The sequence below is a fragment of the Artemia sp. Qi Xiang Cuo genome, chromosome 11 (genome assembly GCF_049724085.1).
Source record: "Artemia sp. Qi Xiang Cuo chromosome 11, ASM4972408v1, whole genome shotgun sequence".
NCBI lineage: Eukaryota > Metazoa > Arthropoda > Branchiopoda > Anostraca > Artemiidae > Artemia > Artemia sp. Qi Xiang Cuo.
Genome location: NC_142804.1, coordinates 69,133,170 through 69,205,258, shown reverse-complemented (window position 1 = coordinate 69,205,258; position 72,089 = coordinate 69,133,170). Strand labels below are relative to the sequence as shown.

At 33.8% G+C, this 72,089-nt stretch overlaps 1 protein-coding gene across 7 annotated transcripts; it reads right to left on the bottom strand.

Annotated features, from left to right (window-relative positions):
- Nucleotides 1–22,306: 22,306 nt before the first annotated feature.
- LOC148947283 (uncharacterized) lies at nucleotides 22,307–62,221 on the bottom strand. Of its 7 annotated transcripts, none has more exons than XM_089096987.1 (2): nucleotides 62,146–62,221; nucleotides 22,307–25,809 (listed from the first exon to the last, which is right to left on the bottom strand). In XM_089096987.1, the coding sequence occupies exon 2, from the start codon at nucleotides 25,731–25,733 to the stop codon at nucleotides 22,881–22,883; it is 2,853 nt and encodes a 950-aa protein (XP_088953113.1). In that variant the 5' UTR covers nucleotides 25,734–25,809; nucleotides 62,146–62,221; the 3' UTR covers nucleotides 22,307–22,880. The 7 variants fall into 7 exon arrangements, with proteins under 7 accessions (XP_088953113.1, XP_088953114.1, XP_088953118.1 ...); XM_089096988.1 differs by having other exon boundaries at nucleotides 62,181–62,218; XM_089096992.1 differs by lacking the exon at nucleotides 62,146–62,221 and adding an exon at nucleotides 54,843–55,061.
- Between the last annotated feature and the right edge of the window lie 9,868 nt (nucleotides 62,222–72,089).

Genomic DNA, 72,089 nt, shown 5'->3' with positions numbered 1-72,089 from the left:
AGAATCAAGAAATTATTCAAATATTTCAAAATCTATGCTTTTTGCTGTTTTCACTTAACTAAAATCTGTCTTTATAAATTCATAAAGATAATTCTAAGCACCACCAGGATTTTACAACATTTCACAGAATCAACAAACTATTAAAATTTTTCAGAATCTAATCTTTTGCAGTTTGTATGTAAGTAAAATCTGCAATTATCAATAAATATAAGTATTTTTTAAAGCACCAAAATGATTTTACAACCTTTTACAGAATCAAAAACTATTCGAATGTTTCAGAATCTATGCTTTTTAAGTTTGAATGTAACTATAATCATCCATTACCAATTAATAAAGGTATTCTTTAGAATCAAAAGGATTTTACAACATTTCAGCTTTTTCAGTTTGAATACAACATTTAGCTTTTTCAGTTTGAATGTAACTAAAATCTTCCATTATATATTAATAAAGGTATTTTTTTTTAGCACCAAAAGGATTTTACAACATTTCATAGAATCAAGAAACTATTCAAATGTTTCAGAATCTATGATTTTGCAGTTTGCTTGTAATTAAGATCTTCCATTATCAATTAATACGGGTATTTACTTAAGCATCAAAAGTATTTTATAACATTTCAAAGAATCAAGAAACTATTAAAACTTTTCAGAATCTATGTTTTTGCAGTTTTACTGTAACTAAAATCTTCAATTATCAATAAGTACAAGTATTTTTTAAGCACCAAAAGGATTTTAAAACCTTTTACAGAATCAAGAAACCATTCAAATGTTTCAGAATCTAAGCTTTTTCAGTTTGAATTTAACTAAAATCTTCCATTATATAGTAATAAAGGTATTTTTTTTAGCATCAAAAAGATTTTACAACATTTCAAAGAATCAAGAAACTATTAAAACTTTTCAGAATCTATGTTTTTGCAGTTTTACTGTAACTAAAATCTTCAATTATCAATAAGTACAAGTATTTTTTAAGCACCAAAAGGATTTTAAAACCTTTTACAGAATCAAGAAACCATTCAAATGTTTCAGAATCTAAGCTTTTTCAGTTTGAATGTAACTAAAATCTTCCATTATATATTAATAAAGGTATTTTTTTTAGCATCAAAAGGATTTTACAACATTTCATAGAATCAAGAAACTATTAAAACTTTTCAGAATCTATGTTTTTGCAGTTTTACTGTAACTAAAATCTTCAATTATCAATTAGTACAATTATTTTTTAAGCACTAAAAAGATTTTAAAACCTTTTACAGAATCAAGAAACCATTCAAATGTTTCAGAATCTAAGCTTTTTCAGTTTGAATGTAAATAAAATCTTCCATTATATATTAATAAAGGTATTTTATTTAGCATCAAAAGGATTTTACAACATTTCATAGAATCAAGAAACTATTCAAATGTTTCCGAATGTATGATTTTGCAGTTTGCTTGTAAATAAGATCTTCCATTATCAATTAATACTGGTATTTACTTAAGCATCAAAAGGATTTTATAACATTTAATAGAATCAAGAAACTATTAAAACTTTCCAGAATCTATGTTTTTGCAGCTATACTGTAACTAAAATCTTCAATTATCAATAAGTACAAGTATTTTTTAAGCGCCAAAAGGATTTTAAAACCTTTTACAGAATCAAGAAACCATTCAAATGTTTCAGAATCTATGATTTTGCAGTTTGCTTGTAAATAAGATCTTCAATTATCAATTAATACGGGTATTTACTTAAGCATCAAAAGGATTTTCCAACATTTTAAAGAATCAAGAATTTATTAAAACTTTTCAGAATATATGTTTTTGCAGTTTTACTGTAACTAAAAAATTCAATTATCAATAAGTACAAGTATTTTTTAAGCACCAAAAGGATTTTAAAACCTTTTACAGAATCAAGAAACCATTCAAATGTTTCAGAATCTAAGCTTTTTCAGTTTGAATGTAACTAAAATCTTGCATTATATATTAATACAGGTATTTTATTTAGCATCAAAAGGATTTTACTACATTTTAGAGAATCAAGAAACTATTAAATGTTTCCGAATCTATGCTTTTGCAGTTTGCTTGTAAATAAGATCTTCCATTATCAATTAATACGGGTATTTACTTAAGCATCAAAAGGATTTTACAACATTTCAAAGAATCAAGAAACTATTAAAACTTTTCAGAATCTATGTTTTTGCAGTTTTACTGTAACTAAAATCTTCAATCATTAATAAGTACAAGTATTTTTTACCAAAAGGATTTTAAAACCTTTCACAGATTCAAGAAACTATTCAAATGTTTCAGAATCTAAGCTTTTTCAGTTTGAATGTAACTAGAATCTTCCATTATATATTAATAAAGGTATTTTTTAGCATCAAAAGGATTTTACAAGATTTCATAGAATCAAGAAACTATTCAAATGTTTCAGAATCTATGATTTTGCAGTTTGCTTGTAAATAAGATCTTTCATTATCAATTAATACGGGTATTTACTTAAACATGAAAAGGATTTTACAACATTTCAAAGAATCAAGAAACTATTAAAACTTTTCAGAATCTGTTTTTGCAGTTTTACTGTAACTAAAATCTTCAATTATCAATAAGTACAAGTATTTTTTAAGCACCAAAAGGATTTTAAAACCTTTTACAGAATCAAGAAACTCTTCAAATGTTTCAGAATCTAAGATTTTTCAGTTTGAATTTAACTAAAATCTTCCATTATATATTAATAAAGGTATTTTATTTAGCATCAAAAGGATTTTACAACATTTCATAGAATCAAGAAACTATTCAAATGTTTCCGAATCTATGGTTTTGCAGTTTGCTTGTAAATAAGATCTTCCATTATCAATTAATACGGGTATTTACTTAAGCATCAAAAGGATTTTACAACATTTCAAAGAAATAAGAAACTATTAAAACTTTTCAGAATCTATGTTTTTGCAGTTTTACTGTAACTAAAATCTTCAATTATCAATAAGTACAAGTATTTTTTAAGCACCAAAAGGATTTTAAAACCTTTTACAGAATCAAGAAACTATTCAAATGTTTCAGAATCTAAGGTTTTTCAGTTTGAATGTAACTAAAATCTTCCATTATATATTAATAAAGGTATTTTTTTAAGCACCAAAAGGATTTTACAACATTTCATAGAATCAAGAAACTATTCAAATGTTTAAGAATGTATGATTTTTCAGTTTGCTTGTAATTAAGATCTTCCATTATCAATTAATACGGGTATTTACTTAAGCATCAAAAAGATTTTACAACATATAATAGAATCAAGAAACTATTAAAACTTTTCAGAATCTATGTTTTTGCAGTTTTACTGTAACTAAAATCTTCAATTATCAATAAGTACAAGTATTTTTTAAGCACCAAAAGGATTTTAAAACCTTTTACAGAATCAAGAAACCATTCAAATGTTTCAGAATCTAAGAATTTTCAGTTTGAATGTAACTAAAATCTTCTATTATATATGAATAAAGGTATTTTTTTTAGCATCAAAAGGATTTTACAAGATTTCATAGAATCAAGAAACTATTCAAATGTTTCAGAATCTATGATTTTGCAGTTTGCTTGTAAATAAGATCTTCCATTATCAATTAATACGGGTATTTACTTAAGCATCAAAGGATTATACAACATATCAAAGAATCAAGAAACTATTAAAACTTTTCAGAATCTATGTTTTTGCAGTTTTACTGTAACTAAAATCTTCAATTATCAATAAGTACAAGTATTTTTTAAGCACCAAAAGGATTTTAAAACCTTTTACAGAATCAAGAAACTATTCAAATGTTTCAGAATCTAAGCTTTTTCAGTTTGAATTTAACTAAAATCTTCCATTATAAATTGATAAAGGTATTTTTTTTAGCATCAAAAGGATTTTACAACATTTCATAGAATCAAGAAACTATTCAAATGTTTCAGAATGTATGATTTTGCAGTTTGCTTGTAAATAAGATCTTCCATTATCAATTAATACGGGTATTTACTTAAGCATCAAAAGTATTTTATAACATTTCAAAGAATCAAGAAACTATTAAAACTTTTCAGAATCTATGTTTTTGCAGTTTTACTGTAACTAAAATCTTCAATTATCAATAAGTACAAGTATTTTTTAAGCACCAAAAGGATTTTAAAACCTTTTACAGAATCAAGAAACTATTCAAATGTTTCAGAATCTAAGCCTTTTCAGTTTGAATGTAACTAAAATCTTCCATTATATATTAATAAAGTTATTTTTTTAGCATCAAAAGGATTTTACAACATTTCATAGATTCAAAAAACTATTCAAATGTTTCAGAATGTATGATTTTGCAGTTTGATTGTAATTAAGATCTTCAATTATCAATTAATATGGTTATTTACTTAAGCATCAAAAAGATTATATAACATATCAAATAATTTAGAAAATATTAAAACTTTCCAGAATCTATGTTTTTGCAGTTTTACTGTAACTAAAATATCCAATCATCAATAGGTAAAAGCATTTTCTAAGCACCAAAAGGATTTTAAAACCTTTTACAGAATCAAGAAACTATTCAAATGTTTCAGAATCTAAGCTTTTTCAGTTTGAATGTAACTAGAATCTTCCATTATATATTAATAAAGGTATTTTTTAGTATCAAAAGGATTTTACAACATTTCTTAGAATCAAGAAACTATTCAAATGTTTCAGAATCTATGATTTATCAGTTTGCTTGTAAATAAGATCTTCCATTATCAATTAATACGGGTATTTACTTAAGCATCAAAAGGATTATACAACATATCAAAGAATCAAGAAACTATTAAAACTTTTCAGAATCTATGTTTTTGCAGTTTTACTGTAACTAAAATCTTGAATTATCAATAAGTACAAGTATTTTTTAAGCACCAAAAGGATTTTAAAACCTTTCACAGAATCAAGAAACCATTCAAATGTTTCAGAATCTAAGCTTTTTCAGTTTGAATGTAACTAAAATCTTCTATTATAAATTGCTACAGGTATTTTTATTAGCATCAAAAGGATTTTACAACATTTTACAGAGTCAATAAAATATTCAAATGTTTCAGAATGTATGCTGTTTCAGTTTGAATGTAACTAAAATCTTCTATTATAAATTGATAAAGGTATTTTTTTTAGCATCAAAAGGATTTTACAACATTTCATAGAATCAAGAAACTATTCAAATGTTTCAGAATGTATGATTTTGCAGTTTGCTTGTAAATAAGATCTTCCATTATCAATTAATACAGGTATTTACTTAAGCATCAAAAGTATTTTATAACATTTCAAAGAATCGAGAAACTATTAAAACTTTTCAGAATCTATGTTTTTGCAGTTTTACTGTAACTAAAATCTTCAATTATCAATAAGTACAAGTATTTTTTAAGCACCAAAAGGATTTTAAAACCTTTTACAGAATCAAGAAACTATTCAAATGTTTCAGAATCTAAGCCTTTTCAGTTTGAATGTAACTAAAATCTTCCATTATATATTAATAAAGTTATTGTTTTAGCATCAAAAGGATTTTACAACATTTCATAGATTCAAAAAACTATTAAAATGTTTCAGAATCTATGATTTTGCAGTTTGCTTGTAAATAAGATCTTCCATTATCAATTAATACGGGTATTTACTTAAGCATCAAAAGGATTTTATAACATTTCAAAGAATCAAGAAACTATTAAAACTTTCCAGAATCTATGTTTTTGCAGTTTTACTGTAACTAAATTCTTGAATTATCAATAAGTAAAAGTATTTTTTAAGCACCAACAGGATTTTAAAACCTTTTACAGAATCAAGAAACTATTCAAATGTTTCAGAATCTAAGCCTTTTCAGTTTGAATGTAACTAAAATCTTCCATTATATATTAATAAAGGTATTTTTTAGCATCAAAAGGATTCTACAACATTTCTTAGAATCAAGAAACTATTCAAATGTTTCAGAATCTATGATTTATCAGTTTGCTTGTAAATAAGATCTTCCATTATCAATTAATACGGGTATTTACTTAAGCATCAAAAGGATTATACAACATATCAAAGAATCAAGAAACTATTAAAACTTTTCAGAATCTATGTTTTTGCAGTTTTACTGTAACTAAAATCTTCAATTATCAATAAGTACAAGTATTTTTTAAGCACCAAAAGGATTTTAAAACCTTTCACAGAATCAAGAAACCATTCAAATGTTTCAGAATCTAAGCTTTTTCAGTTTGAATGTAACTAAAATCTTCTATTATAAATTGATAAAGGTATTTTTATTAGCATCAAAAGGATTTTACAACATTTCATAGAATCAAGAAACTATTCAAATGTTTCAGAATGTATGCTTTTGCATTTCAATGTAACTACATTCTTCCATTATATATTATTAAAGGTATTTTTTTTTAGCATCAAAAGGATTTTACAATATTTGATAGAATCAAGAAACTATACAAATGTTCCAGAATCGATGATTTTGCAGTTTGCATGTAACTAAAATCTTCCATTACCAATTAATACAGGTATTTTTAGCATCAAAAGGATTTTACAACATTTCAAAGAAATAAGAAACTATTAAAACTTTTCAGAATCTATGTTTTTGCAGTTTTACTGTAACTAAAATCTTCAATTATCAATAAGTACAAGTATTTTCTAAGCACCAAAAGGATTTTAAAACCTTTTACAGAATCAAGAAACCATTCAAATGTTTCAGAATCTATTATTTTGCAGTTTGCTTGTAAATAAGATCTTCCATTATCAATTAATACGGGTATTTACTTAAGCATCAAAAGGATTTTACAACATTTCAAAGAATCAAGAAACTATTCAAATGTTTCAGAATCTATGATTTTGCAGTTTACTTGTAAATAAGATCTTCCATTATCAATTAATACGGGTATTTACTTAAGCATCAAAATGATTTTACAACATTTCAATGAATCGAGAAACTATTAAAACTTTTCAGAATCTATGTTTTTGCAGTTTTACTGTAACTAAATTCGTCAATTATCAATAAGTACAAGTATTTTCTAAGCACCAAAAGGATTTTAAAACCTTTTACAGAATCAAGAAACTATTCAAATGTTTCAGAATCTAAGGTTTTTCAGTTTGAATGTAATTAAAATCTTCCATTATATATTAATAAAGGTATTTTTTTTAGCACCAAAAGGATTTTACAACATTTCATAGAATCAAGAAACTTTACAAATGTTTCAGAATCTATGATTTTGCAGTTTGCTTGTAAACAAGATCTTCCATTATCAATTAATACGGGTATTTACTTAAGCATCAAAAGGATTTTACAACATTTCAAAGAATCAAGAAACTATTAAAACTTTCCAGAATCTATGTTTTTGCAGTTTTACTGTAACTAAATTCTTGAATTATCAATAAGTAAAAGCATTTTCTAAGCACCAACATGATTTTAAAACCTTTTACAGAATCAAGAAACCATTCAAATGTTTCAGAATATAAGCCTTTTCAGTTTGAATGTAAATAAAATCTTCCATTATATATTAATAAAGGTATTTTTTAGAATCAAAAGGATTTTACAATATTTCATAGAATCAAGAAACTATTCAAATGTTTCAGAATCTATGATTTTGCAGTTTGCTTGTAAATAAGATCTTCCATTATCAATTAATACGGCTATTTACTTAAGCATCAAAAGTATTTTATAACATTTCAAAGAATCAAGAAAATATTAAAACTTTTCAGAATCTATGTTTTTGCAGTTTTACTTTAACTAAAATCTCCAATTATCAATAAGTACAAGTATTTTTTAAGCACCATAAGGATTTTAAAACCTTTTACAGAATCAAGAAACTATTCAAATATTTCAGAATCTAAGATTTTTCAGTTTGAATGTAACTAAAATCTTCCATTATAAATTAATACAGGTATTTTTTTAGCATCAAAAGCATTTTACAATATTTCATAGATTCAAGAAACTATTCAAATGTTTCAGAATCTATGATTTTGCAGTTTGCTTGTAAATAAGATCTTCCATTATCAATTAATACGGGTATTTACTTAAGCATCAAAAGGATTTTACAACATTTCAAAGAATCAAGAAACTATTAAAACTTTTCAGAATCTATGTTTTTGCAGTTTTACTGTAACTAAAATCTTCAATTATCAATAAGTACAAGTATTTTTTAAGCACCATAAGGATTTTAAAACCTTTTACAGAATCAAGAAACTATTCAAATATTTCAGAATCTAAGATTTTTCAGTTTGAATGTAACTAAAATCTTCCATTATATATTAATAAAGGTATTTTTTAGCATCAAAAGGATTTTACAAGATTTCATAGAATCAAGAAACTATTCAAATGTTTCAGAATCTAAGATTTTTCAGTTTGAATGTAACTAAAATCTTCCATTATATATTAATAAAGGTATTTTTTAGCATCAAAAGGATTTTACAAGATTTCATAGAATCAAGAAACTATTCAAATGTTTCAGAATCTATGATTTTGCAGTTTGCTTGTAAATAAGATCTTCCATTATCAATTAATACGGGTATTTACTTAAGCATCAAAAAGATTTTACAACATTTCAAAGAATCAAGAAACTATTAAAACTTTTCAGAATCTATGTTTTTGCAGTTTTACTGTAACTAAAATCTTCAATTATCAATAAGTACAAGTATCTTTTAAGCACCGAAAGGAATTTAAAACCTTTTACAGAATCAAGAAACAATTCAAATGTTTCAGAATCTAAGCTTTTTCAGTTTGAATGTAACTAGAATCTTCCATTATATATTAATAAAGGTATTTTTTAGCATCAAAAGGATTTTACAAGATTTCATAGAATCAAGAAAATATTCAAATGTTTCAGAATGTATGATTTTGCAGTTTGCTTGTAAATAAGATCTTCCATTATCAATTAATACGGGTATTTACTTAAGCATCAAAAGGATTTTATAACATTTCATAGAATCAAGAAACTATTAAAACTTTTCAGAATCTATGTTTTTGCAGTTTTACTGTAACTAAAATCTTCAATTATCAATAAGTACAAGTATTTTTTAAGCACCAAAAGGATTTTAAAACCTTTTACAGAATCAAGAAACCATTCAAATATTTCAGAATCTAAGACTTTTCAGTTTGAATGTAATTAGAATCTTATATTATAAATGGATAAAGGTATTTTTTTTAGAACAAAAAGGATTTTACAACATTTAATATAATCAACAAACTATTAAAATGATTCAGAATGTATGATTTTGCAGTTTGCTTGTAAATAAGATCTTCAATTATCAATTAATACGGGTATTTACTTAAGCATCAAAAGGATTTTACAACATATCAAAGAATCAAGAAACTATTAAAACTTTTCAGAATCTATGTTTTTGCAGTTTTACTGTAACTAAAATAGTGAATTATCAATAAGTACAAGCATTTTTTAAGCACCAAAAGGGTTTTAAAACCTTTTACAGAATCAAGAAACTATTCAAATGTTTCAGAATCTAAGGTTTTTCAGTTTGAATGTAATTAGAATCTTCCATTATATATTAATAAAGGTATTTTTTTAGCATCAAAAGGATTTTACAAGATTTCATAGAATCAAGAAACTATTCAAATGTTTCAGAATCTATGATTTATCAGTTTGCTTGTAAATAAGATCTTCCATTATCAATTAATACGGGTATTTACTTAAGCATCAAAAGGATTATACAACATATCAAAGAATCAAGAAACTATTAAAACTTTTCAGAATCTATGTTTTTGCAGTTTTACTGTAACTAAAATCTTCAATTATCAATAAGTACAAGTATTTTTTAAGCACCAAAAGGATTTTAAAACCTTTTACAGAATCAAGAAACTATTCAAATGTTTCAGAATCTAAGCTTTTTCAGTTTGAATTTAACTAAAATCTTCTATTATAAATTAATAAAGGTATTTTTTTAGCATCAAAAGGATTTTACAACATTTCATAGAGTCAAGAAACTATTCAAATATTTCAGAATCTAAGCTTTTTCAGTTTGAATGTAACTAAAATCTTCCATTATATATTAATGAAGGTATTTTTTTTTTAGCATCAAAAGGATTTTACAAGATTTCATAGAATCAAGGAACTATTCAAATTTTTCAGAATCTTAGCTTTTTCAGTTTGAATGTAATTAAAATCTTCCATTATATATTAATAAAGGTATTTTCTTTAGCATCAAAAGGATTTTACAACATTTCATAGAATCAAGAAACTATTAAAATGTTTCCGAATCTATGGTTTTGCAGTTTGCTTGTAAATAAGATCTTCCATTATCAATTAATACGGGTAATTACTTAAGCATCAAAAGGATTTTACAACATTTCAAAGAATCAAGAAACTATTAAAACTTTTCAGAATCTATGTTTTTGCAGTTTTACTGTAACTAAAATCTTCAATTATCAATAAGTACAAGCATTTTTTAAGCACCAAAAGGATTTTAAAACCTTTTACAGAATCAAGAAACCATTCAAATGTTTCAGAATCTAAGGTTTTTCAGTTTGAATGTAACTAAAATCTTCCATTATATATTAATAAAGGTATTTTATTTAGCATCAAAAGGATTTTACAAGATTTCATAGAATGAAGAAACTATTCAAATGTTTCAGAATCTATGATTTTGCAGTTTGCTTGTAAATAAGATCTTCCATTATCAATTAATACGGGTATTTACTTAAGCATCAAAAGGATTTTACAACATTTCAAAGAATCAAGAAACTATTAAAACTTTTCAGAATCTATGTTTTTGCAGTTTTACTGTAACTAAAATCTTCAATTATCAATTAGTACAATTATTTTTTAAGCACCAAAAAGATTTTAAAACGTTTTACAGAATCAAGAAATGGCTGCAATCGTAGTTAAATGCGGGGTGCCACAGGGCTCTAAATTGGGACCGGTATTGTTTCTTGTTCACATAAATGATCTTCAGCAAGTACTGACTCCTGCAAGTCGTAGCCCTTATTGCTGCAAACTATGTCACCCACAAACGACACCGGGGTCTATAGTAGAAGCCGAGGACGAACTAACGGCATTTGCGGATAATTCACTTATGGGAAGCTCAGAATGGAACATCAAGTCCCTCAAAACGAAGCTACAAGACATTCTTGAGGAAACGTACCTGTGGATGGACGCAAATCGTCTATTCATCAACATTGACAAATCGAGTGTTTTATTTTTTTCACGTATAGATTCGCTGGCTTCTGATGTGATTGGTATTGAAACCTCTCGTGAACTTATCAAGAGACCAGAAAAAGGACACGTTCGTTACCTAGGGGTTTTAATCTACGAAAACCTCTCGTTCAGACACCACATAGCAAGTGTCGAGACGAAGCTTTCAAGGAACCTTGGACTCTTGAGAAAACTCAGTCACCACTTCCCTAAAAAAATACTGATCCTGATTTACAATGCAGTTATCAAGCCTCACATTCAATATTGTTCTACAGTTTGGCAATCTAATTTCAAGACACATTTACAGACACTAAATTCACTTCATAACACAGCTCTTCAAATTTTAGGCCCAGTGCCGAACATACTATCAATGGCATCACTTTACAGACTATCTTGCACCGTTTTTTGTTTTAAATATTTTTCAGGAACACTCCCGTCACCATTTGAAGGCTAATTCACACTAGCATCACAAATCCATAGTTTAAATACAGGATCTTCATCAGACATTTATATACCCTAGACACCGACAGCTAGGTCGGAATTTTCTCCTAGAATTGCATGTGCTAGAGAGGGGAGTGCACTTCCGCAAGAGCTGAAGTCATATAGGTCTCTAGGCTCCTTTAAAAAGAATGTGAAAAAATATCTAAAAGATTAAAAATTAATTTTATTATTATTATGTTTAGAATTTTTTGATATTATTATTATTTATTATATTTTAGTTTGATACTTCAAGGGGTGTGAGCGGAGGAGAAGTTGTGTTAAATTTATTGCTATTTGATGGCGGTTTGGGGTGGGAATTGGAGAGGACAGGAGGCCACACTGTATTTAGAATGTGTAATTATTAGGGGCCCAAACGTGCATCAATGCACAAGGAACTGAGTTAAGTGTATTTTTATTTATTTTTTTTAATTAAAACCCATATTGAACTTGAACTTGATTGAATGTTTTTGGGGAAATGGTGGGCTTAAGAGGGGGGTTAGTTACTATCCACTCACTTTCGACTATCAAAAAGGGCAATTTCAATTTCCAGTCAAATGAGGCTTTTTTGAAATTTCTATAACAACTTTCTATATAAACCTTATATGCCCCAAGGGCATAACTTACAACCCTTGCACTGAGGGCTCTGTGGGGGTTATCATCCTAAAAGACCTAATTACAAGAATTTTCAACTACGTTTAACAAAATGGATATCTCAAAATTTTGATTAGATGTGTTTGGAAAAATGGTGGGCGTGAGAGGGGCGTTAGTCACTCTTAAATCACTTTCAACTAATAAAAAAGGTACTAGCCCTTTCAATTTCCAATTGAATGAACCCTTTTGAAGCTTCTAAGCTTTCAATAAAAACCTTATATGCCCCAAGGGCATAACTTGCAACCCTTGCCCTGAGGGCTGTGGGGGGAGGGGTTGTCATCCTTAAAGACCTAATTTCCAAAACTTTCAACTACGTTGAATAAAATGGCTTTCTAAAACATTGATTGAATGTGTTGGGAGAAAAGATGGGCGTGAGAGTGGGGTTAGTTGCCCTCAAATCACTTTCGACTATTAAAAAGGGCACTAACCCTTTGAATTTCCAGTCGAATGAGCCCTTTTTCAAGTTTCTACGACAAAGATTTCAATAGAAACATTATATGCCCTCAAGGCATAACTTATAACTCTTGCCCTGAAGACCGCGGGGGAGTGTCCAGCTCCAAGGTATAATTTCCTGAACTTTGAACTGCGTGGACAAAATGGCTATCTCAAAATCTTTATTGGATGTGCTTGGGGAAATGGTGGGCGTGGAAGGGGTGTTAGTTGCTTTCAAATCATTTTCGACTATTAAAAAGGGCACTAGCCATTTCAATTTCCAATCAAATGAGCCCTTTTTGAAGTTTCTAAAGCAACGCGTTAAATAAAAACCTTACATGCCACCTGGGCATAATGTACAACCTTTGCCCTGAGGGCTGGATGAGACCTAATTTCAATAACTTTTAACTACGTTGAACAAAATGGATATTTCAAGATTTCGATTGGATGTGTTTGGGGAAATGGTGGCGTTAAAGGGGCATTAGTCACTCTCCAATCAGTTTCAACTATTAAAAAAGGCACTAGCCCTTTCAATTTCCAATTGAGTGAGCCCTTTTGAAGTTTCTACGCTTTCAAAAAAAACATTATATGCCACAAGGGCATAAATTACAACCCTTGCCCTGAGGGCTGTGGGGGGGGGGGAGGGTTTGTCATCCTTAAAGATGTAATTTCAAAAATTTTCAACTACGTTTAATAAAATGGCTATCTAAAATATTGATTGGATGTGTTTGGGGAAAATATTGGCGTGAAAGGGGGGTTAGTTGCCCTCAAATTACTTTTGACTATTTAAAAGGGCACTAGCCCTTTGAATTTCCAATCGAATGAGCCCTTTTTCAAGTTTCTACGATAAATATTTCAATAAAGACCTTATATGTCCCCAGGGCATAACTTATAACCCTTGCCCTGAAGACTCTGGGGGAGCGTCCTGCTCAAAGGTATAATTGCCTGAGGTTTTAACTGCGTGGAACAAAATGGCTATCTCAAAATCTTTATTTGAATGTGTTTGGGGAAAGGGTGGGCGTGAGAGGGGCGTTATTAGCTATCAAATCACTTTCAACTATTAAAATGGGCACTAGCCCTTTCAATTTCCAATTGAATGAGCCCTTTTGAAGTTTCTACGACAACACTTTCAAAACAAACTTTATGTGCCCCCAGGGCATAACTTACAACCCTTCACTGAGGGGGCTATCATCCTAAAAGACCTAATTTCCAGAACTCTCAACTACGTGCAACAAAATGGATATCTCAAAATTTTGATTAGTTGTGTTTGGGAAAATGGTGGGCGTGAGAGGGGCGTTAGTTGCTACCCAATCACTTTCAACTAATAAAAAAGGCACTAGCTCTTTCAATTTGCAATCGAATGAGCCCTTTTTCAAGTTTCTACGACAAAATTTCAATAAAAACCTTATATGCCCACAGGACATAACTTAGAACCCTTGCCCTGCAGACTGTTGGGGGAGTGTCCTCCTTAAAGGTATAATTTCCTGAACTTTGAACTGCGTGGAACAAAATGGCTCGCTCAAAATCTTTATTGGATGTGTTTGGGGAAATGGCAGGCGTGGAAGGGGTGTTAGTTGCTTTCCAATCACTTTCGACTATTAAAAAGGACACTAGCCACTTCAATTTCCAATCGAATGAGCCCTTTTTGAAGTTTCTACAACAACGCGGGATATAAAAACCTTATATTCCCCCTGGGCATAATTTACAACCCTTGTCCTGAGGGCTGTGGGGGGGTTGTCATCCTCAAAGATCTAATTTCCAGAACTTAAAACTACGTTGAATAAAATAACTATCTCAAGTTTTGATTAGATGTTTTTGGGGAAAAGGTGGGCCTGAGAGGCGGTTTAGTTGCCCTCTAATCACTTTCGACTATTAAAAAGGGCATTAGCCCTTTGAATTTCCAATCGAATGAGCCTTTTTGAAGTTTCTACGAAAACACCTCCTATAAAAACCTTAAATGCCCCAAGGGCATAACAACATTCATTTGGAATTTTTTCCTTCAGATGTAAGACTTGGAGTATTTTTGTAGTGTTATGTCATCATTTACCTTGACACACACTCTCTCGATGTTTCAAAGTTCATTGGGAAGTTTTTGTTGAAATGTAAGACTGTAAATTTTTTTTTACTTTTGTATCGTGGTTTACCATGTCACTGTTACACTCTCTTGATGTTTCAAAGTTCATTTTGCAATTTTGTCATTGAAATGTAACACTTGGAATATTTTCGTAGTGTTGTGTCTTGTCACCATTACATTCTGTAGATGTTTCAAAGTCAAGTTTGGAATTTTTCCCTTAAAGTGTAAGCCATAGAATATTTTAGTAGATGTTTGCCCTGTCAATGTTACACTCTCTTGGTGCTTCAAAGTTTATTTTGGAATTTCTTCATTGAAATGTAACTCTTGGAATATTTTCGTAGCGTTATGTCTTGTCACCGTCACATTCCGTAGATGTTTCAAAGTTCATTTTGGAATTTTTTTCTTTGAAATGTAAGACTTGAAATATTTTATTAGTGGTTTACCATGTCACTTTTACACTCTGTAGATGTTTCAAAGTTCATTTTGGAATTGTTTCCTTGAAATATAAGACTTGGATTATGTGTGATGTGTCTAGTCACTACTGCATTCAGTTGGTGTTTCAACATTCATCTGGAATTGTTTCCTACATATGTAAGACTCGAAATATTTTTCTACTCTTTCTCCTGGTTCACCATGTCACTGTTACATTATGCTGATGTTTCAAAGTTCATTTCAGGATTTTTTTTCGTTGAAATGTAAGACTTGGAATATTTTTGTAGTGGTTTATCTTGTCACTGCTCCGTTCAGCTGATGTTTCAAGATTCATTTGGTATTTTTTCCTTCAGATGTATGATTTGGAATATTTTTTTAGTGTTATGTTATGATTTACCTTGACACACTTACACTATCTTGATGTTTCAAAGTTCATTTGGAATTTTTGTTGAAATGTAAGACTTGTAATTTTTTCGTACTGTTGTATCGTGGTTTACCTTGTCACTGTTACACTCTCTTGATGTTTCAAAGTTCAATTTGGAATTTTTTTCATTGGCATTTAACACTTGGAATATTTTCGTAGTTTTGTGTCTTGTCACCGTTACATTCTGTAGATGTTTCAAAGTTCAGTTTGGAATTTTTTCCTTGAAATGTAAGACTTGGAATATTTTTGTAGTGGTTTACCTTGTCACTGTTACACTCTCTTGGTGCTTCGAAGTTTATTTTGGAAATTTTGGTTCAAAATGTCAGACTTGGAATAGTTTTTTACTGTTGTCTTGTGACCCACCACGTCACTACTACATTCTGTTGTTGTTTCAAAGTTCATTTCGGGATTTTTTTTTTTTTAGAAGTGTAAGACTTGGAATATTTTTGTAGTGGTTTACCATGTCATTGTTACATTTCAGTTGATGTTTCAAGTTCGCTTGTAATTTTTTCCTTAAAGTGTAAGACTAGAAATATTTTTGTAGCAGTTTAAATTGTCACTGCTACATTCTGTTAGCAAGTTTTCTGTTAAAGTTAGGTTTTTCTACGTTTAAGTTAGGTTCATCTAACTTAGTTTATCCTGAGCACTCAAGTAAACCTAAGTTAGATGAACCTAACTTAAACGTAGAAAAACTCCTAAAATTCCAAACTGAACTTTGAAACATCTACAGAATGTAACGGAGACAAGACACAACGCTACGAAAATATTTCAAATCTTACAGTTCAATGAAAAAATTCCAAAATAAACTTTGAAGCACCAAGAGAGTGTAACATTGACAACCGAAAAAGAAATGTCTCGAGGGTTTTTGGCGAAAAATCTCAAAATGGTATTATCTGGCAGTGATGGATGCGGAATCATTACGTAAACTTAAGTAGAGTGTGTGCCGCCATTAAGTTAGGGGAAAAAGCTTTGGGGATTTCGGGTGAAAAAAAGAAACGCCGAAAAAGAAAACATCTTGAGGGTTTTCGGCGAAAAATGTCCAAATGGTATTATCTGGCAGTGATGGATGCGCCGGCCTTACATAAAGCGTGTACCGTCATTAAGTTAATAAAAAAAGTATTACGTGACACTGTTGCGCAATCATTACGTAAGGTTTGAGCTACAAGCGGGGATTCCCCCATGGGTTCCTGTGGTACGGTTACGCAAAATTGCGTCAAGGACATTAGACCTGTCCGTTTGAAACGGTGTACGTCGTATGACGTCATTGGAATCCAGAGGGGTGTGTCACGGAGTCTTGACAACTGTCTTGCCTTTAATAAAACCGGTAACCCCATTGCGTAGGTGCGAGGGGTTGGTAGCTCCACTTATCTAGAGGCGAGGGTGTGTCGCGCGGTGTAACATGCGCTTGAAACGGGTGTGTGTACTGCGACGTCACAATTTCCCTATTATTACTACTTTTCTATTATACGGACCGCATTCCAAGTAAATAAAACACTTGGGAATTTTACCTAGAAATAGGACATGCGCTTGGAATCTTGCCAGCTATCCGCTAGAAACAGGGATGCAGTGACGTTTGAGGTTATGCGCTTGAATCATATGGGAAAAGGGAGGGCATGTCATAGAAACTAGGGAAGGGTGTTGTGACGTCAGAGGGCTGTCATAGGGAAAGGGCTGTCATAGAAGTGCCTACGCCCCCACTACTAAAGAGCGAGGCGTTGAGGAAGGGACACCCCCTTTCATTTACGGAATAATTTATGTTCGGTTTAAGTTTTAACGTCGCTCCTTACTTTTAGTTAAACAAAAACTTGTTTTTTTATTTAATTGTCTTAAAGGAAAAGCACCCATTTCGTCGAAGATATAATGTTACTCATTTAAACCCTAGATAAACGAAAATATAATAATAGACAGATGTGATTGCTCACCTCCGCTTAGGTTTTTAAAATAGCGTTTTTCTTTGGTATTTCAATTAAAAAAAAAAAAAATGAAAAAAACAGAATTCTGTCCCTTAATCTCTACATTTCTGTGAATTGACACGTCTGAGGTGTAAGCTTCAATTTTTTTTTTTTAATATTCAAAGTAGTTCATTACTGAATTTGGCACAAGAGTTTGAATCTTTGGAGAAAATATAGGCTAATGAACTTTAGCTATTCCAGTTCAACAATCGCTCACTTTGATTTCACAACAAAAGTGACCTGAATTAAAGTCTATAATGCGTCTGAATTTTTTTTTCTTATTGGCGTATACAATTTTTTGGTCCAGTCTAATTCAAATTTCCGTGAATGGAACATCTGATCAGGTAAATTAATCAAGCTTAAAACGAAAAAAATCTTTTGCTATTGAAGTATAAATAAAACTTAAAACGAATAGAAATTAAATAAACAACCAATGCAAACAGACATATAATAGATATTATTGTGAATTAATAAATAAATCTTAAAACGAGTAAAACTTAAATTAAATATGTAAATCAAGCCTGAAATGAAAGAAAATCACTGCAAACAAAAGTTTGGGTATCGCCTCCTTCTCTCACTGTAAAAGTCTATAACCTACTGCGTCATTGGCGCTTTACTGAAAATCAATTTTATTACAAAAATTTTGAACTAATGAGCTTTCAACAATTAATATCATTATACATCAAACATTCAGTTTAATTTATTAGTTCTTTCTAAAATCGTTCAAGACGAATATAGTTTCATCACAACAAGAGTTTGGATACTGCCACCTTCCGTAACTGTAAACAAAAACCATTAGCCTACTGCGTCATTGGCGCTTCATTTGGGTTTTATTTATTCTTTAATAGTAATTTCTGGTCGTTTTGAGATTGAATTTTAACAGGTATTTGTATCTGCTCAGCTTAAGTTTAAAATGTCCTTTACTTTTCTTTGGAAAGCTTATTTTTCGGAAAGTTTGTTTTAATTAATTAAAATAAAAAGAAACTTCGAACCAATCGTCTTCGGCATCACCATGGGTCCATAGTATTCACGCTAAGTGTGGTCTCACCTCAAGTAAACATCACTCCTTCACCATAAAATATGAAAGAGTTCTTGCATAAGATCTAATAGATCAAATATCTTTAATATCTACTTCCTGAATATTCACTATATAGGGCTTTTTAAAAGAATGGGCGAGAAACTATTGTTACTTTACCAAACAGTTTACCAAAACTGTTAGACCCTTTCTGAAATTTAAACAAAAAAAAAACAATTTTTTTTTTTAAAACAGAAAGTAAGGAGCTACAATAAAAGTTAAAACGAACAGAAATTATTCGGTATATGAAGGGGATTGTCTCCTCCTCAACACCTCGCTCTGTACGCTAAAGTTGTTTAGCACTTTTGAAAAAAAGCTTCTCATTGTTCCAATTAAACAAAGATAGTGTTCCAGAAGTCGTTCTTAAAGAATTAGGAGAAAAATTAAACTTTATCGTAAAGAACGAGGTGTTGAGGAGGAGGCAACTCCCTTCATATACGGAATAATTTCTGTTCGTTTTAACTTTTAATGTCGCTCCTTACTGTCTGTTAAAAAAAACTTGCTTTTTTTATTTAATTTCTGAATGTTTTTGAATTAATGCAGATTTTGAAATTAGCTAACCGTCTATAACAAAAACGAAATTCACACATCAATTTTGCCTTTTTTTTTTTAGCTAAATGGTTTTATCAAAATTTTGATCGTACGAATTTGAGAAAAAACGGCGGGAAAGGGAGCCTCGTTGCCTTCCAATTTTTTAGGTTCCTTAAAAAGGGCACTAGAACTTTCAATTTTATTTAAGAACGTTTTTATTAGTAATAAATATAGGTAACTTACGAAATTTCTCCCCATTCTTTAAGAACGACTTCTGAAACACTATTTTCGTTTAATTGGAACAATGAGAAGTTTTTTCGTTATAATGCTGAATCCCCATTATAAACCTAAGTTCCGATTACTATTGAGCCGTATCGCTTGTTTTTTATTACGCATATGATGGGGTTCGCCCCCTAGTCAATACCTCTTAAGTCCAAATTTTGTTTGAATCACAAAGGCCGTTTAGTTAGAATAGATAGCTCTTTTGGAAGTACTAAAAAAGACGTTCGCGTAAAGAGCAAGGTATTGACTAGGGGGCGAACCCCTTCATATACGGAATAGTTTCTGTTCGTTTTAAGTTTTAACGTTGCTCCTTACTTTCAGTTGAAAAAATCGTTTTTTATTTAATTTCTGATCGTTTTTTAAATAATGCTGAGAAATCCAATGCCCCTTTCATAAAAATGTTCCTTCCCCAAAGAAAATATCCTCCATGGAAAGATCCTCCCACTCAAACCCCTCCTCCAGCTCCCCTTCCCCACAAGAAAAAATCACTCCTGAAAGCGTCTATATACTTCCCAATAACCAAAACTATATATATACAATGGGCAAAGTTCATAACTTGCAGCCCTTCCTCCGCGAACTGTGTGGGATTTAGTCATCTTTAAATACATGTTTATCAGATTTTAGACTATGCTGAACAAAATGGCTATCTCAAAATTTATATTGGATGACTGGGAAAAAATGAGCGGGGGGGGGGGTAAGTTGCCCTCCAATTTTTTTGGTCCCTTAAAAAGGACGCTAGAACATTTAATTTCCGTTCAAATGAGCCCTACCACGATATTCTAGGACTACTGGATCGATACGGTCACCCCTGGAAAAAAAAAAAAAAAAAAAGAACACGCATCCGTGATCTTTCTTCTGGCGAAAAATACAAAATTCCAAATTTTTGCATATAGGAGCTTGAAATTTCTACAGGAGGGTTTTCTGTTGCACTGAATACACTTTTAGGGGATGTTTCCCCCTTTTTCAAAAACAAGGCAATTTTTTCAGTAACTTTTGATGGATAAAACAAACGTTGACGAAACTTTCATATTTAAAATCAGCATAAATATCCGCTTCTTTTGATGTAACTACTGGTATCAAAATTTCGTTTTTTAGAATTTCGGTTACTATTGAGCCGGGTCGCTCCTTACTTACAGTTCGTTACCATGAACTGTTTGATGAACCTAACAATACAGAATCCCTGGACGAAAACAGGATCAAAACACAACTATCTAATGCAATATCAAATTTCCTCTAGACCTAGTCAAGTCATTGAAAAAGCGTGATAAAGCATTCCTTCATCACGTTTCACGAAGAATTTTGTTCCTGAGATCTACTGCCCCGAGTTAATCGTTTAACAATCACAATCAAGACGTTATACATAGGATAGGTAAGGACCTGAGAATATCATATCAGAAACGTTATCAAGAATAAGTTGAATCCGCTCTGAATCAGGTTGAACAGTAGAAAATTCCCAGGACAAGGCAAAACAGAAAAACAATTATTCAATATATTGGGATCACCAAATCTTCACTCAAATCATAAAAATACACCTTCTTTAAATCTTGCTTTATATAATTTAAACAGTGATACTAATGAACGGCATTTTGCTTTTCTTACAGTAGAGATGAAGCTTGGGACAAGGGAATAAAAGTGTACTTTAATCACTAATGTTATATATAATATTCGGAAACTGGAAAACTCATAGGAATTCGCGATATCCGGCGCATAGATAGATAATAACGAGAAAAAAAAAAATCAAGAAGCGATAGAGTTGGGCTTAGATGACTTTCAGCCAAGTTTTCTAAACAGGAGGTTAGCTAAACAGGAGGAATCAAGTTTACTAAACAGGAGGTTTACTAAACAGGTTTCCAAGTTTACTTTACAAGTTTACTAAACAGGAGGTTAGCTAAACAGGAGGAATCAAGTTTACTAAACAGGAGTTTACTTAACAGGAGGTTTACTAAACAGGTTTACAAGTTTACTTTACAAGTTTACTAAACAGTAGGTTAGCTAAACAGGAGGAATCAAGTTTACTAAACAGGAGGTTTACTAAACAGGTTTCCAAGTTTACTTTACAAGTTTACTAAACAGGAGGTTAGCTAAACAGGAGGAATCAAGTTTACTAAACAGGAGGTTTACTAAACAGGAGGTTTACTAAACAGGTTTACAAGTTTACTAAACAGGAGGTTAGCTAAACAGGAGGAATCAAGTTTAGTAAACAGGAGGTTTACTAAACAGGTTTACAAGTTTACTAAACAGGAGGTTAGCTAAACAGGAGGAATCAAGTTTACTAAACAGGTTTACAAGTTTACTAAACAGGAGGTTAGCTAAACAGGAGGAATCAAGTTTAGTAAACAAGTTTACTAAACAGGAGGAATCGGCCATGTTGAACGCTGAAACGAGAAGAATTGATGCGACAAAACACTTTTATTCTGACAAATAAATATACTATACAAATTAGCAACTTATAATGTTGCATTTAAATAAAAATATTCCAAGCTTAATGGATCAAGCACTTAAAATATGGAGGAGCCACAAGCACAGTTCAGCATACCTCTTCTAAATTTTTTGTCATCTTATCTCAAATCTTTCGTGTGCTACAGCATAAGAAAGTCCACTGTATTTCTTATGGACTGTAATAATAATATGGTAACTTTGGGTAAATTATCAAACAATAAGATTTGTAACATTCAGTTTAAAAGCCTGCTGTCAGTTGATGGTATGTTCCAATTGGTTATTGTTGGTAATTCGGTTTTTTTTTTTGTCTGACTCGTAAAAACGTATCAAAAACGCATACAAACAAATTTTTTATGCTTTTTATAAGGTTGTTTTGTGAATCCCCCCGAAAAAATCTTTGAGTAGCCCCCCCCCCCCAAAAAAAAAACATCCTGGGTATAGCAAAATTTTTATAAAAACTTTCATCAGTTTTAAATTAATATATGTTTATACCTATGTCTCCTTTTCAATTCACGGAAAATATTAACAAGTTATTGTTTTGTATACAACGTATTATATTTTATCCATCTTTCTCAAAAGCTGGGTTTCATCCCCTTATTCCTCAATCAAATTAGTTTTAGAAACAAAAAATAATCAAACTTTTTGACAATTTTGACATTTCCAAAAAATTTAATTCCCTATAATTTGCATTATGAGGTTAGAAAAAAAAAAATAATTTGGGGATTTTAATGAAATATATCAGCAACACTTAGCAGAATATGCTGCTTTAATAGTTACCGTACATTTTTTCTCTCTTTTAATGAATGATTTTCTATTTTCAGCCCCAAAACTACTATCAAAGTTTTGTTTAACATTCCCCCTCTTTGTATACATTAAGTATACTCTTATTCCCTTAACTTGACATGCATACGCTTCCAAAAAATACCACTAAACTCTTAAAATATTCGTTCAATGACTAAATCAATAACTTTGTGCCAGAACTTCTCAATTCTGTCATTTGTCCTTAATTCATACAATGACACTCCAAAGCATCTCTCAATTTTTTCAAGTCTTCGTTGCTTAAAAAGCTCAATATTTTTTCAACACATTCATATGGTAGCTCGGTAAAGTTGTTAAAGAAAGAATTGAAATTTTTACTAGTTGATTCAAGTAGCCTGTTCCTTTCCATACCCTTTCTAAAATGACTTTTTATTATGCTAACATATATTGGAAATTGTGTTTCATAATTTGTTGTTTTTAGAACAGCCACTATATTTTCATTCCTCATGTATATTGCTAGCGAGCTTGATCCTTTTACCAAAATGTCATAAAATGAGACACTGGAATTAGCAATTTTCTCCCTTTGCATTCTTGCTAGTTCTCTCATACAATCATCCCGAAAATCCCTTTCAGCATGATGATCAAAATCAATTCTGTCCCTTATTGAGTTTATTGATAGTAAATTTTTTTCACTTACATATAAATTGGCCGCTTTCATTTTAACTATGTGGCAAACCATATGTTTCGCAGTTGCTTTCCCAAAAACCCTGTAGAAATCAAAAACGTCAGAGTCATAGTACTCTAATGTTGTTGATGGGTAATGATTTCTATCAAATGAACTTATCCCAGCAGCATTGTCATCAAGAGCAGTACAATCATTTTTATTCGTAAGATTTATGTCAGACCCATATTCCAGAAGGGTTTTAACAGCTTTAAAACGCCCGTTAAGACAACCATGATGAAGTGCTGTTCTGCCACTGAGATCTCTCGAGTTAATTTCGGCACCATATTCTAATAATAGTTTCACAATCTTCCAGCGACCTTCTCGAGCAGCAACATGGAGTGCATATTGTCCACACATGTCCTTAACATTTACATGGGCTCCTTTATTCAAAATCATTGTGCAAATTTCTGCACTTAATTTGGATGCAGAATAAAGCAGGGGCACGAGAGGATTTTTCCTCCATGCTCCTGAGTTAACATTTGCATTATATTCCAAAAGAGTCTCAACAACTTTATAGCAGGAATGAGAAACTTTGCAATAACAACACATGCAATCTTTTGAATGGCTTTCACCATCAAAACCCGTCTGAACAGACTTGATAGCAAGGTAAAGAGTTGTTAAACCGCTTTCATTCTCAACGTCAACATTAGCCCCTTTACTTAGAAGCAGTTTAGCTATTGCTGCTGAACTACATGTATCATTAGTTTGATTTTCAAATAATCTATGCCAGTCCTTAGAGCCCCAATCATAAAAAACTGTAAAATGTAATGCCGTGTCCCCATGCCAATTACGAGCATCAACATTAGCATGATATCTCAGAAGAACTTCAACAATTTGTATGTATCTTTGTTCAACAGCTAAATGTAATGCTGAATTTCCATCCTTATCACAGGCATCAACATCAGCATTATATCTCAGAAGAACTTCAACGATTTGTACGTATCCTTTTACAACAGCATTGAGCAAGACCTCGTGACTGTTTTTGACATTAGCTTTATTAGCCAAAAGCACCTTGGTAAGGCTAAAGTCTGCCTTTTCAACAGCATAAAATATTGGAGTTTTCCCATTTTCATCTTGGGCATTTACATCAGCTTTATTACTTATCAATAAATTAGCTACTTCTTCCTGTTTGTTTCTAACTGCAGTATGCAAGGGCGTAGAACCTTTTTCTGCTCTCAAAAGAAGTCTTTTATCTCCTCTGCGAATAAGTAATGAATTAACATCAGCACCACAGTTTAAAAGATCTTCAACACTCTTGAAAAATCCTTTTTCAACAGCAGCGTGCAACAAATCAGTGTTATTTGCATCCTGATTGTCAACTTTAGCTCCATACTGTAATAAAAGTTGGTGAACAGTTTGTCTGTTGTTCAAAACAGCAATATTAAGAGGGGTCTGGCTGTCTTCTCCTCTAATATCAACATTAGCGTCTTGGTCTAAAAGTAGCTTGACAACTTCTGCATTGCCCTTTCTAGTAGCACAGTGCAACGGCGTATATCCCTTTACCCATGTTGAAGTATATACACAATTAACAAAAGCACCATGTTCGAGAAGATACTCAACTGTTTGTGAGCATCCTGTAGAAGCTGCTAAATGAAGTGGACTTGCACCGTCATTTCTTCTCACATTGACATCAGCCCCATGCTTCAAAAGATAATCAACTGTTTGTGAGCATCCTCTATAAGCTGCTAAATGAAGTGGACTTTCGCCCTCATTTTCTCTTACATTAACATCAGCCCCATGCTTCAAAAGATAATCAACAGTTTGTGAGCATCCTCTATAAGCTGCTAAATGAAGTGGACTTTCGCCCTTATTTTCTCTTACATTAACATCAGCCCCATGCTTCAAAAGAAAATCAACAGTTTGTGAGCATCCCCTACAAGCTGCTAAATGAAGTGGACTTATACCATCATTTGTTCTTGCATTAACATTGCATCCATGCTTTAAAAGCAATTTAGTAATTTCGACATTCTCATCACTATTTCTTATCGAGCAGTAAAGTGGAGTTAATCCAAGCTCATTTTCTGCATCAACTGTAGCACCTTTGTCCAAAAGTATCTTAACAACTTCCTTATCACCTCTAAAAACTGCATGATGAAGTGGCGTATCTGATGGAATTCCATTTTCACTGTTAACTCTGCAGCCATGATTTAAAAGTAACTTAGCAATATCTATATGCTTGTTGGTCAAAGCATTACAAAGTAATAGGTATCCTTTATCTGTATCAGGTTCTGACCATCCTTTATGCAATTGTTTTGGAAATTGTGATAGCCAAAGATGTTTGATCTTAGGTGCATATTGATCATCCTGCATAAATTTTGGCCTATACTTTGCATCCCATTTATCTAGCATAAATACTATATTCCTTGTCGCCATTTTTTGAGGTAATGGTGGTTATAACTGCTGTGCTTGAGTTGAATCCTCTTAACTAGACGAATTTTCTTGACTATCCCTGAAAAAGATGATAATAATTATCATACAGCATTTAGTTGGCATGGCCCTAAAACTTTTTATGGTAATTTCTCTTTGTTTAAAGTTTTACTGTATCATTATTGTTCGTTTTACGATTTATTTATTCGTCTATAATAACCGCTGCTATCTTTGTGTTTCAACTGATTGTTTGTTTAATGCATGCTGGTTTCGTGTTTCATTTATTCACTGATAGTTATGTCTGTCATTTTAGGTTTGGAGTATTATATGACTATTTCCTCTTTTATTAGCTTTTAATATAGCTTCTTACTTTATTTAAAGCCTTTTTATTTTTTCAAAAATATTTCCTTTTTTTCGCAAAGAGTCTGAAGCTTATGTTGTCAGCAGGTTCCTTGAAAATGTCAACTTAAAAAGTTCAATTATTTTTCATGAAAATGAAAATAAATTCTCAGCCATTCCATCCTAGAAAAAGCACCAAAAAAAGGAATTTTAGGTGCCAATTGGCAGTTTATAATGGAGCTGAGAAGAACAAATTCGTATGTGGGACCTTGATCGTCACATAAGCTTTTGAACCAGCCATTGAATATCTCTCTGTTACGTTTTGGTATCCTTTAACTAGACCCCAGTGCAGCGCCGATGAAGGAAGACCGGCGGCGGCGGGGCAAAAACAGCGCGCCGCTGCCACGCCGCCGGTAAGATGTCGGTGGCACACCATTAATGTTTTCATCAGTCTTTCTCAAATCACAGCTTAAATTTACAACAGATTCGAGCCTATTCATGAGTTCAAAAATTCACAAGTCGCTGACTGGAAACTGGTCTTCTTCGTTATTCATCGAGAGAAGTAGAAATCTGGTAGAAACGAAATGGCTGAGGCGTTTCAGAACCCTTGCATAATACGAGTAGTTGCAGTATCTATTAGCTATGTATTCTTAACGTAAATAATTATCAAAATTAGTAGTTTTTTTTCATCGAGCATTACTGCATACAAAACTTCAAATACCATAGCACAAAATTCGTCAGTTATTTGGGTAGAAACTTTGGATTTAAATTTGAAAATAGAAGCTTAATTTTTTCATAACGGCTATTGCCAAAATATGTTTTGTCACACCTAAAACAGATGAAATAGGCGACATCGATATTGATTGTTTTTTTTTGTTGTTTCGAATTAAAAAGATACGTTCCTTATTTTAAAAACTGGTTTTAATAACAATTAACAAAAAAAAAAAAATAATGCATTTTAAAGTTTTTTTTATGGCTTCTTTATAGAATATATGTCATATAGGCTAAGGCTGAACTGCTGCTTTTTTATTGCTTTTGGCTGCTTTTGGATATTATTCATTTTTTCTTTTGGGGATTCACTCCAAGTTATAAACTCATAAATACCTAATATCAATCAAATTATAAACTACATCTAAAAGGAGTAAATTTATCAAATTGAAAAATACATGGTGAACACTTCACATGAGAACACTTCAATTACAATGAAACAAAAAAACACTTAATGGTTTATTCGGTATGAAGAAAAATGAAGTGCCAGCTATTTTCTTAGGTAAAAAATGAAAAGCTCATCCGTTTTAAATGTAATTAAATGAAATAATATGCAGACTGAAGTAGCTTCAGGAAGATGTTGAGATTTTCTTCCTAGTTCGTCACTTTTAATCCAAGCAAAATGTTATGACACTTAGTATCATCATAGAGTTTAAGCTTTGATTTCCAAATGCTCACAAAAATTACCAAATTTAAGAAAGTCACAACAATAAGTCACATGTAGTCAAAATACTCAAAGACTACTCTTTGAACCCCACCCAGGCTTAAAGCTTCTGCTATGGTCATATCCATGGAAATCTCCAAAGAGTTTCTTTTTAAAATAGCTTTCAAGCGTAATTTACCGTTTTTTGCTTTTCTTCAAAGCTTTGAAAAAAGTGTTGTAATATTCCAAATATTACATTTGTGCATATTTTTGGTAATCATTTGTGGGGTGATCGAATTTTTAAATCCCTGTAGATACGTAAGAACGTTGCAACATCTAGTACCGTGACGTCATAAGACTGTCGAAGACTCCTTGAACCTCCCAAATTGAAAGCTTTTATTATGACCTGACCTTTTAATGTAACCTGGGCATTGGACCAAGGGCGCCATTGTCACTCGAGCGCCACATTAGGTGGGGATGTCGATATCACTTTCGGCACACCAATTCGTTTTAGTGTGAATCTGCCAGGTACTTATGAATGAATGTTTTCAAAGTAAACTCGTTTCTTCTACTACTACTACTACTACTAAAAACTCACCGCGGCACCAAGCCGTCTGAGGCCAGCACAGCTGCGCACGCTCCCACTCCACCCCAATCTATTCAAAGTTTCCCTCAAATTCTCATCCTGGAGTCTACCAACATCATAACTTCCCGGGAGGTAGTTAGACTTCCAATATTTCAGCTTTAAATTAACCCTTGACACTACTAGATGGTGATCTTTACTTGTAAAAGCAATAATGGTACTTCTATATGCCCTAGTATCTTGTATTGATCCTGCCAGTCTTCGGTTTACTATAACATAATCAATAAGGTTTGCTGTCTTACCATCACGTGAATACCGTGTTAGCTTATGAGCCATTTTATGACCAAACACTGTATTGGTTATATCTAGATTGTTATACTTACAAAATTGCAAAAGTCTGTATCCATTACTGTTTTCTTTTCCTGCACCAAATTTACCTAGGCTAGAATACCATCTATCCCTATTTTTACCAACCTGGGCATTAAAATCTCCCAGTAATAACATCATATTTCTACCTGCGACCCTGTCTATTTGCTCCTGTAACTGTAAGTAAAATTCATCTGAATCCATACTATCTCTGTCAGTTGGTTCTACAAGGGTTTATATACTACTATAACTGATACCCTGAACTTTTTAGTCATAAAATTAGCAATTAGTATTCTATTATTAATACCTTCCCAGCCTAAACAAGACTTGGCAGCTTACTTATTCATCATGAGCCCTACTCCCTGTCTATGTACACCATCCTTCCTGCTTGAGTAAACATATTCTATATCATCTAATTTCATGCTTCCTACCCCTCGGATATGAGTTTCTGAAACTCCTAATAAATCCAGTTCGAATCGTCTGAATTCGTCAGTCAAAATGTCGATACGATAGTCATTTTTTAATGTTGTAACATTCCAAGTTCCAATTTTCATGTTCTTTAAATCATTGAAATTATTTTCGCCTCAGGAAAAGTAATGATCCCAGATACCAGTGAAGGACGGGAACAATACATTTTCTCAAGTCTACACCGAAGTGCTTAAGCCGGCTTAGAACCGAACAGCAAGAAGTCCCTAGGACCTTTATGAATGGAGGCTTTGTACAATTCTGGGCCCATCTTGGTCACAACATGGTTTTCAGCACTTGGCGATGCTCTTCTATCAACAAGAGTCTAAATCCTGCACAGACAGTCTCAGGCATATTACCTCCGACTCATTATATATTCATGCCTACAAATATTATATTACTACAGGGAGGCAGCCCATAATAGATAAATTAGCAAGGAAGAGGTTTTTCAGCCCGAAGACGCCCGCGGAGCCCAGAAGAATTGTCCATTAGTCAGAATCCCGTGCGAATGCTATGTTGTTTACTAGGCTGCACAAAAATATGCACAAAAATATTTGTGCGTATTTTTGGTAATCATTGGTGGGGTGATCGAATTTTTAAACCACTGTAGATACGTAAGAACGTTGCAACATCTAGTACCCTGAGGTCATAAGACTGTCGAAGACTCCTTGAACCTCCCCAATTGAAAGCTTTTATTATGACCTGACCTTCTAATGTAACATGGGCACTGGACCAAGGGCGCCATTGTCACTCGAGCGCCACATTAGGTGGGGATGTCGATATCGCTTTCGTCACACTAATTCGTTTTAGTGTGAATCTGCCTGGTACTTATGAATGAATGTTTTCAATGTAAACCCGTTTCATCAGTAAGAAAAAAACGGTTGGGAGGCATATGTCCCTTTCCGTTTAGACGATGAAACCATACAAGGGCTATATCAAGTATAACTCACGAAATTCCTGTTAATTTTTGTCAACTTTTCAACTTTTTGGCATCCCTGATTTCAATAAAAAGAAAATCAAGGTATTATCAAGGAGGCACACTTGTGCCTCTATAAAGAGGCGACCCACCCCAATGTTAAGCGATTTCAGGTCCTAGAGGTCGCAGAGAGACGGCGGTAATCGCATTTTGTAGCCCAAGCTCAAACTAAGAAACTTGCAAAATTTAATCCTCCTCCGACTTTATCTTCATGGGGTAAACTGGGCCGGAAGTTTGGACCCTCCCACCACAGCCCCCTTTAACGTTGTCCAATTCGGCTGAAATTTAAAATTCAAGCTTTCCTAGGACCCGGGAGCTTATCCTCGAAATTTCAGCTCAATCCGATCACTCCTTCCCTGTTTTCAAAAAACCAAATATAGCCACTTAAAATTCAGCATTTCTTTTTTTTTTTCTTAGCCACTCCTAAAGGTCCCAGTTGGCCCCTGATCCGGTTGAATGAGGACTCATTCGAAGAAGAATTCGACTTGTTAGGGCCTTTTGATATTTTCAGACCGAATAAATTATCCCCCGAATTTAAATTTACGAAAAACCTTAGTTTTTTTCAAATAATACAGATAAACAGGTTAGACATGCTTTGTTATGAAAATATCTGCGCGTCAATTTTCATAACAAAGCATGTCTAACCTGTTTATGTGTATTATTTGAAAAAAACTACGTTTTCTAGAGTTAAAGAGGCTGAGTTACAAGGTCAACCCTTAAAACGTACAGGGATTAGGAGGCACAGTTGGGGGGGCTGTTAAAGAGGCTGAGTCACAAGTTCGAACCTTAAAACGTACAGGGATTAGGAGGCACCCTGTACGACGTGATTTGAGTATTCAGGAATTAAAAGCCTTAACACAAGAATGTTCAAGAGCGGGGGGTTTGGGGGCGGCAGCCCCCAACTTCAACTCCTGACACGATCAGCTAACAGTTAGTCAAGCAATAATAAGTAATAAACTGTACAAAAACGTGCAGAAATTATTTGAAAAAAACTACGTTTTCTAAAGAGTTAAAGAGGCTGAGTTACCAGTTTCGATATATTATCATTTAAATGTAATACCTCCCTAACCCCCCCCCCTCTGGATACCACCTTGATAGGATACTGTCTCAGCTGTCATTTGAAAAATAATTTACTCAATAATTAACTAGGTCAGGATATGGTTCAAACAAACACAAAAAATAACGTTAAAAACCTTAGTGTTCCTTGGAAAAAAAAATTGAGGGTATGAGTAAATGGGTACTAAGACAAAAACAAAAACATTGAAATTATTCAGATATACCTCAAATTATTGGAAAACTGAGTCATAGATTCGCCATGGCATTCAATTAGATCCAAGGAATCTAATTAAAAGGGAGCACGCACAAAAGCCAAATTAGGCCAGTAGCCTATGAGAAATCACAAAATACCCAAGACAATGAACAAGTCCCAATGGGGGGGGGGCCTGGATCTATCAGAATACTTCAATGGTTTCCCAGGGAATTTGATAGAATTTTTTTTTTCTGCCTCCACTTTAAATGAAGAAAATAATTATCTTTTTGGCATCCCTGCTTTCAATTAAAAAAAGAGCTATTATTATTTAAAAATGATAGCCCCCTATCCCCCCCCTATAGGCAATAATTTAGAATTTATTTATGAATCATATTTTTGGGGTAACTTCAGTTTCAACTTTAATTCCCTGACCTTGTACATAGCTTAGTCTATAGCTAAATTTTATCTCAATAGAAGTTTTTTTTTTTTTTTGTTTTTTTGGGTGGGGGGGGGGGTAAAAAAGTTTAAGAAAGTAGATTGTATTTTCTATAAGGCGTCCAACAATTGTGTATTAAACATTAAGAAAATTTTATCTAAAAACAGCAAAAAAAAAAGAAGAAAAGACAAAACTTTTTTTTTGTCAACATATGGAGAACTGTGAATATTGCAATATTTCCAATTGCATATTGCATCTGTCTGGTTTTTATGCAAAGTAACAAAAGAGACGAAAATTAACGAACAAGAGAGTAATGAAGAATTATGGTATGCAAAGTAATATTTGGCAGGGAAAATCACTAGTGATAAATCGCTAGGGATGGCACCGTGATTGCGTGATTTTCTGGGATTCGGGGAACCAATTTTTTTTTTCGGGGTGACGCATAGATTTTCGGGGAAATACCCGAAGATTCGGGGATAGTGCAAGCCCTGCTTGATTTCTAATCAGGAAGAACGAAATACTAAACCACACGAGAAGGAAAACACACGTCCCGACTTTGCGGTTGACGCAATAAAGGATTGCCGCAAAATAATTTAAAGTCGAACGAACGCCGTCGCCTCTGCCGGTTGCTGCGTGCCTGTGGCGCACCGGCGGCGTCGCGACACTTCGGTGGCGGTCAACCGGGCTTCTCATCGGCGGCGTTTGGTCGATCCGCCGGCAAGGCGCCGGGGTCTACCTTTAACCCTGACAGACAAAAAGAAATATAAAAATACAGGCATATTAACCAACAAAAAACAATTTTTCTTGTTTTTATGATGGGGAGCTTGAATCCTCCAGCTGATAATTTAGACTGCAGAACTGATTAGCGATATTGAGGTATGTATTTCTCAGCATTCAGAGCCACTTTGGGCAAAAATTTATATTTATCAGCACAAAATAGCAAGGGACATTACTTTGCAATGGAATGATTTCTCATGTTACTTTACCAAAGGCACTACAAATTGTGATTTTCATTCAAATAAACCTCTTCCGACATATTACGATCGCTTTTTCATTCAATCATCCATGTTAACGAAAAAAAAAAGAGACACGCCAGCTCTATCCATACCAAGGTCATCTTCCTTTTTGGTCAAGGTGGGAGACTGTGAATCACCTGTAGTAGGTTTCAATTCAAGAGGGTACTAATGTTACAATTTTGACTCCGTGGGATTTGTGGGGAGATCCTAGTCAAATTTACCTTAATCTTATTTTTGTAATAGAATAGGTTGCTTGTATGAATAACCCAATACCGCTCAAGTTGTTCATTCATTGACACACCATAGAAATTGTGTTTGTTTGTTTCTTTCAGCTTAACATGAGAAAGACAAAGAGATGTGACAGAATAGATGGAAAATATATAATTTGGGCTATATATTTGCACATTAAGGGGATGGAATGAGGGTGAATTAGTTGGACAGTGTGAAGTTAGAAAGCCATTCTTACTATATAACATGCATAGTAATTGTACCAAATACACTTGGCATGCAGACCCGCTATTCTATATCCCTCCCACGCCCCACCCCCCACCCCTGATATGCAAAGATATAGCCAAAAATGTTTACTAAAAATTTATATTTTTTATCTTACTTTGGTATATTTCATTAGGATTGAGCGTCAGAGAAACATATTGGTAAAATATTTGATAGTGGGCATATCTTACTAGTACCTAAAACAGTTACAGTTAAATAGTTATCATTCCTGAATCAGCTCCAAATGGCAATTTTCCTAGCCAAACATTTTTTTCTGAAGTCCATCTCTAATTTCGGTTACTCTGGGTATAGCTTGACTTTTAGAATTCTAAATGTTTTCCAATTTTCAAATTGAATATGGCTGTGTAAGTTTCAACTTAACCAAATTAAAGAATTGCATTCCATTGTAACTGTCATGGATGCTAGAAGACCAATTTGTAGGCTTCCTAATTTTAAGCTTATTACTTCACACTAAAAAACAACCACCATGTTTCTAACTGTATTATGCTGTTTCTTTGATAACCGTTGAGGAGACATTTTCAGAAATCCAGCCGCAATTCATCGTCAAAAGCATTCTTTAGTGTGTATCCAGCAGTGATGAAAAAAATAAACGGAGTCTGATGGCTGTAATTTTTTCAATTGGTGGCCATACTTGTGAAAATTGGTTCAATATTTTTTCCTGGAAATAACGTGTTCTTTTAGGACCTTTCAGAAACTAAACATGGATAAAAAAAAAAAAAAAAATATGGCTTTGAGCAATTTGAAAGTTTAGTCAAACACTTCAAATGTATTGATAGATAACCGAATATCTTGGACATAGAGCCAATGTAGTCTCAACAGTATCGAATATCATTGTTAAAAATAGTAAACTGCAGGATAAGGTTCTCATAAATGATAACAAACACACAATCATCTCCATATGCAGATTCAATAAATTATGATTGCAGCAGCAACTCCAATGTAAAGAACACTTCTCAACCCATAGTAACAAACGTTTTAAAGGCGTTTTTAAAAAAAAAAAAACTACCAAGTGAGATATTATTTATGCTTCATTCTGTCGAAGTATAGAGAAATATACTTGATATTATATGCAATGAAAAAGTAGGATATTCTTCAAAAGTAGCAATATGTCCAAGAAATGGTAATTTTTATTCTGGTCATTTGTTTATTTTTTCAATATTATAGTTTTATTACTGAAGTGTCTCCTTTTCTCTCCTGCTGTAATGGGGGCTTGAAGCACCATGGAGTTCCTTAGGCGTACATTTGAAACAAAACACTCACATGTTTCTTTCTTAAGTTTGTCTTGTTAAAACAACAATTAAATGCTATTAGAAACCGAAAATGGTTCTTTTGGGTGCACGTTCTTGAGTGAAAAGGCCGGAAAACATATAAAGCGTTCAATTCTAATCATGCTTATCAAAAGTCCTTAACTAAAGATTGACAATTGTTTTACTTTCAAACTTCCCTAATATCCCCAATAGAAAGGGTATAAAAGCATGTATTCTGAAAAAAACGTCTAATCAAAAAGATATAACATTAAAATTAATTTTTAACACTCAATTTTCATCTATAATTGTTTTAATTGAATCGAGAGTACAGAGTAATTACAGAACATGGATGAAAAAATAACACACCAACAGGGTACCAACGACAATAATAGGTTGTAATCTAATCAGAAACAAAGTATGGAAGATCAAAAACTCAAACATAAATCAACTATGAATTGAACAATATATATATATATATATATATATATATATATATATATATATATATATATATATATATATCTTGGCTCCCCCTCCATGAAAAATCTACCCCATGGAAAATTCTTACCAAGTAAAATACCCCACCAGGAAAATTGCCCTCAGACAATTCCTTACTTATTTTCTATTAATCCAGCTGAACATTTTTCTAAGTACACTTAAATTTGAAAAAGATGTAAACTTCTAATTGCTTTTCAAATCATTTGGGAAACTTCATCTCCATGGAAAATTTTTCCCACAAATTACCCCTACTTCTGGTAAAAACTTACGTCTGCAGAAAATTTGCCCTGGGAAATTTATCCAAAGAAAACTCCCCCATGGAGAATTTTCACATGGAAAATCCCCCCTACAAATAGATCCTCTAGTCTAGACATTTCCAGCCAGGGAAAAATTTCCACTGACAATCCCCCTTAATATCTCCATGGGTAAAAACGAGTTGGTAAAGAGAAAGTAAAATAAATAAAAAGAATTTCCTATTGGAATTCTGGTAAATTTGCCCAGTGTAAAATTTCCTAGAAAGTCCATTTTCCTGAATGGCAAATTTCATGACTTACAGACATTTGCCAGGGGCAGTGAAGGTCATGTTATCCTCAAAGACATAGTTACTAGACCTTTCATCTATGCTGAACAAAATGGTTATCCCAAAATTGTTATCAAAATTTTTCCATTCCTACCATTGTTACTCTCCAAAGGGGGTTTATGAAACAAAATGTGACAGCAGCAAATACTATGTTGGTAGAACCCATCAGAATTTAGAATAAATACCATAAAGAACATAAACATGACACGAAATTAATTTTATCTATCTGATTTTAAAGCTTTAAAATCAGATAGTGCTAGTAAAATTGGTAGTTTGAAGTTTCTTGAATATAATGTAAAATTTGACTACAGGACCATTGAAAGTAATATGTTCAGTATAAGTTCAATTCAAATATTTGAATTATAGCAGAAAAAGGGGAATGCTAATTGAATTTGGAGCATAAAAATATAGTTATAAAATTAAGGAAATATATTTTTACTTTGAAATAAATTGAGCTTTCTTGTCTGTAAAATGAACATGGAGAAATTTATGTACAAAAATTATCTTGTAACTTTTACAATTGCTACTTTTAAATACATTTTTTGTGAGTTTCTGTAGGTAGAAAATTTCTTAAGATACTACTTGACAGTACTAATGGTGAAAATATATTCCTTTCTGAATTCATTTTTTTTAATTAATAACGAAAATCCTTTTGTGGGAACAACTTATGTTTTTGCAATGAATGTCATTTTTGTAATGAGACCCAAAAAGCATTAAAAAAAATTCTTCCCTGGATTTGCTATACATTTGCTGCTTACACTGAATAACCAAGTAAGCAACAGGATTATTGCTACAGGATAATTTAAAAAATAGGAGGTTAGCCCAATAAGTTTTGTCAAATGATTCATAGGGTTAAGCTGTATTTAAGGAGTGACTCAGCTAAATTGTAACCAAAACTCAAAAATGAAATTTTGATAACATTTGGGCTTTTATGCAGATTACAAATATATAAATTTCATTGCGTTTAATATCTATTCACCAAATGCTCCAAGCCTCAGAAGAAAAAGGGATTTTGATGGATTAAGAGATTTTGAAAACAGGGAGCCTGAATTTCGAAAAAGGGAGAAACACCCCCTCAAAAGTCAATAAATCTAAATGTAAATCAGACCTTTAGAATCAGCATATCAGATAATGTTATGGCGGGGGGTTAGGATCTCCTATTTACACAAATGTGGAATTGTATGTTTTAGCCAGAAGACTTATCACAAATGCATTTCTATTTGTTATTTTTTTATGTTCTAGTGTTCTTTTTAAGAGACCATAAATATTGGACAGCAACTAAACCTCCTCCCAAGACCTAATTTGTCTCTACATTTGTAGGTAGTTGAATGTTATGATTTGAGATCAATTTGACAAAAAAAATCATCTCCTTCAACTACCTACAAATGTATAATACAGAAGTAGATTTAGTGTTAAGACCTTTAAACAATGAAGCAGCGATTTTGCCTTGGAGGCATTCAGGTCAGAGAGAGAAGACATTCTGATTCAGAGAGATTGGAGAGAGAAGACAGTCTGATTGTGATGGTAAGTATTCAGTTTAGTTTATTAATATTGATAACTTGTGTCTTATGTTTCCCAAAATGTTTAAGATAGTTTATTTTTATAAATAAAAAAAAGTTTGGTAAAATTATACGGTACTGTTCTATTAGCTGTAAACCATCAAGAAGTGAAGTTTGGTTAATGCTCCTGAAATAAAACAAAATAGGATAAAAATATAATAGTTTAGAAACAAAATTTGGTTATAGATTTGCATATTAGGGGGGCGAGGGATAAGGCATAGCATATATTAAATGCATAACCTAACCTAGGTACCTTTTTTACCCCTAACCCCTCAAAAACTAAAGTTTAAATAAAGTAAACGCAGTTAGAAACCACTATTTGCAATCCAATTCTCTGTTGATAGAACCTGTTTGACTAGTTTCTTTTATCATACATCTTGCAAGGCTTACAGCTAATAGAAACTAAAAAGTGACATTAAAACTTAAATGAACATACATTATTCCGTATAAATACAAAAGATCATGGCAGTGTTGTTTCTAAATTAAATTTTAATCAAAAACATTTCCCTATGTTTATTTTCCTAAATAAATTGGAATTACAAGCTTTTTTAATTACTAAAGCCAAGCATAAAAACAAGAACATTGATTTAGGAGTCAAAAGTAAATACGTAGCCTCACAACAACAAACTAATCTATAACTTTGTAGTATTACAGGAGCTGTGATACCAGTAACTTTCAGTATACAATTAAAATTATTTTAAAACTCAGGAATAAAAATAATAAGTTTACAGTCATTAAACACCATAAAAATAATAGATTGACTTACCGGGTAACATCTTGGTTTCACCTAGTATTACTCGAAATGAAGAACATATCAACCATATTATGGACTCTAGAGATCCAGTTATTTCTTGCTATAAAACAGTGAATTTCAAGTTGTGATACAAATTTTAAAGTGAGTCTGTAGTTTTAATGCTAATAAGATTCCTTCACTTGGAACTCGTCTACAAAATAATCATGAAATGTCTTTCCATATCCAAAATGATGGTCAATCTTTGAACTAAGCTCACTGTGCAAAAGTAATGCAAAATCAAACTAAAAAATTATTAAATAAAGCACAATCTAAAAATGCTTTACTTTTGTACTGCTAAAAGTGCCCTTAAATGTTTATTTTTACCATACCAAAAGTCCTATATTGTTTTGTGTTTTTAGTAAAGTGCTAGTTTTCTGTAATCCTACATACATAGGGAAATATCACCAGTTGATTTATTTGCATTAGTTTTATTTATATATGTTAGATAGGCTGTGAAGTAATAATTTGTGTTTGTTTTAAGTTTCAACTTTGCTCTTTACTTCCCTTGGGAAAACTTTGTGTTTTTAAATTAATCTTAGCACAAAGAGGAGTAAAAGAATGGCCCTAAAGGATCAAAATTCAAAGTTCTCTCATCATTGTTCTATATGGCAGAAAGATGGCGTCTTTCATACTTTTTGCTAACATCAGTGAGCTGTAAGATCTTAGAACAAAGATGAGTTAAAAGAAAAGAAATCTTTGCAGAAAGATGCGAGATCTTAGATGGAGGATCTTAGCATAAAAGAACAGGCCTATACACTTTAATTTTCAGATATCAATTTCTTTTCCTCTGGCTTTAGTTCTGAAAATGCAATTCTGTTATTTAAGCAGAACATCATTTGAGCTGAAGATCTATTTTACAAGGATTCATTTTTATAACACACAAATTTTTAAAGGTAATTAAATGTTAGGACCCTCTAGAGGGAGAAGCAGTGGACATAGGTACTTCAAATAATCTTCCCAGGACATACTTTAGCCTGTAGACTAATTCCTTTCCGAAATAGTGAAAAGTAGCTAAACTAGAATTTTACCATTGAAATTACTGACCTAACTAAGAGACAGACACAGCTTCAGAGTCAGAATTACTTCCTGAATCAAAATACAGCACTCATTTTCATTAGAAACAAACTTTACTCTATCCCCTGAATGTGTAAATATATATTCTGTATTATATATATGAATTGCTTTTTCCCGGTAGGCTAATGTTTATATCAACAGACTAATCAGGTAGCAAAGAAATAAACTTACCTCTATATTCAGAATTGTACCCCAAATCCAAATTTAACATTAATTTGTGTCAGAAATGAACTTTACCCCCGCCCTATACATTCCAATTCAGGGTAATTTGCACATTAAGGGAGTGGGGGCAAAGTTCAAACTTACCTCTATAGTCAAAATTGTATGTTGAACCCAAATTTAACATTCAATTGCATCGGAAATTAACTTCCCTCCCATCCCTCTCTAATATATAACCTAAATGGTAAATATATACCCTGAATTGGTACAGATAGGGGTAGGGGAATACTTCATTTCTGATGCAAATGAATGTTAAATTTGGATTCAGGATGCAAATTTGACTATTAAGGTAGTTTTATTTCTTTGCTATCTGAATATTCCATTAATATAAACATTACCCAATTTTCCATTGTTTGGACAATATTAATTCAATTTGGATAATATAGTAATTCAAGGAGAATTCAATGTCCATTTACAATTCAGGGTTGCCTATAAAATAGCACATAAGGGGGTGAAGGTAAACTTTGTTTCTACCACAGACTATATGTTCTATTTGAATTCAAAATGTAATTCTGACTCTAAAAGTTTTGTCTATTTCTTAGCTAGGTTGGTAATTTTAGGATATATATCTAGGTGGCACTTATGATTAGCCTTAATGGTACTATAATGATGCCTGTAATTCAGTAATGTGGCTGTTATTGTTCAACAACTTACCTTATCTAATCAAAATCCAATTTCTGTGGAAATTTTTCAACCATTTCTCTTCTTATGTTTGGACTTATCAGCCTTCCAGTAAAGACTATTTAGCCCTCTATCCTTTTCTCTGTGTCAATAAGAGTAAATTTTTAATAAGTGGCCCTATAGTTTTGGCAGGATGAAATTGAAAACCACGTTTGATGCCTTTTTATGCTCTTTCATAATGCAATAATTGCTTCTGTTGCAAATTGCATCTTGAGCCCTTAAAGGGGCCCTAAAGGTATTTTATATGCATTATGAAAGAGCATAAAACAAGCATCAAATTATGTTTTCACTTTCATCCTAGCTAAATTATATGGTCCACTGCAAATTTACTATAAACTATACCCCATCCCCCTAATTTGCAAATATATACTCTGAATTGTTGACAGCAAAGTTTCAAATCAAAAAATTCAGCACTGTTTTTATTGACCGCACTTGAAAAAATTTAAACTATAGGAAAATGGTTTGAATTGAAAGTCAAGTATTTTGTAGGTTGGGTTATAACTTCTTTGTCTGGTTACAAAATGAAATACCTTTGGGGTTCCTTTAAGGGCTCAAAATGCAATTTGCAACAGAAGCAATTATTGTATTATGAAAGAGCATAAAAAAAGGCACCAAATGATGTTTTGGTAAATTTTTTGTAATTCATATTATTGGCTTACAAATTAAGTCAATATACCACTCAATACCTTTTTTATGCCCTTTACAAATATAATAATTGCTCCTATTGCAAACTCAAATTTACCCATCCCAACCCCCCTAATGTGCAAATATGTACCCTGAATGGGAATATACCATGAATTGTTGATGGCAAAGTTTCAAATAAAAATATTCAGTGTAAAAATTTACAATTGTGGCCTATGATAAAGAGACATGTTAAGAAAACAATTCTTACTTTAAAATCTGTATAATGATCCTAGTTAGCATATTATCAAAGGGGAGAACCTTTATCAAACAAGTTTGTTTTTATAGATGACGTTGAATTCTGTTATTCAGTTCTATTTTTTGAAACATGATTTTAAAATACACTTCCAAAATATATTGAAGAATATCTTAGAACCTATATATGAACAGAATAGATACCCCACCCCCCTAGTGTGCAAATATATACAGAAAATTACATTTTGAGTCTAAACATTATCTTCACTTGCATCACAGATGAACTTTACCCCCACCCCCATGATGTGAAAATTTATACCCTGATTTGGATATATTTAGCAGTTCAGGTAAAGTTCATTTGGTTATATCTAGATTCAGAATTCAATTTTGGGCATATATTTGCACACTCGGGGGTGGGGGGTATATACTCTGTTAGTATATAGGTTCTAAGACAATGTGTATAGAAGTGTATTTTAAAATTTTGTTTTAAAAACTGGAACTTAATAACAGGACTCAACTTTATCTATAAAAACAAATTTATAGCAACAAGTTCAAAAGATCTCCACATTGCGTTGAGAGCATGCAAAAATAAAAATTTCTTTTCTTTTAAGTTGAAAAAAGAAGGAAAAAAGAGGAAAGATTTGAGGATAAAGGTTCTCCCCTTGGATAATATGTTAACTAGGATCATTATACATAATTTAAAGTAAGAATTGTAAATTCTACCAAATTCAGTGCTATTTTTGTTGATGGCATTTGACAAACTTGAAACAGTAGGACAACTTTTTATATTTGAATCGCATAATAAATGAGGTTTGAATTGTTATACATAAGTATTTTTGGAACAAGTGACTCTTGAACAACTTATTGACAAACGAGTGATATGCTTTTAACCACTTTTCAATAACTTAACTAATGTTGATAACTTCTTTGTTTGGTTGCAATTCAGGGTATGTATTTGCAAATTAGGGGTTGGTAAATTTGTAATGGAAGCAATTATTATATTTGTAAAGAGCATAATATTAGGGGTAAAATTCTACTTTAGCTATTTTTGGCTATCTTGGAAAGCTGTTAGGTTAGGAAAATGAAACTTTCAGGGATGGGTCTACAGGCTAAAGTATGTCCTGGGAAGGTATTTTGAACTACCTAACTAGTTCATTTGATAAGGTTTGTCACCGATACCTCATTCACAGGCTACTTACTCTATCTGTTAGTCCACAAGTGGTCAGTTGGACAGAGGACTTTCTGAGGGACAGAACACAGCAAGTGAAAGTGATAACTGGAACAAACAGCCATGTCCTTTCTGACGAAATCAAAGTCACTAGTGGGGTTCCCCAGGGCAGCGTCCTGGGCCCCACCCTGTTTAACATCTACATAAATGAGCTCCCCTCATCACCAGCAACAAAACCACCCTATATGCGGATGATTCGAAACTCATAGGTCCTGCCAACACCTCTTCTTCCATCCAATCCCTCCAAACTGATCTCAACCACATGTGCTCCTGGGTCAAAAGATGGCTGCTGGAATTCAATGCAGAAAAATGCAAGGTCATACACTTCGGACACAAAAACCCCAAACCTCAGTACCTCATGACCCAAAATTCTGGAAGTAACCACACAATTGAGCCTGTCCAGGAGGAGAGTGATCTTAGCATCATTGTTGACTCCCAGTTGAAATTCAGCTCCCACTCACAGACAATCTCAGCCAATGCTAGTAGAGCCCTAGGGATCATCAAACACAGCATCACCAGTAGGAGTAAACACGTAATCACCAAACTCTATAAAGGATTAGTAAGACCTAGACTGGAGGTGGGGATGATACTGGCAGTGCTTCCACTATGTCGGATTTTTCCGACATTGTCGGATTTTCGGCCCTCTTGTCAGACAAAAAACTATCGTGTCGGACTTTGGAATTTTGTCAGATTTTCAGTAAAAAACGGATATTTTTCAGATTTGTGTATTTTTCTAGATTAATGAAGTCTCCAACTCCAGTAAAAAAGGATTTTTAAACTAATAAAATTAGAAGACCGATTCTATTAGGGATTTTTAGAACGTCATTGACGTCAGTGGCGACAGTTTGACAAGGTACAATTTTGGAAAATTTGCACATGCTGTGCTTCAATCTGCTCTGATATTTCAGTTAATTTCAAGATCTGAGGAAAGTTAAGGTGAGACTTTTTTCCAATGCCAGTATAAGATTAGAAAGTCTATTGCCAAGATAGTAGCCTACAGGAGAGCTAGGCCACCATGGTTTAGTGACACCATGTGCTTCACAGGTTCAGAATGTTTTAATATCTCAAAATGGCCTACTCAAAAGACTAATGCAAGTTGGGTGTGGGTCTAGGTATATAGATCGGTAAAAGACTGGTAATTGTGGAACTCTTCTTGAAGTCAAGTTTAATTCTAACAGAGAAATTACCCAGAATTTGTCCAGAACTGATCTGCGAAGCACACTTGAACCATCGTAGCTATCCTGAGCAGCACTATGGCCACTCAGGACAGAATAAATGGATTCTGCACCAAGCAGGATAGCCTACATGTACCCTGCATGGGCTGCATGTGTCTGGAACGGGGGAATGGAAGGAGAAAAAAAGAGTTTCTCTGAGCAGTAGGCTAAAGCTAACCAGTCAGGAACTCTACTATTTTGCGATCATCACCCAGCCCAGGCAACTTCCTCTAATGAGAGAATCTGTCTCTTGTCAGTAATGCCCAAAGTGAAATTATTCCCAAGCACAGCTAACTTCCACTTAGGAGAAAAATTGGTAGATCTTCTCCTGAGTGGAAATTAGCTCTCTCGGGACTCTATCTCGTTTTGGGCATTCACTAAGTAGTAGCATATCCGCTTATCAGGCAAAGTTGGCTCTATTGCGCGACAGTCTCAAAAGAGTAGAGTTCCTGACTGGCTATAACTAGGGTATCCTACAAGGAAGGTTTAAAAGGTTAAGAGGGTTTCAATTTCCTTTAAGGCTACTCTGACTATCGTACAGTAGATTTACACAGGCTTTTTCAGGTTGGTGTAGCCTGTGTCATAGATTAGTTTTGTTTTAATATATCAAAAAGTGTCATAGGCTACATAATTCACATTCGTTTTTTCTTTTATTTTTTATACTATTTAGATCAAGAAAGCTACAATTATTAAGTCAAACAGTATTGGAAACAGCAAACCTATCATCTAGGAGATTAATTCAACATCATCTACACAATTATTCAATGTGCTTCACAGGTTCATCTTTTGCTAATATTTCTGTTAAAATGACATTCTGATTTAAGAAGACCAGCTTTCAACAGTTAAGAGACAGTGAATTTCTTTGTTTTTGAAGTAAAGTATACTTTATAGATCCATTGCTGTAGGCTAATACACTTATTACATTTTACTTATCAAGTCTGCTTGCAGGAAGTACCATCATGTCGGACAGCTCATCATCTTCTGAAACTGACATTGAATATCTTAGTGGGGAAGAAAGGCGGAAAAGAAAGGGAGAAGAAAAAAGATCCTTCCCAAGAAATAAGGCTCAGAGAAAAAAGCCAAATTAAGACACAGCTGGCTGAATGTCCCTGAATTTAAAGGGTGGCTTGCAAAGGACAAGTCTTCTGATGAAAAGGCTTTCTGTTCGCGCTGCAGTCAGTCCTTGTGTTGTGGTAAATCCGAACTCCGAAAACATGCAAAGAGTGCGAAGCACAGTAAAAGTATAAGGAAATTAGAGGCTTCAAGAAAGCTCACTACAAGGATTGATCATGTCCTTACTACAGACAAAAACGAAGAAGAAAGCCTAAAGGCCAAGTTGGCTGCTTTCATTGTCGAAAACAATCTGCCTTTATCATTTATAGAAACTCTTGTACCTTTTCTGAAAAGTTTGCCACACAAGGCTGTTGTTGGAAAAATTAGGCTGGGCAAGCAAAATGTGACAAATGTGATCAGACAGGCATTAGGACCGCACTACAATGAAATTCTGTGTGATCAGTTGAGATTCACGCCTTTTTCAATCATTTTTGATGAAACAACTGATGTGGCAGTAAAAAAACAACTTGCAATTGCAGTTTTGTTCTGCAATAAGGATTTCGACGTAGAAGTCGACCTTCTAGATATGGTTGAGTTTTCCGACGGGAAGGCGGAAACTATTTTCAATCTGCTATGCAAAGTTCTTGAAGATAAAAAAGATACCTACGGAGAACTGGGTTGGGTTCTGTGCAGACACTTCCAATACTATGTTTGGGTGTGAGAACTCCGTTGTCAGCAGAATCAAAGAAAAATTCCCATCTGTGATGTGTGTCAAGCGCAGCAGCCATTCTATTGATTTGGTGGCTTCTTATGCTTTCAAACAATTGCCAAAGCAACTGGAAGATCTATGTCGGACTGTATACAATCACTTCAACATGAGTGCCAAAAAGGCGCTCTGAGTTTGAACTAAATCAGCTATTTACTGACACCCCATTCCTGAATGTGCTTGCCCCAGGTCAGACAGGTTGGCTATCACTTCGGATGTGCGCTCAGCGACTATTGAAGAATTGGGATGCACTTTGTAGCTACTTTCAGTTAGTAGTAGCTGAAGATCCCACTCACACAAACGACAGGGCATGGCAAGCCCTAAAGAATCCACTGCTTCGGTTTCAGCTTGAGTTCCAGATCAATGTACAGGAGCTGTTTACAGATTTTAATCTTCTTTTCCAAAGTGAAAAACCGTTTTTCCACAAAATAAAGTTAGAGGTGGAAATACTCTTGAGAAAACTGGTCATGAATTCCATGAAGACCAGGTACGTCAGATCAACCTCGCCTTTGAATCTTGACCCCGACAACGCAAGTGAATACTTTGCAGTGGAAGATGTGTACTTGGGAGTTGCAGCTCACGAGTCTCTTCAGACCTTGCAATCAAACCCGAGTACAAAAGCAGATGAACGTGAAGTGAAAGTCATCTATGAATGTGCTCGGAAGTTGTATGTAGAGGCGGTGAAGCAAATGAAGCAGCGATTTTCATTTGAAGATGAACTGTTTACATTGTGCGAAATACTTGACCCTGTGTAAGCTTTGGATATCGGTGCTGTCACTCTTCTCCAAAAGATCCTTCAGCGGTATAAGGCTTCATCGTGGGATGCACGAAAAATTATAGAAGAATGGCGGAGTCTACTGATCTTTGATCTTCCAGATGTGACAGACGTCTGGGGTTTCTGGCTCCATATGGCTTCTTTGAAGACGCCAACTGGTACGCCGAGATTCCTCAACATAGGGGGGGGGGGGTTTTGCACCAAATTTTGAACTTGCCGTTTTAGAACGCAGTTTTAGAGCGGTTCTTTTATACGTTTAAATACGTGAAAACAGATCAAAGGAATGTGCTCAAAAGTGTGACCCTTACCTCTATTATGCAGGCCAAGTCTGGCATGAAAAAAAATAAACAGGTATCCCGCGACTTAGAGGTCGATGCTCCCCTCTTGAAACGACTCAAGTGTGTTAGAGCAAACGCGACGGCAGACGAGTGCGTTCAGTCTAGTGGAACTGCAGCTTTAGTTTAAGTTAGGTGCAGATGAAAGACGTAAGAGGGTAAGGAGCATAAGTGAATGTTTAAGCTGTAAGTATCTGTCCTAAAAGAAAACAAAAATCGAAAACCCCTTTTTTGCATTACTTTTCCACTATTTCGGATGTCTCTTACACGGCGAAAATCGCCCGGCTGATCTTGAGAGCGGAAAAGAGATACATTTTCTTATGCTTCTACAATCAGGTTTACATCGCTCGTTTGGGCATAGTCCTATGGACTTATGCAATCTACAAGGCGGCAGCTACAGCGTTTTTTTTTGTTTTTTTTCTTCTTTTGAATATGCGAAACTATGGCCAAAGACTGCCATACTTGTTTACATTAATAGTCTGATTTGTGATACAAGTTTTCCAATTAATGAATACTCATGAGTAGCTAAGCATTTTTGAAATCGTCATCGCGTTCGTCACCTTCGTAGAGAGCTTGTACTGGACTGGACCATTAGGCCAATAAGGTATAACACTGTCTAGAACGTGGTCAAGATCGCCACACAGCAGCCCAAGAAGAAGTAGAAGTTGCTCTCGGCCATTTGATCCGATTGAAAAAAGGCAAAGCAGAAGTTAAAATAGTATGGAAAACAAAATAAAGAGGCTTTTTTACGCCCAGAAGACGGATTTTGGTTCACAATTTTGGTTTTTCGTCGAAATTCTGAATTTGTTGCAACTTATTTTTCTTCTTGAAGTGGTTGACGGCGTTTCGAAAACATAGTGTCTTGGCTAATGGTCCACGGCGTCTGAATCGCAAATAGCTGCGTCGTCAGCGCAAGGAATTTCTAGTGCGGCTGCGTGCTAAAAGAAAGGCCAAAAGTATGAAAGCGGGAGCAGCGGGATCGGATCGGGGAACTCAAAGGCGACTCACTGCATCCTTTTCAGCCTAACACAACAGCAAGCTGAAATTGCCAAAATCATTTGCAGAAGAAGACGTTTGAGAAACCATTTTGAGCCGTTCTGAAGGTCTATAAATAGTGTAGAAAATGAGAAGTTTCATTCTTGTAGTCGGACTTTTGTCAGATTTTTCGGTTCGGGTCGGACATTTGTCGGATTTTGGACAACCACGGTGTCGGAAAAATAGTCGGATTTTCTGTGGTCGGGTGTCGGAATTTTCAGGATTTTCAAAAAGACGGAACAGAAATCTAGTAGGAACAAAGTGGAAGCACTGGATACTGGCCACCCCTCGATTCAAAAAGGACAAGGCAGTTCTTGAGCAAATCCAACGAAGGGCCACTAAGATGATTGTCGGCATGGAAAACAAGACATACAGTGAACGGCTGAAGGAACTCAACCTCCCCTCCTTAGTATATAGACGGAAACGGGGAGACATGATCCAGGCGCACAAAATCCTCTCAACCAATCAAGAAAATGAGATCGTGGAGATTGACACCTCCCACAAAACACAAGGACACCCTAGACAAATCCGCAAACATCACGCTACAACTGGAGCAAGATGCAATTTTTTCTCGAATCGGATCGAGAACCTCTGGAATAACCTCAAGGAGGACACTGTGGCTGCTGAATCAACAGATGCTTTCAAACGCCATCTGGATGCTGAGTGGAAAGATACACCATGGAAGTTTGACTGGGAAGCACCAGAATCTTCCACCAGAACTTAACCAACTACAACAGTCATCATAAGGAGTGATTCAACAGGATCGAAAGTCCTTATTTCACTCCAAGCTGTGATTTAAGGTAATTTAAGGTAACTCCATTCCTTCTCCCTCTAGAGGGTCCTGAAATTTGCCTACATGACAGGTCTATAGGCCTACCTATTGATATTTTGACAAAACATTTTCCCTTCATTTTCAGATATCAATTTTTTTTCTCTGGCTTTAGTTCCAAAAACACAATTCTTTATATTTGACTAGAATTTTAAGCCATATCAATTTCTTTTTTCTTCAAAATTTAGGAAATGTATTTGCATATCTTTAAAACCTTATAAATTGGGATTAAGCAAAGTTGTGAAGCTAAAAACAATTTTGTTGTACTTCATTTAAGCAGAAGATCTATTTTGCAAGGTTTTGCTTTGACAACACATGAATTTTTAAAGGTCAGGACTGTCTAGAGGGAGAAAGAGTGGAGAAAGGCACTTTAAAATAGGCCTACCTTCCCAGGATATACTTTAGCCTGTAGACCCATTCCTGCAAATTTCATTTTCCTAGCCTAACCCCTTTCCAAGATAGCCAAAAGTAGCTAAAGTATAATTTTAACAAATTAGGCATCAAGTTGTATGCTCACTTTATTTGTAAGGCAATAAAATGAACTGCAAAAACTTTACAGATGATTTCACTTCATCCTGGCTAAATTACAGTGCCACCTAGAAATTTATCAATTTAAGCTACTCCTAATTTTCCCAAATTTTGAATTGAATGTTAGGCTTTTTTTTAGCAAGGCTATCTTGTTATGGTCAAATATCAAAACTAAATAAATGAATATATAGCCAAAAAAGTTCAGAATGATGGCAATAAATCAAATGCCACTAACACACCACACTCAAGCAAGTTTTCTACCACAATATTCATTATCTTGAGTTGTAGGATATTGAATCCTAACTGGCCTATTCTTCAAAGAGGTAGGCTAATAGGCAAATGACTACAGCAAATTAGTGAAACTTGTAATAAATAGGCTACATTCCAAAATAGAACAACTAATTTTCCAGCATAATAATAACATAGAACAAACAATTTTTCAATATAATAATATCCTACTCTTTATAAAAATTGATTCTATGCTGGAATCAGATGCATGGGATTTTCCATAGGAAAACCATATGGAAAAATCCAACCCTTGTTCACCTAGATAAGTTTTCAGTTGGTCCATTGAATATGAAGGTTTAAATTGGGTCAAAACTTGGCAAATTTTTGTTGTAGAACTTTGAGAAAATTTCACTGTTTCTTAATTTTTTGTCCAAATTTTTCCTGTTTTTTTTCTAATTTTTCCTGTTGAGGTGATTTTTTCCCAATATCTTACAACACAAATTTGGGAAAAATTATCAGTGAAAAAATGGGAACAGTGGTCCAAATTGGGTCAAAACAGTATACAGTTACGTGCTGAGATACCTCTCCAGCATTGTGAAGCACACAAAACCCATCTCTTTTGTCACAATCGTTAATAGCATAGCGGGATGGGTAATAATTGTGATAAATTATAGCCTAAATGCTTAACACATGGTTTTAGATAATTAGGACTAGGCTAAGGTGTAAGTGTACAAGTAGTCCATTGCATAAGGAGACCTGTCAATAAAGCAATTCTTACTTTATTATATACAAAATGATCCTAGTTAACATATTTTCAAGGGGGAGAATTAAAATCAAGTAGCCTAGGCAATTTTGCAGGCATCAAGACAAGGCTAATTATAGAAAAAGCCAAGACAGACAGTCCAAGTTATTGAAAGGCAAATCTGGGATAAGCCCATTTTAGGATTGTATAAAAATGATGTCATTTCATTTGTTGATAGATAAGTCTATCTATCATCTATCCATAAGTCATTCCTAGGGCGGAACTAAGGTAGATAGTCATAGAATTAAGGGATTGAAATATTGGATTGATGTTGGGTTGACACGTGACGGACAATGTTCACTGGACTTGTTTATAAAATCTGGGACTGAATTTGGCTGGACTTACAGGCAGCAAACAAGTGAAACCTAAGCCTAATAGGCAGTCAATATCTACCAAATCATATTATTGAGTTAGGAATATAGTGAATACACTATTTGATGCCTTTTTTATGCTGATTACGAATATAATAAGCATTTCTATCGGAAATTTCAGCCCCCCCCTATATAGGCTATACCTAACCTAACCCTGAATTCGCATATATGGGGGGGGGGGGCTGAAATTCATTTCTGATAGAAATGCTTATTACATTTGTAATCAGCATAAAAAAAGGCATCAGATGATGTATTCACTTTAGTCCTACCTCAATAATATGATTTGGTAGATATTGACCTAATAGGCTTGGCTGCTTGTGGTCAAAAGGTGGAATACCATGTGGTATTTATTTAGCCTTGTGACACCTGATAAGGAGACATGTTAAGAAAACAATTCTTACTTTAAAATATGTATAATGATCCTAGTTCTTATATTATACAACAGGAGAACCTTTATCATCAAGTCTTTCCTATAAAAATCCTCAAAAGAGAAAAATTTTCCAAATATCACCACGTTGAAAATTCAATGCTTAAGTCTTTTGAAATTGCTGCTGTAAACTCCTGCCAAATAAGTTGTTTTATAGATAGAGTTTAGCACGTGTGTCAAAAATGTTTAAAGAAAAAGTAGTGGTAAATTGAAATTATAGAAATTCAGTGCATCTTTTGTAACCTAACGTAACCACTGCTATTAATATTTTGTATTTACGCCACTGCTATTCGCCCTTTGCCACTGCTCTTTAAAAAAAAAAAATATTAAAAAGACCCGCATGAACGCTATATATAAAAGAACTTATTAGGCGGCAATTTAAAAATACTTCATCATTGAATTAAAAACGTGGTGATATTTGGAAACTTTTTCTCTTTTGAGGATTTGGTAAAATTCTACTTTAGTTACTTTTGGCTATCTTGGAAAGAGGTTGGGTTAGGAAAATGAAACTTTCAGGGATGGATGTACATACTAAGGTTTGTCCCGGGAAGGTACTTTGAAGTACCTACCTCCACTCATCCCCCCCCCTCTATATAATGGTAAATTACTGCACATTACTAGTTGTTTTTAACTTATATTTCATCCTATATTACTATCATAAATATAAATCACTGCTTACCTTACACAACTTCTGCTTTTAACCTTGTTCATTAAAATATATTCAAAAATCATATTTAAATCATAATCCATTTAATTTTCTACCCATGCCGACTTTCTTTATGGTATATGAAACCAGGTTTGTTGTGATGTCACACTTGTCTTATCAGAAACCCTTACCCTTAAAGGTAGCAGGCACATGCCAAACAACTCTGTTGATAAGACCATTTAAACTGTATTAATTAGGGAAAGGATTTGACAAGAGAGACCAGTAAAAATAACACAATCCTTTTTAGAGGACAAATTATGTCATGGGAAGATGTTTTTGAAATTCCCCTTCCATCCAAACTTAAAATTTTCTAAAATTCTACTTTAGAAGCTTTTAAAATATTTCTAAAGTACTAAAAGATACAGTGCTAAAAACATCAGAATTGACTTCAGAGGACACATTATGTCACAGGACGATGTGTGTGACCTCCCCGGGCCCCCCCCACTAAAAATTTTTCAAAGTTCTACTTTAGAAGCTTGTAAAATATTTTAAATATTTCTATAGCGCTATGACATAGAGCGCTACAGACATCAGAGTCAACTTTAGAAGACAATTTATGTCATGGGAAGATGTTTTTGAAATCCCCCTTCCCCCAAACTCAAAATTTTCCAAAATTTTACTTTCAAAGTTTTTTTTAAATATTTCAACTGTAGAGGATAAATTATGTTATGGGAAGATGTTTTTGAAATCCCCCTTTCCCCCAAACTCAAAATTTTCTAAAATTCTACTTTAGAAGCTTTTAAAATATTTCTAAAGCACTTAATGATAGAGTGATAAAAACTTCAGAATCGACTTCAGAGGACATATTATATCAAAGGAAGATATTCTTAAAATCCCCCTTCCCCCCAAACTCAATATTTTCTAAATCTTTGTTTTAGAAGCTTTTTTAAATATTTGTACAGCGCTCAGAAATAGAGCGCTACAAACATCAGAATCAACTTTAGAGGACAAATTACTTTATGGGAAGATGTTCTTGAAATCCCCCTTCCCCCCAAACTCAAAATTTTCCAAAATTTTAGTTTTGAAGTTTTTTAAATATTTCTAAATAACTAAAAGATAGAGAGATAAAAACATCACAATCGACGTCAGAGGACACGGTATATCACGGGAAGAGGTTTTGAAAATCCCCCTTCCCCCCAAACTCAAAATTTTCTAAAATTCTACTTTAGAAGCTTTCTAAATATTTCTAAAGTGCTAAGACATAGAGTGCTACAAACATTGGAATCAACTGTAGAGGATAAATTGTTATGGGAAGATGTTTTTTAAATCCCCCGTCCCCCCAAACTCAAAATTTTCTAAAATTCTACTTTAGGAGCTTTTTAAATATTTCTAAAGGACTAAGAGATATAGCGCTAAAAACATCAGAATTGACTTCAGAGGACACGTTTTCTCACAGGAAGATGTATTTAAAATCCCCTTTCCCCTCAAACTCAAAATTTTCCAAATTTATACTTTAGAAGCTTTTTTAAATATTTCTAAAGCGCTAAGACATAGAGCGCTACAAACATCACAATCATCTTTAGAGGACAAATTATATCATGGGAAGATGTTTTTGAAATCCCCCTTCCCCCTAAACTCAAAATTTTCCAAAATTCTACTTTAGAAGCTTTTAAAATATTTCTAAAGCACTAATAGATAGAGTGTTAAAAACATCAGAATTGACTTCAGAGGACACTGTATATCACAGGAAGAAGTTTTTTAAATCCCCCTTCCCCCCAAACTCAAAATTTTCTAAAATTCTACTTTAGAAGCTTTTAAAATCTTTCCAAAGCACTGATAGATAGTGCTAAAAACATCAGAATCGACTTCAGAGGACTCGGTATATCACGGGAAGAGGTTTTGAAAATCCCCCTTCCCCCCAAACTCAAAATTTTCTAAAATTCAACTTTAGAAGTTTTTTAAATATTTCTAAAGCACTAATAGATAGTGTTAAAAACATCAGAATCGACTTCAGAGGACACGGTATATCACGGGAAGAGGTTTTGAAAATCCCCTCCAACAGTCGCTGATAATTGTTGTCCCTGGCAGGATTCGGTTTTGGATAATTCCCAACAACGTGGCACTACTTCTATCCAGCACAGAAACCATGAATGAATTACTAGTTCCTCGCTCTATTCCACCAAATACCCATTTACCCTTGACAATCCGACCACTATTATATTTACGCTTCCCAAATTGGGCTTCATCTATATCAACAATGACTCCTTCTCCTCCCAAAGGAGCAAAGTTTGAATGACATATGTACATACAAACCTCTGTAGAACTGGCTCCAATCCACAAAAGTTTGTTTACAACAAGTAACATTGTTGATCATGAAATCCTCCCTTGGAGGCGGTATTTGAAGCCAAATCATCAAAAAACGGAAATTTTCTAGCTCAGAAAGGTGTGAACGAGCCCTCCATGTTTTGTCATCGATCGATTTTGAAAAATTACACTTTACCTGAGAATATTCATGGCCACCTCCGATAGGTATAAGCCTAGACTTCTGGCAACAGAACGAATTTCTATATTTTACGCAAATCTGGCCACAAATATCGCAATTCCTGCTTCTCAATAACATGCCATGGTTATAATACAACTCTAAGACTGCCTCAACAGTAGAAAATTGAACAATACCACCACAGGAATTTATTTCACTAAAATTGCAAGATATATCTCAGTAATTGTCATTTACAGACTGAAGCTGTAACTCGTAATATCTATTGCGGCTTTAATTAATTGTTTCATTGTTAAACAGCAGGAATAGTTGAACAAAGATAACAGTGAATTAGGTTATAAATATATTGGAAAGATAGGTCAACTTAGTATGCATTTTTCCTGCATTTGAAATAGTTGCTTCTTAACAGATGTAAATATCCTAGTCGATTCTGATGTTTTAACACTCTATCTATTAGTGCTTTAGAAATATTTTAAACGCTACTAAAGTAGAATTTTGAAAAATTTTGAGAGGGGGGGGCGGGGGGATTTCAAAAAAATCTTCCCGTGATATAACGTTTCCTCTGAAGTCGATTCTGATATTTTTTAGCACTGTATCTTTTAGTACTTTAGAAATATTTAAAAAGCTACTAAAATAGAATTTTGGAACATATTGAGGGTGGGGGGATGGGGGAGTTCACAAAAATCGTTCTTTTATATTATGTGTCCTCTGAATTCGATTCTGATGTTTTAGCACTGTATGTTTTAGTACTTTAAAAATATTTTAAAAGCTTCTAAAGTAGAAAAAATTTTAAGTTTGGATGGAAGGGGAATTTCAAAAACATCTTCCCATGACATAATTTGTCCTCTAAAAAGGATTGGGTTATTTTACTGGTCTCTCTTGTCAAATCCTTTCCCTAATTAATACAGTTTAAATGGTCTTATCAACAGAGTTGTTTGGCATGTGCCTGCTACCCTTAAGGGTAAGGGTTTCTGATAAGACAAGTGTGACATCACAACAAACCTAGTTTCATATACCATAAAGAAAGTCGGCATGGGATGAAAATTAAATGACTTATGATTTAAATAGGATTTTTGAATATATTTTAATGAACAAGGTTAAAAGCAGAAGTTGTGTAAGGTAAGCAGTGATTTATATTTATGATAGTAATATAGGATGAAATATGAGTTAAAAACAACTAGGCCTAGTAATGTGCAGTAATTTACCATTATATAGAGGGAGGGTGAGTGGAGGTAGGTACTTCAAAGTACCTTCCCAGGACAAACCTTAGCATGTACATCCATCCCTGAAAGTTTCATTTTCCTAACCCAACCCCTTTCCAAGATAGCCAAAAGTAACTAAAGTAGAATTTTACCGAGGATTTTTAGAGGAAAGACTTGATGATAAAGGTTCCCCCATTGGATAATATAAGAACTAGGATCATTATACATATTTTAAAGTAAGAATTGTTTTCTTAACATGTCTCCTTATCAGGTGTCACAAGGCTAAACAAATACCTACCATGTCATAAATATTGATATATGACCAACAAGTCCTCCAGAATTGCAGGCCAATGGTGAAACCAATAGTTTCCCAAGTGTTTGGCTGAATGCATTTTGCATGATATGCAAAATGATCCTAGTTAACATATTTGGCACAAGTGCATTAAATTTACACTTTTATATACAAATGGCAGACAAAACCCACAAAACTGGTTATTTCAAGAGACCACTGGAATGCAAAGAGTAGGCCTAGTCTTTGTTGCATTTACAATATTTAAACTGTTGTTTTTTGGGATTTATGGGAGGAAAAGGTACCTAGGTTAGGTTATGCATTTAATATATGCTATTGTACCATTGAAGAATTATTTGTAGTAATAGAAAAGGTTTGCTCGTGGCGATAGAGATTTCTCCTATAGCGCCACTTATAGCGCTGGAGATTGTGTCACTAGGCTAGCGCCGCTCTCAATCAATGAGGGAAAATTGAACATGTAGATATACAAATGTGGCTTCTTCTTTCTTGACCTATCTGGAGATCAGGTTCCTTTGGGAGCATTTACCATGGAGACTGGCGAACTAGTTACCTATTATCGGACTAGACTCAGACATATAAGAGAAACAAACACATATAAAAAGACAATAGATTTATTGAACTTACATGCTTGGTCGCACAGGAACAATTCACTTCTATGACAATAACGGTGACCAAAATACAATAAATTCGTCTGAATCTCTCTAGTTCTAAGGTACTAATCGCTTCAAATCTGGATAGAGATTAAAATTAAAAGGCACATTTACCCCACTCCCAAACGCAGTTCTTTCGTCCTGCGCTATAGGGACTGCCTGCCATTGGCTTACGTGGCCCAAGGACGCGAACCCTCGTCCAGTAATACGTCTTAAATATTTTTGATGATTTAGGCGTTCACACGGTTCTTATCTTTTAAACGTCCTTAGAAATATTGTGCGTAGCACTTTTCTTATTGCTCACTGTCTTAGCGAAATCCAAAGACTGCAATTTCTTTTCTTTGCCGATTAAAAGCTTTTCCCTTTTTGAAACTAGATTTAGATTAATTATAGTGTCTGAATTGAAGAAGGAACTTTATTTTGGTATTTCAAATACATTGTGTTTTACTCCCGGTACATATCACCCTTCCCATGAAATAATGACGCCCCGTCATTAGTTACTGCCCATCAGGAGTTTTAAAATTTTTCAATTATTTTTATTATTTTATTCTACATCCCTATCTAAAATTCATCTCCCGGACTAAGATTATTTTTGGTTCTAGGTTAGCTACTATACTAAAGATTTTTTTTTTCTTTTTCTATATATAAAACTTATTACTTTTAATTTTCCAATAAGGTTGGGACTATTATACTTTTAAATTAGTTCTCTTTTTTTTTTTTTTGCTGTATATATGAAGTACAACATAATATATAAACAAAGTTAAATTAATAAAATAATAATATTAAAACAAATTATAATTGTGGTACATACATGAATGATTTATAACATACAATATTTGGTTCAACATATTCACTGATGACATTAAAACACTTTCACTATTGAGATTTTTGCATTGTCAAAGCTGTTAGGAAGTAACACATGTGGCTTCACATCTATTCATCACCTTTCGTGTCCTTAGTGTACTACACCCTTCTGTTGTAAATTACGGTCCTTCACTCCTTTTGTCCTGGCAAAAATTTCGAAGCACTTACGCTATGGTTTCTTCATGGAACAGTTTGAGTCTAGTTGTCTTTACACGGTAAGTTTTCCCTAATAGTCAACTGGGAAATGACCGTTAAATATCGTTCTAATAGTCAACTGGGAAATGATTCTTCCCACTACAGGTGTTGGTGTTTTTTTTCTCAGCATATAATTTTTTAGGATTTTTTTGGCATATATAGAATTTATTATAGCGTAAAATTTTTAATTTTTTACTTTATAAACGGGTTGTAGTCATACTATAGTGACTATCTTAATATATTTTATTTAAATTAAACTTCGAACCTCTTCAACTATCATCTAACTTCGAATATCGTTAAATATCGTTTATCTTGTACTGCTCGATGGTGTTCTCAGAGTTAAAGTTCAAATTGTCTTTAATTTCTGCTTCAAATATCTTCAAATGTCTTTAAGTATCTTTCAACTTCGAATATCGTTAAATATCGTCTGTCTTGTACTTCTCGATGGTGTTCTCAGAGTTAAAGTTCAAATTGTCTTTAATTTCTGCTTCAAATATCTTCAAATGTCTTTAAGTATCTTTCAACTTCGAATATCGTTTATTATGTGCTGATCGATGGAGTTCTCAGAATTAAACTTCAAATTGTCTTTAATTTCGTCTTCTAAAATCTTCAAATGTCTTTAAGTGTCATTTAACTTTAAATATAGTTTAATATCGTTTAGCTTCAAATATCATCACTATAATGTTAAATTATTCTGGGGTCCATAGTGAGTATCAACAGCGATATCTACGTATTTATATCTTTTACTGACCGATGGGTTTCTCAGCTTTTATCTGATTATATACTTCGTTAGAGCACTTGATACTGAGGTTCAAATATAGTGTTACCTGATACATAATATGGTTCATAGTCGAAGAAACGACGGTCGAAGGTAACTGTAGTTTTCATAGACGAAGCTGGGATGGAAATTGCCTGAAGTTATGGTGAGTACTCTTCGCTGGTTGAGATATGATGAAAATAGATGCTACTGGGTCGTATCTGTACTGGGCAGCTTATTGTAATACTCAATGACCAAAGTGTTTATTTACTTTCCTGTAATAAAAACAACGCTTCAGAATCACATTTTATTTGAATCAAGTAATCATACCATAATTAAAGCAATAACTTTTTTATTATTTCTAGTATATTGGAAATACTTACATAAATACATTGAAGCTGTTATTCAAACTGGAAATATAAAAAGGACATGTCTTCAAATTTGCTCTGGTAACGACCCCATCAATATTAAATCAAAATAATTTAACATATAGTATTAAGTTTGAGGTCTGATTTTTACAATATTTTTTCATGCCTGCATTGTTCACGCAAGTCCGTGCCGTATAAGAAACGCATGTTGCAGCGTCATAACCACCCGGTTTTACGCAAACGATACTACAATGAGGGAACAAGACATAGCATGGACTAGTGGAGACCTCTATACCCACTAGTTTTCTGATGTCTTCCCTATTTCTTGGCTTAGACGTTTTCATGTGGCTCCGGGTTTAACCTCAGCATTTTTCCGTAATTGCAAGTCAACATTGGTGCCTCATATTCGCTTTTCGAATAAGGTCATTAGATGCAGGATTTCCAAGCTTGCCTCCGTAGATTCCAGTTAATGCTTGGCAAAGAATATAAGCTTAATGAAGAACTGACATCAATATCTTTTTAGAAGGCTATTGTTTGAGCAAATCCTTCAGCACTAAATAAATAAATATTATATTAAAGTCTTATTAGAATCTGTTAAGTGTAAGACACCTTCGCAGTCATAGGGAATTCCGTGTGTGTTTTACGTAGTCGCCCTTGGACATTCACAGGGTTTCAATCCATGTATCTTAACTGTTCAAATGGTTTTAAAATTTTCCATATTAATATTGGTATATAATTCCACATCCACCGTGAAATTCTACATATAAACGTACCAATAGGTTGTTTGGTTATAGTTACCAATAGTTGGCTATTAGTATATATATTACTCGAGTAAGAAATATTATATTTCTCGGGTAAGAAACACATGAATAAGCAAACTTGCGGCACTTAATGACACTGGTAGGCCTAAAATAATTATAATCTGCACTAAAATAAAATGTTTCATAAAATTAAATGCTTATGTACTTATAATTTTTTGTTTTTTTTTTTTATAATATCCATCTTTGTTGGGAACGGGGTCAATTTTTAATAGAAAATACGAGAGGAACCTGAGTTATCATTGGTAAGATATAACGGGACTGACTTGCGAGAATATGTGACAAAAATTAGAGAACAAGATATGCAATAGATAAACCAATGAAATTAAAGAACATTTTTGTCACAGAACTATAGAACAGTGATCTCTCTGTTATTGTATACGTCATAGGTATAAACTAATGAAATTGAAACACTTTTCTCTTCTTTTTTTTTTCTTTCGCCTCGGAGCTATAAGAAAGTAAACTCTCTGTTTCTCTTTCAAAGCATTCTGATCCAAAAAACGAAAACTTAGCTCACTGAAGTTTCTATTCAACCTTTAAGTATTGTTTTGATTGGCCCTGATTGGCATAAAAATACTAATTTCTTGTACTTGAAGGACTGAAAAATATCCCTTCCTACGGTCGTTTAAAAAAAAACTACAGAAAACAATCATGGGCCTTGAATTCCTCCCCGGGCTTCCCACAAGACGTGGTCCAACACCGTTTGTCGTTCTCAGTAGACCACGAGCTTCCTACCTTTGGTTATTTTCTTTTCCAACCTTTCTATTATCCTTTGAAAGGGCATAGAAATAACACTAACAAAAATAAAACATCTAAAACTTAATCAAATCCTTAGTAACATAGACTAATTTAGTCTAAGGTGCGCGAAGTATAGCAATCAAGGATGATTGTTGTAACAAAACATTGAACGTAGATTTAATTAAACTGAAGTACTAAGGTATGTCTTATGTCTAGCTACAAAAATAAAACCTACATATGCTCATTCTCTCTCGCTCTTAAATAAATAGAACAACATAAAAAGAAAATTGACATTTTCAAATAAGCAGTTTTTAAGAACAATGGGCAGACTTTTGACGCCCTTTCTTAATTGTGTTGAATGATATCTGTTTATAAAAAAAGCAATAAATTAAGTCTGATATTTGCCATCATTACAAATAACCCATAAAATTAATAAGCGCAAATAACGCGGATATTTATCCACTAGGGGACCTAACGTGTGCGAGGGGAGTCGACCCCAGCAATACAAATGACACTCGACCCAAAAAAATATATTCATGCATTTTTAATTATTCTTTGTAAACAAGCATGTCCACTGGCTTGTTTTACATCTACATGGCTCTAAAGCAGCCATGGTTCAAAATTCAAATTTTCTTGTTCACTCATTTTGCGGAGCTACTTCAGAATTTGAATTTTTTCTAACACCATTATTCACGTGAAGGTCATCTGTGTAGGTAAAGGAGACCCTTTTAAGACCTATCCCTATGCCTCAATTTTCTGTGATTAACGGTTTCTTTCGCCGAATTTCTCGCCTCATGCAGAGTTCCAGTCACAGCTGGGTAATAACTCTTCTTTTTTTTTTGCTTCCTTCGGCGACTTTTGCTAAGCTTTCTAGCATGTGTGCTTATGCCGCTGCCGCCAATGTTCGTAGTGCTAGCTACTGCTGGCACCACTTATTGGGGTGTATGTGCAGGGTCACTAATTTTAAAGGCAAAAAATGACGCAAAAGATTGCTATGCCACTTACTCGAATGACGCAAAAAGATTGTTATGCCACTTACTCGAATGACGCAAAAAGATTGCTATGCCACTTACTCGAATGGGAGAAACCCTTGTCGGCCCTAATGTTAGTGAGATTCCCGCTCTTACCCCAACGGTTCTGCAAATATCGGGTTTGGTACTACCCTATTTACAGTATACCCTGTCTCAGGGTATGGTAACGCGATCGAGTGGTCAAATGGCCACTTTCTAAAGCCAAATGTACCCGCCTTGGGTTACGGCTAGAAAATTTCTACTCTCTCCTTGGAGGTAATAACCCTCCCTGTCAATATAATAATGACGGTACCTTGTAGCTCTAGTCCTACCCTGCCTGGGTTACGGAAAATACTACACAGTTTGTAGAAAATACCTTACTTGTATTCTTCCAAAAGGGTCACAAATGTAATTAAAGAAACGAAAATAGGTCATTTATCTGAAAGGAAAAGAAACAGGGGTGGAATATAACAGACCCCATTTGCAGACCCACTATTATGCCTAAAATTCTTCTGTTTCTACCAACGTTTCATCGGTCCAGCTAGATTTTGTTTTTCTTTCTTTTATTTTATTCTTTCAATTCACGGTACAAATAGTTTATTATTTAGTAATATACGGCACTACTACATTGTATTTATTACTAACACTAAAAAAATTACTAGTTATACACTTGCTTCTACTTGTTAAAAACTGAATACTATTTTTTTTTTAATTTTTTTTTTCTCATTTTACAATTCTTCATTGAACCTTTTCTCCATTTTTTCTATTGTACCCAACTCTTTGAGGGGATACAAATTTATTTCTAATAGCCAAAGTTCAAGCAAAGCTGCTCGAAGTTTTGCTAATTCGAGAGCAGCTAAAAGCGAAGTCCATTTACCTTCCTCCTTTGACAAAGCCATTTCTGTTACAATATTTCAATATTTTTTTTTTGCGTTTATATCAACTTAAAATAAATTTATTATTTTACTTAGCCTAATTTGGGGGAGGCTATTATCTCCTATGAGATATAAGGGGTTTCCTATCGCAGCCTAGCGGATATAGGCCTAATTAATTTACTTATATGTCTGTATCTTTCCAATAATTAAATTTAAAGCACAAAGTTTTAATAGCCTAACTAGTTCGCAGTTTTCCTCAAATTTCCGACTCGCGTCATTTGTAGCAATAGAATTTTTTCTTGGCACACGATATGGCAAACTAATTAGCTATATATGCTAAATACAGACATATAAAATGGAATAAACAGAGATAAGAAAGACAATAGATTTATTGAACTTACATGCTTAGTTGTACAGCAACGGGTCACTTCAATGACAATAATGGTGACCGAAATTATTTGCGGTACTAATCGTTTTAAGTCTGACTTCATATTCAAATTAAAAAACACATTTACCCCACTCCCAAACGCAGTTCTTTCGTCCTGCGCTCTAGGGACTGCCTGCCATTGGCTTACGTGGCCCAAGGACGCGAACCCTCGTCCAATAATACGTCTTAAATATTTTTGATGATTTAGGCGTTCACACGGTTCTTATCGTTTAAACGTCCTTAGAAATATTGTGCGTAGCACTTTTCTTATTGCTCACTGTCTTAGCGAAATCCAAAGACTGCAATTTCTTCTCTTTGCCGATTAAAAGTTTTTCCCTTTTTGAAACTAGATTTAGATTAATTATAGAGTCCGAATTAAAGAAGGAACTTTATTTTGGTATTTCAAATATATCGTGTTTTACTCCCGGTACACTATGCTTTACCCCCCCCCCCCCTAATGTGCAAATATAGCCTAGCCTATAGCCCAAATTTGTTTCTAAACTAGGCTATTATATCCTTATTCCATTAGCATTAACGAAAGTTGACTTCTATAGCTGTATATAAAAGTGTATATTTAATACACCAGTACCACATGTTTCCTAGGGGGAGAACCTTTATCCTCACTTTTTTTTCCAAATTTGCAATAAAATTTATGAGAGGTGCCATGCTCAGTGTTTCCACTTCATATTTTTTGAAATCCCTAAAAGGCTGGTGGAAAATCCCCTATTTTTCAATACCAAATCCCTACAGGTTCCCCCATTTTCTAACTTTTTCCAAATCACTGGTAAAGTCTCATTATGCCGACTTTTAATAGCATTTGTTCAAGACGACTTATTTTGCAACTTAGGACCATTTACTTGTACCAAAATGTGCTCTTTTGACGTTTAAAACAATGCTTCTTAATTATTGACTAGTTAAGTTCGGTTTTTATTGATAGATTAAATAAAAAAAAAAAAAAAAAATTAACTGAAAGTAAGGAGCGACATTAAAACTTAAAACGAACAGAAATTATTCCGTATATGAAAGGGGCTGTCCCCTCCTCAAAGCCTCGCTCATTACGCTAAAGTTCATTACTGTTTAAAAAAATAGAGTTGTGAGAAAGTCAAACTTTAGCGTAAAGAGCAAGGCGTTGAGGAGGGGACAGCCCCTTTCATATACGGAATAATTTTTGTTCGTTTTAAGTCTTAATGTCACTCCTTACTTTCAGTAACATGTTTCAGTAAAAAAAACATGTTTTTTTATTTCATTTTTGAACGTTTTTGAATAAATGCGGGTTTTGATCTTGGCTCACAGTAAATGAATAATTAAAACAAAATTTTCATATTAATTTACTTTTATTTGGTTCAATGGCTTTCTCGAAACTTGTTTCATTTTATTTAGGAACGTTTTTATTAGTAATAAATATACGTAACTTACGAATTAATTTACGTAACGAACTTCTATATTCATATATTTTTAATACGTATATTAGGGGGTTAGCCCCCTAGTCAATACCTTGCTCTTTAAGCGAAAGTTCGTATTTTGATCAGGGAAAAAATGAGCGTGGGAGGGGGCCTAGTTGCCCTCCATTTTTTTGGTCACTTTAAAAGGGCACTAGAACTTTTAATTTCCATTCCAATGAGCCCTCCCACGATATTCTAGGACAACTGGGTCGATACGATCACCCCTGGGAAAAAAAAGAAATAAACACGCACCCGTGATCTTTCTTCTGGCAAAAAAATGCAAAATTCCACATTTTTGTAGATAGGAGCTTGAAACCTCTACAGTAGAGTTCTCTGATACGCGGAATATGATGGTGTGATTTTAATTAAGGTTCTATAGCTTTTAGGGGGTCATTCCTCCTTTTTTCGAAAATCTGCCAAATTTTCTCAGGCACGTAACTTTTGATGGGTAAGATTAAACTTGACGAAACTTATATATTTGAAATCAGCATTATAATCCAATTCTTTTGATGTATCTATTGGTATCAAAATTCCGTTTTCTAGAGTTTCGGTTACCATTGAGCCGGGTCCCAATAACCAATACTATATGTTAACATTGGGTAAAGTTCATAAATTTCAACCCTCCTCCTGGGGGCTTCGAGGGATTGAGTCATCCTAAAAGACATAGTTATAATATTTTCGACCATGCTGAAGAAAATGGCTATCTCAAAATTTTGATCGGATGACTTTGGGAAAAAATTAGCGTGGGAGGGGGCCTAGTTGCCCTACATTTTTTGGTCACTTAAAAAGGGCACTAGAACTTTTAATTTCCGTTTCAATGAGCCCTATCACGATATTCTAGGACCACTGGGTCGATACGATCACCCCTGGGGAAAAGAAAAAAAAAACAAAAAAAAATAAATAAACACGCATCCGTGATCTTTCTTCTGGCAAAAAATGGAAAATTCCACATTTTTGTAGATAGGAGCTTGAAATGTCTACAGTAGGGTTCTCTGATACGCTGAATATGATGGTGTGATTTTCATTAAGTTTCTATAACTTTTAAGGGGTCTTTCTCCCTTTTTTCGAAAATCAGCCAAATTTTCTCAGGCGCTTAACTTTTGATAAGCAAGATTAAACTCAATGAAACTTATATATTTGAAATCAGAATTAAAATCTGATTCTTTTGAAGTATCTATTGGTATCAAAATTCCGTTTTTTAGAGTTTTGGTTACCATTGAGCCGGGTCGCTCCTTACTTACAGTTTGTTACCACGAACTGTTTGATTATTCCGAATATTAAAGTGGCTGTCCCCTCCTCAACGCCTTGCTCTTTACACTAAAGTTTTTTATTGTTTAAAAAAAATTTAGTTGTGAGAAAGTCAAACTTCAGCGTAAAGAGCAAGGCGTTGAAGAGGGGACAGCCCCTTTCATATACGGAATAATTTCTGTTCGTTTTAATTTTTAATGTCGCTCCTTACTTTCAGTTAAAAAAAATTATTTTTTTATTTAATTTTTGAACGTTTTTGAATAAATGCAGGTTTTGATCTTGGCTCACAGTACACGAATAATTAAAACAAAATTTTCATATTAATTTACTTTTATTTGGTTATATGGCTTTCTCGAAACTTGTTTCATTTTATTTACGAACGTTTTTATTAGTAATAAATATACGTAACTTACGAATTAATTTACGTAACGAACTTCTATATTCATATATTTTTAATACGTATATTAGGGGGTTAGCCCCCTGGTCAATACCTTGCTGTTTAAGCGAAAGTTCGTATTTTGTTCCAATTCTTTAAAACTGACCGCTTAATCACAAAGGCCGTTAATTAGAATAAATAGCTCTTATGAAAGTACTAAAAAATCTCTGGCTTAAAGAGTGAGGTATTGACTAGGGGGTGAACCCAATCATATATTTAATATTTTCTGTTCGTTTAAAGTTTTGATGTTGCTGCTGTTGCAGTTGAAAAACTTTTTTTTTATATTTAATTTTTGATCTTTTTTTAAATAATGCTGGGAAGTCCGGCGTCCCCTTCATAGAAATTTCCCTTCCCCCATGAAAACTTCCTTCATGGAAAGATCCTCCCACATAACCCCCTACCTCCCCCCCCACAACCAGGAAAAATATCCCCTGAAAACGTCTGTACTGTATACTTCCCAATAACCAATACTATATGTTAACATTGGGTAAAGTTCATAACTTTCAGCCCTTCTCCCGGAAACTGCAGGGGATTAAGTCATCCTAAAAGACATACTTATAAAATTTTCGAGCATTCTGAACAAAATGGCTTTCTCAAATTTTGATCAGGTGACTTTGGGAAAAAAATGAGCGTGGAAGGGGGCTTAGTTGTCCTCTATTTTTTTGGTCATTGGTTACTTAAAAACAGCATTAGAACTTTTGACATCAATTCCAATGAGCCCTCCCACTATATTCTAGAACCACTGGGTCGATACGATTACCCCTGGGAAAAAAAAACAAATAAACACGCACCCATGATCTTTCTTGTGGCAAAAAATGCAAAATTCCACATTTTTGTAGATAGGAGCTTGAAATCTCTACAGTAGGGTTCTCTAATACGCGGAATATGATGGTGTGATTTTCATTAAGGTTCTATAATTTTTAGAGGGTCTTTCCTCCTTTTTCGAAAATCAGTCAAATATTCTCAGGCGCGTAACTTTTAATGGGTAGAATTAAACTTGATGAAACTTATATATTTGAAATCAGCATTAAAATTTGATTCTTTTGATGTACCTATTCGTATCAAAATACCGTTTTCTAGAGTTTCGGTTACCATTGAGCCGGGTCTCAATAACCAATACTACATGTTAACATTGGGTAAAGTTCATAACTTTCAGCTCTCCCCCTGGGGGCTTCGAAGGATTAAGTCATCCTAAAAGAAATATTTATAATATTATCGACCATTCTGAACAAAATGGCTATCTCAAAATTTTGATCGGGTGACTTTGGGAAAAAAGGAGCGTGGGAGGGGGCCTAGTTGCCCTCCATTTTTTTTTGGTCACTTAAAAAGGGCACTAGAACTTTTAAATTCCGTTCCAATGAGCCCTCTCACGATATTCGAGGACCACTGGGTCGATACGATCACCCCTGGGGAAAAGAAAAAAAACAAAAAAAAAAACAACAAAAAAACAAAAAAACACGCATCCGTGATCTATCTTCAGGCAAAAAATGGAAGATTCCACATTTTTGTAGATAGGAGCTTGAAACCTCTACGATAGGGTTCTCTGATACGCTGAATATGATGGTGTGATTTTCATTAAGGTTCTATAACTTTTAAGGGGTCTTTCCGCCTTTTTTCGAAAATCAGCCAAATTTTCTCAGGCGCGTAACCATTGATAGGTAAGATTAAACTTGATGAAACTTATATATTTGAAATTAGAAATAAAATCTGATTCTTTTGATCTATCTATTGGTATCAAAATTCTGTTTTTTAGAGTTTCGGTAACCATTGAGCCGGGTCGCTCCTTACTTACAGTTCGGTACCACGAACTGTTTGATTCCGGTGCCAGATTCCAGATTCTGGACCATATGAATATATTTTATTTATTTAATTTTCTTTGCCACTATTTTCTTCTTCTTTCTAACTATTTTTGCAACACCCCCATTGGATGGATTCGCATGACTGATATCCAAATGGTCACTTTTTCAAGCATTATTTTTGCTCTGACTTTTTTTCATATTGATTTGTGTTTATGTTAATAAAAATGTTTGAAAAATAAGAAAAAGCTATCTGTCGACAGATCTGTCAAAATATGACTGAAAATATGAACTTTAAGGATAAAAAATTGCTTAAGATGTACTTTGAGTAATACAGAAAAGATAAAAAATAAAACAATACTTAGGAATTGTTCACATTCATGTAGTAAGGTGCAATAAGGCGTCGTAAGGCATATAGGGTGTAGTAAGACGAGTAAAAGAAATAGATTTAAATTCTAATTTTGGTTACGGATGACCAATCAAAGTGCTTAATCGTTGAGTCAGCACGTGGACATGGTTGTCAAAACAAATCAATATTAATTTTATTTGGTTATTTTTGGTAATTTAGGCTATAAGGTCACACTGGTTATCACACCAATGTGAACAATCCATTAGTTGCCTCAGAATCCAGTTATATTGATTAAAAAAAAATAAAGTAAAACCTATTTTTAGTCAGAATCAGATTCAATACCTTCATCCTTTTTTTCGATGGTAGCTGAAGCCTTGACTCTTTTCATTTGCAGCAGTAGCTGCTTGTCTCCACGAATGCATGTGGCACTTTCTTGGGCCCGCTTCATACCGTATTTTGTTTTCAGAACTCCACGTAACATTTCCATTTTAGTTAAGTTCTGTCTGTCTGCCTTTATTATTTTTACTGTACTAAAAAATCTTTTAGTAAAAACGACGGAGAAAGGAAGAGTGAACACAAATACCACTGCCAATTTTAGATTTACGTGTAGCTCGGTCCCGGCGGATTTTTTCTTCGAAAAAACCAAACGCCATTAGGTAACCGCATTCATATTTTCAATATTTTCAACATTGATGAAATTTGCTTCCTCCACTCTTGTTGGATTTTGTTTCCATCCCATGATACTTTCCCATACTTTCGAACAAAGGGTTGAAGAGAACCAAGCCGTAGTGACTGAGCTGATACAGGGTCAACCATTTCTGCATATTTTTAAATGTCATCATCGAAACGAAATCGAGTTTGGATCTGCTGCACAGCTTTTATGTAAAAGGATTGTGCAGCTCTGAGCATCTTTTCAACTGCATCATGGGGAACACCAGGATCTGGTTTTAGCGTCAAGAGATAGTCTTGCTCAGTTAGATCCAAATAAATATTTTCGAGTGGTATGTAAGCACTTGGGTTATTTACATTAATTTGGAATGCATTTGTTGACTTCACATAGTCCTTCTTCGTGAAGCTCAAAGACAATTCCTTGATAAGAGATTTAGTCTCTAGTTTCAGGCGACAAAATGGTGGTTTGTCAGCTTGAAAAGCCACATTGAATTCAGTAAGCAATCCTAATGCAAAGGCAAAAAATTTAAACATACACTTCATGACTGGGTTCAGATCTGTGAATACGAGCTCATTGAGCTTTGTTGGATCCTCAACTAGTAGAAGTCTGTAGTAGGCACTAAGAGCATCCCATTGTTCCAAAATTCTGTCCACAGCAGCTTTGACTGAAAGCCATCGAGTCTGCCCAGCCTGCAGAATCTTATGCATGTCGACTTGGTAGAACTTTTGAAATTCAAGGAAAGCGTGTTGCCTCTTGTGACCATAAAAGAAAAGTCTCCAGAAAAGAAGTCCTCATTGAAATAAAATTTGCAGATTGGCAGTACAGATTTGCAGAATCTGCCAAATGGAGACTGGCTTTTACCAAAATTTAAATTTAAAGATATTCAATACATTATTATCAAAATGTCAACAAGTTCATGTTGTCAAGGTTGTAAAATCAAGTTGTTTGAGGCTGCAGTTAAATTTTTGCACAAGGTTGATGAAAGTATTAGAAGGCTCTATCCAGCATAGGCAAGCATTTAAACATAACACGCTTCTAATACGAATGCGCAAAAGATCCCTTAAGGAGGGCTCCCACGGCGTGAACAAAATTAATAAAGTATTCCGCATAGTTACATACCATGAAGTTTGTCGCGCTCACACAGGAATTTTACCTTATTGATATAATGGAAATTTTTTTGAAGCAATTGATTTTAGTTATTCACACGTTTATTTTTGAATACATCTGACATTATTTTTTGATAACTTTTTCAATTTAATAAGTTAGTCTTAAGTTAGATGTTGTTTTTACTTTAAAATTTACTAAAGAAGTCTCACAGATAAAAATGAGGATCCAATTCTTAACACATTACTTCACTTATTTCCTTGAATGCGTTTTCAACCCATATTCTGTCCTCATGTTCTCCTTGTGGGGACCAGCATATTAAAGATTCATATCCCACTTGTAAAATCAGCAAGTTTTCTGCTTCAATGCTCCACATATCAACGTTTCATAGGTTAAATGAAACATTTCAAGACTGGCTATCTAATTAGTTTCTTTTAGCTGAATGGAAATTTTCTACAAGTCTTTTCCTATGGCTAAACTTTCCAGACCTTATTGAAAAAGTTAACTAAAGTTTAACTTCTTTCCGACAACCATAAAGTCAATAAAGTTATAAGAGGAAAACGGTTTATTAACTTTATGGACAGCTTTATTAACTTTATTGACGCCGTGGGAGCCCCGCTTTACTCCCTTTATAGCGCGTCCAGACTTTCTGGAAAAAAGGGGGACGGAAAACTACTTCCGTCCAATTTTTCCTTTTTTTGGGTGGGAAGAGGATTTTCTACGGCCGAAACCCTAGAAATTCCCTAAAAATTCCAGAAGATTTGTAAAAAACCCTAGAAAATCCAAAATCCCTAAATGAAAAAGTTCACCCCTAAAAGACCTCAAAAATCCCCATTTTAGGGGGGAAATCACTAGAATGGAAGCACTGGCCATGCTTTTAATAATCATTTTGTCTGTTTTCAAATTTGTGCTCAATGATATCCCATCCTACAATTTTTTTTATAGATGGCTTACATTGTGGCTGTTCCTAGTTTTATACAATCCTAAAAAGGGCTTATCCCAGATATGCCTCTCAATCACTTGGACTATCTGTCTTGGCTTTTTCTACAATTAGCCATGTCTTGGTGCATACAAAATACTTGATTTTAATTCAAACCTGTCTTGGCATTTTCTACAATGTGCCATGTTTGGATGCCTGCAAAATACTTGATTTTAATGCAATGATATTAAAATTTCCTTAATTGAATTAAAATCAGGTATTTTGCAGGCATCAAGACATGACTAATCATAGGCAGAGCTAAAGAACGATGTGGCCACAATGTGTTTTTTTCTTCCTCTTCTTTCTTCGAAAGGCACTTCGTATCGAAGGAGATGTCGTAGAAACTTCGAAAAGGGCTCATTCGATTGGAAATTGGGGTGGCTAGTGCTCTTTTTAAAAGTCGAAAGTGATTGGAGGACAACTATCCCCCCCACGCCCATCATTCCCCCTAACACATCCAATCAAAATTTTGAGATGGCCATTTTGTTCAGCGTAGTTGATTTCCAAATAGAAGATATCCTTTTGAGGAGGACACTCCCCTACAACCCTCAGGGCAAGGGTTATAAGTTATGCCCTGAGGGCATATAAGAACTATGTATTATTGTACTATGTACTATGTATTATTTTTTTCCTTTAGAGCAGGGCACTTCATATGGAAGGGTTCTTCGTAGTAACTTCAAAAGGGGCTCATTCGATTGGAAATTGAGAGTTCCAGTGCTCTTTTTGATAGTCAGAAGTGATTGGAGGGCCCCTAGCCCCCCCCCCCACGCCCATCATTCCCCCAAACAAATCTAGTCAACATTTTAAGATAACTGTTTTGTTCAGCGCAGTTGATTTCCAGATAGAAAGTATGTTTTGAGGAGGACACTCCTCCAAAACCGTCAGGGCAAGGGCTTTAAGTTATGCCCTGGGTGCATATAAGGTTTTTATATAGTGTTGTCGTAGAAACTTCAAAACAGGCTCATTCGATTGTAAATTCGAAGGGCTATTGCCCCTTTTAATATTCGAAAGTGATTGGAGGGCAACTAGCCCCCCCCCACCCACGCCCATCCTTCCTCCAAACATATCCAATTAAATTTTGAGATAACCATTTTGTTTACTGTAGTTGATTTCCAGATAGAAGATATGTTTTTGAGGAGGCCACTCCCCCACATCCCTCAGGGCAAGGGTTTTAAGTTATGCCCTGGGGGCATATAAGGTTTCTATATAAGGCGTTGTCGTAGAAACTACAAAACGGACTGAGTAAATTGGAAAATAAATGGGATATTGCCCTTTTTAATAGTAGAAGGTATTTGAAGGTTAAGTAGCCCCCCCCACATACACCATTCCCCTACACACATCCAATCAAACTTTGGAGACAGCTCTTTTATTAAGCCTAGTTGATTTTCGGAGAGAAAGTATGTTTTTGATGAGGACACTCCCCCACTACCCTCGGGGCAAGGGTTTTAAGTTATGCCCTGAGGGCATATAAGAATGATGTTGGCACAATGTACTATTTATTTTTTTTTTCTTTAGAGCTGAGTACGTCCTACGGGAGGGGTCGTCATATAAACTTCAAAAGGGGCTCATTTAACTAGAAATGGAGAGTTCTAGTACACTTTTTAATAGTCGAAAGTGATTGGAGGGCAACTAGCCCCCCCCTCCCGACCATCATGCCCCCAAACACATCCAATCAAAACTTGAGATAGCTATTTTGTTCAGCGTAGTTGATTTCCAGATAGAAAATATGTTTTTGAGGAGGACACTCCCTCACAACCCTAGGGGCAAGGGTTTTAAGTTATGCATATAAGGCTTTTATAGAAGGTGTTGTCGTAGAAACTTCAAAAAAGGCTAATTAGATTGGAAATTCAGAGGGCTAGGGCCCTTTTCGATAGTCGAAAGTGATTGGAGGGCAAATAGCCCCTCCCCCCATGCCCATCATTTCCCCAAACACATCCAATCAAAATTTACCTACACCTAATATTAAAATGGTACCTCCACCTAACATTTAATTTATAGGATATAATGGTAGTAGTCACGGTTCTAAATAAACAACATCATATTATAACAACAAATGGTTACGCATAATTGCAAATTGTAAATAATCACTGGTTAAATAAAATTTGGAAATATCACTTCACTTGGGTCACACTATTGGTTATAATTGATTATTAGTTCCCGTCTTATTGATACTTATTTACTTTCACATCTAAATCACAATTTTTACGTGTCCTTGTAGTACTAATATATATAGTCATTCTATTAAATAATTGTTTTCCGCATGAATTCATATTAATATGTGATCTCTTGTTCTAATTTTGGAGTTGAAATCTTGACGATGGTCTGCTATAGTTGTTACTGTACATAGGAGAACATTTCTACGTTCTTTAGTCTAATCAGGATCTTAATTAACAATTAAGATATTTATCTTATTTGGATAAGGTATTTCACTTCTTCTTCTTCTTCTATTTAACAGCAGGCGGGCTTTTCAGTATAACTATTTAGCCCTTTTCCTTTTGCTTCACTCTGT

What these genes read in the sequence shown, in the direction of transcription:
- LOC148947283 (XM_089096987.1), bottom strand. Translation starts at nt 25,733, where the DNA reads ATGGCGACAAGGAATATAGTATTTATGCTAGATAAATGGGATGCAAAG.